General features: G+C 38.3%; 2 protein-coding genes across 2 annotated transcripts in view; both read left to right on the top strand.

Annotated features, from left to right (window-relative positions):
• The first annotated feature begins 14,563 nt into the window (after positions 1-14,563).
• Positions 14,564-62,006, top strand: ERCC6 (ERCC excision repair 6, chromatin remodeling factor). The gene is given in 21 exon segments (XM_074907389.1): positions 14,564-14,613; positions 14,615-15,058; positions 17,571-17,691; positions 19,965-20,073; positions 21,915-22,638; positions 31,418-31,543; positions 34,984-35,142; positions 40,111-40,246; positions 46,858-47,028; positions 47,436-47,612; positions 48,965-49,081; positions 50,504-50,599; positions 52,412-52,630; positions 53,384-53,494; positions 53,939-54,058; positions 55,133-55,227; positions 56,931-57,076; positions 57,158-57,892; positions 58,498-58,699; positions 59,024-59,102; positions 59,536-62,006. Coding segments are annotated over 21 exon segments (4,554 nt in total). The 3' UTR covers positions 59,953-62,006.
• A 6,390-nt stretch (positions 62,007-68,396) lies between these two features.
• The window catches only part of LOC141961184 (bone morphogenetic protein 2-like), a 5,243-nt gene continuing 1,550 nt past the window's right edge, over positions 68,397-72,089 (top strand). The window contains exons 1-4 of the mRNA XM_074907870.1: positions 68,397-68,916; positions 69,166-69,305; positions 70,058-70,174; positions 71,354-71,555. Of these exons, the coding sequence (XP_074763971.1) occupies positions 68,397-68,916; positions 69,166-69,305; positions 70,058-70,174; positions 71,354-71,555 (979 nt within the window). The remainder of the gene's footprint in view (positions 68,917-69,165; positions 69,306-70,057; positions 70,175-71,353; positions 71,556-72,089) is intronic.

The raw sequence follows: 72,089 nt of genomic DNA, 5'->3' as shown, positions 1-72,089 counted from the left end.
ACTTCTCTGTTCTTGCAAAAAGGTCAGACAGCTAGCACAGTGGTTTGCTGCAAAGGGAGACAAATCAGCACACACCAAGCCATCACTATTCAGTGCACAAGAGAAGAGGCACTTCTGCATCAGGTCACTCCTGGGGGCCATAGCTGTACACTCTGACAGCCACTTCTTTCTCCCCAGTTCACTCATTATTCAATCACACCATGGTGGCTCACAGAACTATAGGAAAAGCCTTTTTGATGATCACTGAGGAAAAATTCCCTTGCCTCGGATTTAACAGATCTAGCATTTTTAGCAGAAGACAACTTTGGCCAGTTGTCACTCCCACTTAGTTCTCTGACAGTTTACCTGAGTAAAGGCAGAGAAATTCAGCCCTTCCACTGTAACCCAGTATGTACAAACCATGGGCAGGACGTGGCCCCGCTAAGAGCCACAGAAGCATTGTCACTGACTTTGCTTAAGCCATGATTCCACACACAGTTTTCTATTGAGAGAGGAAAGAGAAGCCCCCCCCCCCTTTCTTCCCCTGCCCCCATTCTCACTAGTGCTTGCACGTTCTCCAAATCTACAGCACAATTTGCACAGGAGATTCTTTGTTATTTTTCCTTTCCTGTAGTAGCACAAATCTAACATGGAACAACCTTGGCTTTTTTGATGTCAGATATGACTCATGAGATAGACACTGGCTTTACTGATTAATCTTACTTATGCACATGTCTTATTTCTCCCCTATGACTTGCCAAGAGCATTTATTCAGCTACACTAGGAACAAAATCTCAGCTATGTCTCCGGAGCATTACATATTGCAGACTCTGTCTCTTTGGCCCTCTGCATTAATTTTCTTCAAATGACACCAAGGGGCCAATACGTTAAGTTTGCACTATTGCTCTGACAAAATTTTGGCTTCTATTTATAATCATTTGTGTAAAAAGCATCAGTTTGGGTTAGCCTAGACCTATTGTGGAGGGAATTGCTCTAGCACAGATCATTCCAAAATTGCTTTCACTTTCTGTACTTGCTGATGTTTGTGATTTTGATGCAGTGTAAATTGTATCAGGGATACTGACAACTCTCTGATGTGCAATTGGAGGTGTATACAGGAAGACTCTATTAATCCTAGCTTTGGTCTCCTGTCCTTTTTAAGAGGATTTCTTTATAGAATCAGGTATTGATCCTACCCTAGTTATTGGAGTTGATTCGCAGCTGGATGACTCCATGGCCTACTGGCATAAACAGTCTAAAATCAGATGAATATTAGGAGCAGTAATACACAAGATGCAGCAAGGGCAATTCCAATTTCATACTAAGGATGGAGATTTCTGAGCCCCTTTTGACCCCTTCCCCAGTGTTTTACTTTCCTTACTGTTCTTTTACTTCACCATCCATAATCTTATTCCTTAGACATACTCTCCCAGGTTTGGGTATATCACAGTTGTATGTGACCCATGTTACAGGGCTTCTGATGTTTTTTTTACGCTGACTTAACTATAAGAAATTTAGCTGTCATTATATTTAGTCTAAATTTTGTTTTTTAATGTTGTCATAATACTTCTGGTTATAAATTAATGCTGTTCCCAGATACTCTACAGGGAGAAGGACTGTAAAATGGTGTATCTTCATCCAAAACATTCAAAGAACACAAAGGTTTCCCTAAGAGTGAGAGGTCTAGTGTGGATCCCACTCAGTCAAAGGAAAAACCTCCTCTTCCTTACACGGTTGTTCATGGATATGTTGAAAAAAATTCTGTAAGCTTCCTTTTGATGCAGGAGCTATGAGCTCCTTGATCTGCTAGATCAGCCTGCTCATCTTGTGGACTCTTCCAGGACAACTCACTAGGACCACTCCTGGGAGCAACTTGAAAGCATACTGAATGCTGGCAAAGTCATATTGGTGTTAGCAGCCTACTGACAGACATCTTTTCTCCAGCCCTTCCTTACATGTGCAAGGTGCCACCATCTACTCTCATCCAGCAGTTCTGGCAGCACTGTGTTCCCTGCACATGCCAAAGAGCAGTGATGCTGATACACAGTAAGACAGACACTGACAGTAGGGAAAACCTGCACCATGCCACCTTTATGTCACCAGGTATTGCTCTGGTTTGCCATACCTAACCACATGGCAAAATACAAACCCAAGCTCCTACATCCTAGAAGTATACACCATATACCCTACCGTGTAGCAAGCATTAAACTCATAAGTCTAAGTTAAAAACATGGGACTATTCACTGAGGAATCTTGATCTAAAGGTTTGGGTTTTGATCACTTCACAAGTAACTAAGCAAATAACCTAATGAGGTCACAGATTGATCCATATTTGGAAAAAAAATACTGTGCTGATATATTCAACAAAAGAATACAGCTAACCAGAACTATCCCTTGTAAAAACAGACCAGCATGAACAGAGTCCCAAACACCTCATCCCTTCCTCTTTCTAGCTACATTGTAATCATATTTGGCAGCTTCTGGAATTTAGGAAATATCATTATTTATATGCATGCTTTTGAAAAGCCCAATGAATTTTTGCAACCTTAACTGCATCCTGTCGTAATGAAAAGCCTCTTAGCAGAGGCTCTGTAGAGCCTGGATCTGCTCCAGTGAAGTCTGTGGAAAGTTGCTTATGGATTTCAGCCTTTTAGGCACAAATCTAAAAAAATTCATTCACACAAAGAGCCTCAGTGAAGCCAAATAACTAGGTTTAGCCTAGGCTGCCCTGAGATATTTTATTATAAATGAAACCAATTCCCTTAGAAGATAAGGGAATGCTTTAGTCAAATGACTTTGCTTTGTTTTTGGCTAGATCTCTGTAAATCTGGAGTAATGCCACTGACTTCATAAGAACCTCATCCCAGATTTACAGTGATGTCACCAGGAGCAGCATGCAAGCCCTGGTTGACTGAAAATGAGTACCAAACCCTTTAATTGAAACTGAATCATTAAGTAACCACTGGGATGATATTTTCTCAATTGCACTTGTGATTATTTTTAATTTGTAGTTAATTATTAATGTAGCCATTAAAGTCTAAGAATTCACATAAATTAGTGTAATTTATGTGAGGAATTGAACATACCTAATTAACTCAAATTGTTGGTTATTAATTATTATTTTTTTCTTGGGAAACCTAATGTTATAGGGTGAGCCAGAAAGTCTACTCTGCTTTCATAATGTATAGATATTTGAGATTTGCAGCATATTGAAAAGCCCACATTTTCTTCAGTATAACTTCTCCCAACTGAAACACATCCAAAGTGAGGTGCAGGGAGAATTTATTTTTTTCTTAGGTAGACTCTCAATGTTTTGCTTACAAAATATTTGTATTTTGGACGAAAATAAGCCTAAAACATACATGGAAAGAGAAAACTTTAGGCATAAAAACTCCGTATTCTTCGAAAGTCTTTTTTCCTGAGAGAAACACATTTTTGAGACACTTTTTTTCCACACTATTCATAATGCCAAAGCATTAAGCCAATGCTGAACATGTTAGGGTTATGCTATACTTTTCAATGTAATTTAATGTAACATTAAGAAAACATTTGAGTTCATGGCAAAGTCTACTCATTCCTTTATAAATGTTTAAGGCTCAAAGGGACCATTATCGTAATCTAGTCTGATCTTCTGCTAAACAGACAGCTAAGCACTGAGAGGGAATATACTGCAGATATCGTTAGTACTGAAGCTTTCTATACCCATGGACATGGACATGGAAAACTCCATGGTGTCACTTAGAAGTTGCACTGTTCTTCTAGTCTTAACGTACCAGGCTAAATTGGTGGAATGGTGGAATTTCTCAAGGCAAATTTATTTACTTATCCGTCTTAAGAAATTACATGATACAGAGCTAGAATTACACAACAGCATAGCCACTTACCTCATAGATGATCTTCACCTTTTCACCCCACTCTAACTTGCATCCAGTACTGCCTACTATTAGATCACGGCCTCTAGAGGCACTTGATGGAGGTATGGTACCTTTTAAAACTCCCAACATATGTAGTTAAACCCCTTCACTGAGTAAGATCCCTCACTGATGCTCACCTTGGGTCATTATGACATAGAAAGCAGGCTGCGGGGACATTACTATTTCATCAGTGATGTCAGTAGCCAGGACATTTATGCATATTATTTCATCCTCCAACAGGGTCCTTGCCTCAGAAGATGTCATAGGGTCAGGAGATCTGGGGAAAAGTCCAGAGCTGAGGAGGAGAATGCCAACCTCAGAATAAGTCACAGAGGGATGCTGTCAAACACATCAAACCACAGACAGTAGCAAACCACTGTAAAGCATCAAGATGAAAGATGTTTTCCTATTATTCCTAGAATTGATATTCTGGGTCTAATCAGTAATCCCAAACTTTATAACAGTTTGATCAGTCTCTTTGCCTCATTGTTCAAGCTCCCACCTGATGCACCCTGGATCTATTTAAAACAGACAGGCTAAAATTATTTTTCTTGGCCTGTTATTTGACTATGTCAAATACACCAAACCTGAGCCAAAGGCAGATCCAGTTCAGGCTGTGGTTCAGGTTTGGGTTTAAATCAAAAGAATGCTTGTACTTTGAATAGATAGAACATTAACAAGTAACAACAACGTAATAGCAAGTTTCCTTTGCAAGAATACAGTCAAAGATGAGTAAAAAGAAGAAACTAATCCCTTGGGTGATATGGTTTTAGGATTAATATTGCATGAAAACAGTTAGATCTTCAGAGACATGCAAACTAATTCAAAATGCAGTAGGGTTTTTCTGGACTAAGCTTCCTATTTTGACTCCATCCTAATAAAAATCAGAGTTGTTTATATTTTTGTATCTTTCCCTTAACTTGCATGAACTGATTTCCACCAATTTAAAGACCTAAACCTTCCCAAACTACCAAAGTTCAGGGGCCTCTGTTTTTGCAGCTCCAACATTTTTATTAAGACATCTCCTACTTTGTGACATTTTAATTATTCACAGCACCAGTCTGCTGCAAGTGGAACATGCTGTGTATTCTCCATTCACTCATTCATTAGTTTTAATTAAACCCTTTAATTTTATTTATGCTGTCATGGACTGATTAACAATTTGCAGCACAAACCAGGAAGTCTTAAACAGCACCTTGAGAAATCTTCCTTGCTCTAAACAGAGATCTGCTATAATAACTACAGATCTTCAGGATTATGTTCTGAAAGGCAAAAGGAACCACGTCAGCAGCTTTCCCAACGTAATTTTCTTTTAGCTGTTTAACAAAACATATCTCAAGGCCTTTGGTGAGAATCACAGATGATGAGGTATCCAAGGGATTCAACAGAATGAAACTGCGGACAGACACTGTGTAAGTTCCTTTATTAGAAGCAGTATATGCCTGAGCTGGACCAGCATGATGCAATAGGAACAGTGGACCAAGTACCACTTCAGCAGAGACTCAGGACATTTTAAGTGCTGCCAAAACGACAAAAGGTACTGCCTAGAGCTTGTTAAAGGATAAACTCATGGAACAGCTTCAGAGCTTCAGTGACTCTAAACAGGGTCTTGACAGCTGTAACTTACACATTATTATTCTTTTAAACTCCTGTTATCGATTTGAAGCATCTGCAACTTGCACTTTCTGACAACAGACCTTCTGTCTTTCAAGACCTTCATTAAGGCGATCTTAGAGCACCTGGGCCCATCAGCATGTATGCTATACCTCTCTTAAATTCAAAGATTTAAGTCCACTCAAAACAGCCACCCATATGCCTCTGCACTGACCTGCTCAGCAATTAATTTTGGTCCCTAGATTTCATAACAGCCTTTCCCTCTTCACAGCTGTTCTTTCCTCATCAGTCCCCCTCTACACATTTTCTTCTCACATCTGTTTCTGTCCCCATCTGCACATCCCAGCTCTGCCTCTTTTGCTCCCTCAGCAGCGTTTCAACCCTCCTACCTGACTGGAAAAGCCTCCCTCAGAAGACTTTTTTCCTCCTTCCCCTGCTACGTGTAGCTGTGCTCACCAGCTGAGGTAAGGCAGTCTCAGAGAAGAAATAAGCACCTCCAGCGAACAGAGCTCATTGAAAGATTGGGCAGGATACCCAGAGCTCCTGGGCCCTCTCTCCTACTCCTCTTCTCCATGAATTACTCCTGACAATAAGGAGTGGGGAAAAAGAACAGGCAATCACACCCCTCCTCCCCCTTTGCTGGAATTAACTTGCAGGATTTTCAGCTACCTGGTGTCTACCTTAGAAATGTAACTTGCAACTCTCTGATCAGTACAATACATGCTTTATACAACTCTAGGTTACTCTCAACTGCTGTGGAGCCCTCAAATAACTATTCACATTCTGCTATGGTCTTTTTGTGCAACTTAGCAAAATGCAGTTTGCAGACACGGAAGCAGTCTTACCATGAATGAGGGAGCTGTGCATTACCTACCCCTTACACGCTACAGGAGTCACACTGTAATGGGAGGGGCTAAGGGGGTAAAGGGGGAGAGGGAAAGCCTCCTCGGGGACTACAACCATCCCTATATAGCCACGATCATTAAGTCAATCCCTATCATTATGCTTATAGGCTTGCAATTAAGGAGAAATAAGTACAGAGTGAGGCACTGACATTTCATCTTCCTGGCCTCTGCTTTGAGTACAAACTGAGGCCAGACAGGGAAATCTGTCTCAGTGTGTCAGTTTAAAGTGAACTAAAACAACACAACTCTATCCTTTGGCACAGCCTTCAAAATCTGCTCACAGAAGAATTCAGCAACGAGCTATTTATAGAGGCTGAACTACCTCCAGGCCCTGTGCATAAGGCTGTCCCAGGAGAGCCCAGCTAAGACAAAGCAGCGCAAGCTGAATCTGCCTGCCTCATCACGAAGGTTGAATTTCACTGTGGCCAAGAGCATTCTGGGCAACAAATGAGGCCTCCCATAATGTATTCCAATAAAAACATGGGCTTTAAAAAGAAATCAGTGCTTTGTTCCCTTCCAAGACACATAAATCGTTCTAAATCGTGCTATTTTAGAAGTCTTTGCGATTTCTTTTAGGCGATGCCTCCCTCTAGTGTTAAAGCAGGCAGGTGGCCGCTACCGAGTCTCTTTCTGTCAGCCCAGTTTTTAAGGAGGTGAAAGATGTTCGAGTACTTGAATATTCGCATGCTTCTCTTCCTGGCACCATCTGGCAGTTCAAATATGGTCTTAGCATGACTCTGCCATAGGATGTAGGAATCATCGTACGTGCTGCAAGAGACCTAGCACAGGTCACCAGCAGGTGAGAAAGCAGTAGCCTACAGCTGCCTGGGTAGGAGGGCAGCAGGAGATCCTGGTCCTGGGATGCAGGGGCCAGAGCCTCGTCATAAGGTTCTCACTGAACAGCTATGAAGTACACAAAATGTGAAAGGCTGGTTTGCAAAATACTCAACGAACTTTAGGTTCAACTTCCCTCTTTGCCTGCAGGAGACTGATGCAACTGCTCTGGCAAGATCCTATTACTGCTTACTCAGTACTTATAACTAATATCTATTTGTTTGCTTTTTATATGGGGCCTTAAAAAGTGCTGTGTACACACAGCTATAAAAGATAGATATCAAAGACGCATGTGAAGCAACAATCTGGCTGCAAGCTCAAAGAACAGTCCTCTACAAGTTGCAAGAGTATTGGCTAGAAAGTCACTTTTTTCTTCCTCCGGAGAAACACGCAGCCTAAATAAGCGCAAACAGAGCTTCCCTAAAAATTTGGTATTGTCAAGGACTTCTTTACATATGAATCTTAGTCCAGTAATATTTGTTGGAAATACAAAAGGTGAGCAATCTAACCACAGTAAAGTAGTGGGAGAAACCTTCACTCCCGGAATTTGTTCCCATTTGAGGTCACAATCGTCATGATTTGTAGTCATGAGTAGACTTCTGCATTTAATATCTTAAATGCACCACAGCAAGGAGAGAGAAAAAAAAAAAACCACATTTATTTCTCTGTGATATAAAGAGTAAAAGCTATTGCTTGCCAAACACACAATTATTTTCAAAGAGCTTAGCATCTCTCTTAAGTTGATATATTGGCTTTATTACACTGGCATGGCTCTGAGAGATACTTGCCACTCAACTCACTCGTACAAAGAGATACAGATGTTTTATTACTGTGGATGGAATTCCCATTTCTGCCAATGCTGCCAGCAATTCTGTGCCCTCCTGAGAAGTAATGCAGCCCCTAAACCATTTATTATCTATTTTCATCACAAATTCATAGTTTTAGCATTTTGTTTTAAAAGTGTCAGTGCGCCTCAGCGTACAGCACAGAAATCTCCTAGGGTATTGACTCGACCCACAGCTGATACTTCATCAGGAAATGACAGAAAACTAGAGAAGGTAAACTGATATGCAGTGCCACTGCCATCTGTTTTTTAACAGAACAGTGCTGCCTGTGGGCACTAGGACACTCCACACCTGATCAACTGACCCCTCGAGCATAGTGGCGTGATTTTCACCTTTTAAACTGGCCTCAGGCAGGACAAGTGTACCCAGTTGATCAGCTCAGTCACAAGCAGCAAGCATTTCTAGGAATAGCCATAGCACAGGGAAGCACATACCTGCTTAGGGAAGTTTTAGGTGGAACCTGAGGTGTCCATCCCATTGCAGACCTCTAAGAAGGTAAGGAAAAGTTCGTTCTCCTGAAATTCTGTCTCAAGATTTTACAAAGCTGTGTTTGAGGCTTCTTACAGAATTCCACTGGAGTCTTTCCCTCCACTATGTTTAACAGGCCAGCCCCTTATTTAAGCACCTGGCTTTTCTAAAAGCTATTGTGTTTCATGCTACTTGAAACACATTTTTTCATAGCAAGGGAAATTAGCCCCTAGAACAACCTACCAAGTCATGTAGTGGATCAAAATGTGATGTCTTACTAAGCCATCTGTGCTACCTCAACTCTAAGACACGGGTCTGATGTAGGAGTAACGGAATGAGAATTTTTGCTGTGTGTCTCACAGGAGGTCAGAAAAACATGATCTAATGGTCCTGTATGGCCTTAAGCTCTATGAATCTATGAATAAATGAAAATTTTAGGCCTAAGCACTTTGGGATAAGGAACATCTTTCAATATTTAGCAAAGCACTGTGTCCACTGGGACTGCTCCCTGAGGCTCAGCCATCTCAGGTCACCTTAATGCATGTAAACACTTGTGTGATAAGAGCTCAAAGAAGATGTTCAAATCCTGGGGTCACATAACTGAAAATGTAGTGGTTCAGATTACTTTTTCCTTAGCTGGTCAGTCCAAGTCTTTCTGTGCAGTTGTTCCATTGCAATCAGTCATAGTTCATGTACAGGATATCCTCAGAACAAAATCCATAAATATATGCTGTCACAAAGTCCTTCCTTAGCCTTCAGTTTGGCAAAATACACACTAAAATCTATGGAGGAAAAGCCTAACTGAGGAAGCAAGATTGAAGATTTAGCCAACTGTCAGCAGGACATACCCTTAACAGCACATTTGAGCCACTAAAAGGCTTGAGAGGATCATCTCCTACTAAGAACCAGGGATTTATACATGGCAGATTATTACTGGGTACACTAGGTACATCACCAGGATGTGCTTCTCATAGAATTCACAGGCCAAGACTGTTGGCATAACTTTTTAGAGTAGGAAACTGAATCAAAATGATGGACTAAAAATTTCCCCCTTATAACTGACAATAGTTTACAGAATGTTATCTTTCATTACTCAGTTCAGAGTCACAGAAACAGATTTGCTTCCTTTCCAAGTTGTTATTCTATTTGAGCTTCCTTGGAAGCTGTGTTTCCTCACAGTCCTCCAGAACCAACAGCTGAGCTCTGAACTGCTGCTTTACACACTCTGCCAGGATCCTTCCCAGTAATCCTGCAAGGTTGATAGAAAGCAAAGATGTCCACGCAGTTTAATCTCCCAGTCTTGCTAGTTCAAGTAAAAGAGCATAATTATTGCGTGTCAAAAGTTGCGAGACCCAGCTCCAGCAAGAATTAAGTGTCGTCACTAATGCTTGCATACAAGGGGGTGAAGATTGTGGCTACATTAACAACATGAAAAAAACCCTAACCAAACAAGAAGAACTTGTCCTGCCCAGGAAACCATACCGCCAGTGGTTTAGCAGAGTAGCTGCATTGCAGCTAGCAGTCATTTACATTTCTTTTCTACATTTACATGTAGAAAAAAATTGAAAAATTTGAAGGTAAATGCAGTTAAATACTTCCATAAAATAGAGAAAAATGAATGCATACATGCTATGTGAAAAGATCAAGCCATATGTGTATGTATCTTAGAGCAGAATTGAACTTTTGGTTCATCAGAGGTTAACTTTGTGTGAAAATGACTGCACTAAAAATATAAATTTAAAGTCATTCTGGTTTATAACACAGATTTTGTACTTGTATAGCCTTTGTAATGGACAGTTCCAGGCAATAACTGAGGCTGAGAACAGATCAAAACCACAGATCTCGCCTGCTTAGGCAAAACTATGTGTTGAGGTAGAAGTAAAGAAAGGCCTAGTGTTGCAAATACATCAAGGATGGACCTCCACAGCACAAGCTTTAAAGGCCTATAGAATCTAACCCTGCTAAGACTTTAATAGAGCCATACTGATTTTCAATTGCTGGAGACCTGGCTTCAGCAGACTTCACTAGAACAGTCTTCATTCACACCACCTGGGAGCCTGATCCAGTTTGCAACAGACTAGTTGTACAACATACTTATTATTTATACATCATTCACAGTGTATATGGTGTTTCATGGACAGATGACATCGACCTATCTCTGCCTGAAGGGTCTCCCACACTTTTATATCATGGTTTCAGAACACTCCCACAAAGATCATCTTCAGTCCCTCACATACTGAGCACTATATGGATCTTTATGAGCAAACTCTCAGGGGATCTCCAGGCATCTTTGGAGTCACAGTCAGGACACCAGTGTAACTGCTTTGTTCTGTGAGTACCTGTCTTGAAGAAAGAGTATTTAGTGTTGGATTAGAGCCTCTTCTTCTGGACTTGTTACGGACCATCTCCCACATTAGTAATCTCTCAATCCATAGAAGTCTGTTAACATATAGGAAAATCATTAACTCATTTTCTTCTCAAGCTTGGGAAAGAGCAGCCTTTCATTTGAAAACTCCTCTCCTGCAAATAATACAAAGCTCTTCTTTTTCTTCTTCAGGACAACTTATCTTATAACCCTCATTAATCAGTTTCTGGAAAACTGAGCCTACCCCTCCACATAGCAGTTTATTTTGGACAACAGCTTCATCCTTAAATGCCCCCCAGTTGCTGTCTTTCTGACTCTGCTGAAAGACTTTGCACTCCACATTTTCTATTGTTTCAGCAATTACAAAGCATCTTTCCATATACTTAGAACATGGCAACAAAGATTAAAAATAAGCCTCCTCATTGTAGTCATTAAATGTTAAGTAAATGATATTTGCAGTAATAACTTATTTCAGGGTAAAGGAAACAAATAAGAGTATATCAACTAAGCACTGTTTTATTTACATGCTGGCCTTTTGGGTATTGTTCTTACAGACCTTAGAGAACCTGTTCTGTGTTTTCTTGAGACTTCCAGACATTGGGGGAAGGCAGGAAGAAGGGAAAGGGAATCTTTAGTCAAGGACCTAAAATTGTATTCAGAATAAAGCCACCAACAATTTTAAGACATTCGTTAATACTTACACCAGTGGGTATTAAAGGAAATGGTATAATGTGTCGGAGATCTGTCAACATGGAGAACTTGGTAGGATACAGTATTTTACGGAAACTGTCAGTGGTAGTGATTTATGAAAAAAAAAGTAACAGAACTCCTACTCTTGGAACAAGTGTGTAGAGACTCTGTGGGTGTGTTAGGTATACCACAAATCTGGCAAAAAAAAAAGTCTCAGTGATGTCTGAAATGCTTGAATTGCTGGCTAATTAATTTATAAACAGTGTTTTACTAAGCAATGTGGACTCCATCAATGCACTGTAGGAACACAGTTGAGAAAATGTCTGGCAATCGGTGTCTAGAGAGACTAGGACTTTCCTGGCACGAGAGATATGGGGCTACTTAGATAGAGTCCAGCAAAGAGACACTAAGATGATTAGGGACTGGACCCTATGAGGGAAGGCTAAAAAGAACAGGGACTGTATAGCCTAAAGAAGGGAGGGGAAAATCTTATCAATGTGTACAAATATCTAAAGGCAGGGTGCAAAAGAAGACAAAGTTCAAAATCTAATAGAAGTTATCTTCTCTCTCTCTCCATCCTAACTTACACCCTTAAACTTTCCTGATTAAAACATTACATCTAGTCATACACAAACACTACCTCTGCTATTCCTCTGTTAAACGACTGTGACATTTCTGCATTGCTACAGTCACGATATTCTACATGGAGGGTGACTGATCAGTAGGATCTGGGATTTCTTTTGATCAAAGTTGCACTATAAATTTATTATTATTACTGGACAAGCTTTCTTTCTCTCTTGGTCTGCAGGATTTTGTTGAAATTGTGATAAGTATAAGGTATCATCCCTCTGTCACTTACTTATATATGCCTGGTCCCCATATCCGAGTAATTTACAAAACAATACATTTTTTTAAAATTTGCATCTTGTTTCCAGACATTCACTGCAAAGAGATGGCATTAAAAATACATGGAGAAGGACTACTGAAAGGCAATTGAAGAAAGCAACTCTGCGGTCAAGCTGAATCATAAATCGTCCCCTGAAGCTGAGTTAAACTCTATTTACCTCAGCATTTAATTAGCAAATCATTTCCAAATGTATTCTGCTATGTATTTATCCTCTCCAAGTTGGGCCAATGCTGTCAGCAAGTAAATTCAGTTTTGCTGCCCAAAGGAGGAGATGGGTCCAGGACTCTCATGCCACTGCAATGGGGAGAATGGGGAAATAAGGTAGTGAAAGCAAAACGACTCCTGGAGAAAATCCAGGATTTTCAGCAGAAATTTTCTGCTTTTGTCACTACCAGAGAATTAGGAGGAAAATAGAAAGGAATGCAGAAAACACAAGAAGCTGCTGCTACACAGCCCAGCAAGCAGGAGACCCTTAAAAGACTGCTCCTCTTGCTATTACTAAGCCTATAAGCAAGTCTGCTTCTAAATCTCAAGCTGCACAGCATCCTTCTTTTTACCTTGGAGGGACCTCGATTCAACAAAATTAAATTATTTGCCCAACAACTCTTGTTTTTTGAGTCCTGGGCTAATTTTTCAACCACTAGATCATGTATCCTTCCCCGAGCAACCACCTGCCGTTAAGGCATGTCAAGGGAGAAATCTGAACTTCTGAAGGGGACCCTGTCAGCAGTTCTTCCGTGACCCTGATCTACTGGCTCTTCTGCCACAAGCATCAGTCCCCGCAGGGCAGCCAGCCCGAGGCGACCCGTGCGCCAAGGCAAGCGGCCCAGGCGCTGCCAGGCAAAGGCGCGGTAAGGAGGCAGCCTGGCAACCCCACGGCAAAGGTGGGCGGCTGCTGGGGCTCCGGGCAACGGCCGAGCACGGCTGCTGCCGCCACAGCCGGGCGGGAAGCCGCAGGAAGTCTCCGAATGCGCCCGCCGCATGTCCCCGCCCGCCGCCTGCGCAGGCGCGCCGCTCGCCGGCGTTGAGGAAGTGACGCATCCGCGCTCGGCGGGGGCGGTGAGTGGCGGAGCGCCGGGCCCGTGCTGCGGTGAGTGCCGCGCCGCGCCAGCGGAGGCCTCCGGAGCTCCTCGCGTTTCCATCCCGGCCGGGCCTTGTCGCCAGCCGCGAGGGACAGCTTGCGGCTGGCGGTCCTGTCCCGGCCACGGGCTCGCTCGCAGAGAGAGGTGGTGAAGCACGGGGACTTGGGGCCGGTGTAGGCGGGGGGTGGTGGGGCCTCTCCGAGGGGAACGGGCCGGTGCGCGCGCTTACCGTGGTGCCTGTTTTCAGGGCTAAACCCGTTGCCTGAGTGGTTGGAGCTGATGGAAGAAAACCGTGAGCTGGGCCCGAGGTCCACGGGCTGCCGTGCTAGGAGAGGTTCCTGACGAAGCCCACCTGCCTTATTAATGACCTCCTGTAGGTTAATATCACGTGTTTTATCCAGAAGGTGATAGAAAATACATTGTTTCAGAAGACAGTCTCACCCTGAAGGATCGAAACAATACTACCAGCTCCAGGCTTGCCTTGGTAAGTCCAGTGTTAGCTTCCTAACAGCTAAGACGGTTTATGTTCTACTTCACAGCTGAATTGTCAGACTAAAGCCTACAACCAACTGTTCTCAACAGTGCTTTCACTGGCAAGTCTTACCCTGTTTCAAAAACTTACATTTTTTTGCTTTGGATATATTAAGTTGTGTATGTTTACATTATGTCATAAGTCTGGAGCATGACCATTTACACACAAGATTGAGTTCGCTCTCTGGCAAGGAGAGTAATTTTTACACGTTGTTCTATTTGTCTTGGTATCAGCATCTTCCAGGAGTATTCCATATAGCAGTCTTCAAGAAGTTTTGGCCACTTTTTCCTTCTGATGGTGGAAATTAGTCTGGAGAAGCCTTTCAGGGGAGGACTCATGAAAGTAGGCTACTAGGTGTTTTGAAACAAGAATTTCTCATGAAGAGACATGCTTCTTGTTTTGCTTACTTTTATTTGGGCACAGTCTTCATGAGGAACTTTGTGTGTGTGAATGTTCTTATGATGTGGTGATTCTTTATCCTTTGAGCAGAGGATGCCAACAGACAACAGCCATCTGCCAGACAGTACCCAAGAACAAGACCCTGTTACTACTTCAAGCAATAATTGTCTGCATAATGCTGAGGAATTGGGAATTGAACAAGAAAATGATGTTTATAGCAATGACCTGGGTAACAGTATTAGAGTTCCCAACTCTGCCAGCCAGTCATCCACTTCCATGGCTGTTCCTTTGGAGGTGCCCAGAAGAGGACAACCCCTTTTACAGATCAACAGGCAACAGATTCAGTCCATCTCATGTAGTGCACAGGCTGCTGAGCTCAAAGGTTTAGGGGTTGATGTTTATGACCAGGATGTATTGGAGCAAGGAGTTCTTCAGCAAGTAGATAATGCAATTAATGAAGCTAATAAAGCAACAAAAATAGCGGATGCAGAGAAAGAATATCATTCGGTGCTGGATGACTTAAGGTAAATTGTCTCCTTTCTTACTGTTGCTTTCTGTTACTGTCTAAAGAGGCTTGGTGTTGCGTGTTTTTAAAAGCTGGAGAATGAAAAGATGTTTTGAAAGCACTAGGTCACACGTACTCTTCAGAGTCACCCACCTTTTTACAAAAGGAGAAAATATTTTTCACTTAAGAGTAATGCTTCATTGTTCTTATTTGACTAATTCGGTCACGCATCAAGGCAGTAGAGGACAGCACATCTCCTTTTTCTGCTTTGTCTCCTGTCTTACTAAGATGCATGTCTGTCTTCTGCGGAGTGGAGAAGTGCATTATATTCAAATCTATAGTCAGAAAAAGTGCCACTTCTTCAATTCTGTATGCTTCGTGCAGTTACCTGCTTCTGGGTATGTGCCTTCTCTAATTTGAATGACTCCCCATCATGAGTGTACTACGGCCAAAACAACCTTGTCACCAATGCTTGTATGAAGTAATGACACCTTAAAAGAAACAAATGCTTAGTTGACATGGTATATTGACAGTAGAAGACTTTGAGGGATAGGAGCCACTAATCTTTAGAGTTCTGATCTTAGATCTCCCTTTCTGTTTCTGGTTTCATTGTAGAATTATTGTGTGAACTACTGCAGGTAAATAATTCTACCTCTGCATCTTTCATTGTATTGCATTAATGTTGGCTTTTAGTGCTCAAGAGTGCTGTAGGACTCTGTTACCTGTGTGAACTCTTGCATAGCTTTCTTGTTATGTATATGCTTAATTTTATGCACTTCATTAATTTTCCAGTTTGGGTGTGGAGATGAGAAATTAAGTAAGTTTGCAAAACTGGAACCTAATTTCAGACGTTATGTAGCAGAAAGACATAATGAGTAAAATGGTCATTGAGAGGAAGAATGGAGCAGTGTAACCACTGCAGTTAGATTATGCGGTTTTTGAAAGAGTGGTGCATGGCACAGTTGTTATTTTCCTGTTTTTCTTTAAGAGGCATCCTATGATTTTTCTAACCCCTATTTTCATCTTTCACTTGAAGTTGTAACATAATATTTGCATGATGCAATGCAAATGGCTTATGCAGACCTCTAGAACCTCATCTGTATGAGATGTGATGTGCAAGTTTGAAAGTTTTGGAGAAAATTAGCAGAGATATAGCTGGCTTGTTGAGCAGAGGGACTGACAAAAGTAACGACATATGAGTAGAGTGTAATAGAGTTGATTAAAGTCCTATAATACAGTGCATGTATGAGTAGAGGTAAAAATCAGTCAAGAATTGTTTTTTGAGTAGTTGGCACCACTTCATGGTGGGAGCTGCATGGTTCTATAATATACACACAAATTTAAGGAGAAAGAGAATAAAAAATGGTTGAAGTTAAATCCTGTTTAAATCCCACAGTCCTGTTAAATAAAGCTTTGTGGAAGAGGACAGTAGCAGTATATGTCAAGAGACCCTAGGGCCAAGGAAGCAAGATCCAAAAGGTAGGAGATGTGCAAGAGGATGGTATACTTCAAAGCACCAAAACAGAAAAGTGAGAAAGGGGATGGGATGGTTCAAAAGTATTGAAAGAGAATGGAGAAGTGAAGATGTCAGTGATAGCTCAGAAGAGCAGGTAGAATATGTTTCCTAGGAGAGCAGTGGTAGAATCCAGATTAGAGTTGGAGAGAAACGTGGCCCAAGTTTCTTCCCTGACAACTGAGGAGACTTATGTAGTGCTTTTCTTTGCATATGAGGGGAGAAACGGCTGCAGGTGGTGTAAAGAGTTTTCTTTGATATTTTTTGTAATGCTTTGAGATGCTAATTTGTGTATCCTTACAAAATACTCTGCTAGTTGAATCAACAAACTTAGATTTGTTGCTTCTGATGCTGGCACAGTGCCTACTTCCTTGTAAATGAATTCTACAGCGGAAACAGATGGTACTAGGTTATAGTATGTGGTTCAACCTGAATTTCGTATTGCATATGGAAACATGAAAAATGGCAGCGTAAGAGTAAGGAAGGTTTAATGTTGATGTGCTGTTGATTCTTTGAGTAGTCTGTCTTCCTGACACTTTATTTGTATCTTGTAATCTAGTCGTTGTGTAAAATGGACATTGTAAATGTAAAAAGAAATAGGCTTCCTTATATAATGGCATCAAACTATTAAAAGAGTTTTAGAGGATAAAAACGTGGGATTTCCCGTTTAGATTTTCATTTTGCATTTTGTTTACCTTGAATAATAAAAGCAACTACTATTACTTATTATCATCAGACTTGTAACTTTTGAATCCTAAATATTGCAACAGTTAGTTCAATTTCCTCGCCCTTGGAATTTTAGTATGAACAAAATGTTATTAAAAATATTTTATGATGCACAACTTCTTAAAGTGTTTAGTATTTCCAGTGTTGTTTCTAAATAAGCATCTTATATTTAAACTTATCTTTAGTCCTTTATAAATCTTACCTTAAATCTCCTGGAATTTCTAAATTGTCTGAATTGAGAATGTGCTGTTTTTCTTTTTAGAGTTGACTTGCAATCTTCTTGCTTTTTCAGATCATGTACAACATCTCTGAAACAAATAGATAAAATTATTGAGCAACTTTCACCTCAAGCTGCCAACAGCAAAGATATAAACAGAAAACTAGATTCTGTAAAACGGCAAAAATATAACAAGGTGATTGGATTACATTAATTTCCTGCTGACAATACTTAGGTTCTACTTTGGTTTAAGGTTTGGATTATGTGTTCAATTGCTGTTCCTTCCCTTTTTAAAGGGTTTAATTTTCTGTCAAAAAACGTAAATAACTAATTCAAAGATGTGAGAACTGAATTTTTTTCATTGTAAGCTTCAGGACCTGCTTGGAAGACTGATTTGCATTAATTTAATTAAATCCCTCCCAGTAGCATTTGGAGAATTAGCAGAGCTTTGTTAGGTCATGATTCAATAGTTGATCTAAATCTCAGCTCTCCTGGTCTTCATCCACTACTACCTTCCTTTCCTTACTGTCTGTATCTTTCTTGTACTCAGTATGTATCATTCCATTCTGTGAGCCATTTTAACTCATTGACTTGGCAAAAACTGCTCTACCTTTTTTCTGCCAGCATAGTACACTAAAGGAGTTTGTAGAGCAATCTAGCAGGCATCAGGGTGGTGTAAACAGTAGACCGCTACAGCTGTGAATAGGAAGGAGATTTGAAAAAAGGGAAACTTCCCCTATCAGGAATGTAGTAGCACTTTGATCCACTCGCTGTCTATGGAAATTCACCATAATGTTTTCTCTAATGGTAACCCTGACTGAAAAACTTACTGTCCTCTTGCCCTCAGACACTTCTTCCCAATCTCAAGCTATTTGCCACTGACTTGGTTGTTTGGTTTTTAACTTTAATCATTTCAACAACTTGGATAATAACACTGTGCTCACAATTAAGAGAGTGAGGGGCACAATACTGAGCCACGGCACAGGACTAAAAACAAGCAGCTGGAAGTAGTGGGAAGAAATGCATTAAACCAGATTTACCACAGAATAGTGATCATGTAATTGGACACTATTTTGCTTGGTTTCATATTATTTGAAGTAATTTACACAAGTGCTAGTTGCAGAGAAGGTTCAGACCTCATTGAGAGTTCATTGTTACCCATCTCTAACAGTCCTTGAAGTGTAAGAATAAATCCCTGTATGAAAACTGTAATCTGTAAAAGTGGTTGTAATAACTTCAAGAGTGTTTTGGAGGCTATTTGGAGGCAGGCAGTGTATTTAAAGCTGGTGTTAAGCTACTTTTTGCATGGAGAAGTGCCTTTTTGTACTCTTCATTTTGCAGTATTTTTTAAAAAATTGTTAAAGATGACTGAATTCTTCTGTTATTGAGACAAATGGGAAATTAATGACTCATACAGGACAGCTACTTCCTTAGAGTTGTCATACAGGGAGTTTTTATGATACAAAGTTCTCAGGTAGCAAGGATAATAGGGTATGCACAGAAGATAAGGTGTTGTACCATATGTGAATATGCTTATCCTTTGTGGTTTGAAAAGTTCTACATGAAGTCTAGTGAACCATTCTTCACCAAAAAGAAAAAAGAATTGCTCATTTTGTCATGAACTTTATCTTTAAGTATGTGCCTCTCTAGGTAAGGAAATATTTCCAAAGAATGGAGTTACAAATGGGGAAAGTTATGTTGCCTATGTCTTTGTTTTACTAGTTGGAATTTCGTGTTTCATAAATGAAGGTTAGCAACACCAAGGAATTGCATCACTGATAAATATACAGTTGAGTATATTACAGTCAGACAAAAGGTGTAATGGAAGACCTAGTAATGAATTATACTTGTTATAGCATCTGTAGTGTTGATTTTTTCACTTTTTAAAGTCATTTCAGTTTGTAGTTTTTGCCATTAAATTAGGTGTGACCACTACTGAATTAACTGTGTACAAATATATATTAGGATGATGGACTGATTTACCGTTTCAGTTTCTTTCTAACAAAACATTCCAAAACTTCTGGGATGATAAATAAATCTTATAGCTGCTTTCAGTGGCTTGCTAACCATTAACCTAGTCTTGCAAATCATGAAAAAATCTTTTGGTGTTCTCTGTGCATCTCACTAATCCGGTCTTCCTTCACTAGAATCAAGATATTCATAAAATTATCTGAAAAGATGTACATAAAAATATATAATGTGCATGTGAAATTTGTGTGTGTAAACAGTTTGATCTTACTGTACATACCGTAAGATGATTGTATGCACAAGATTGTATGTGTTCTGTGGGTTGGAGCCCTACAGATACTGTAGTTACACATTTTTGTTTCAAATGCAATACTATGAACACTTGAATATGAGATTTTGATGGAAAATACTACAAATGTAGTAATTTAAGTCTTGCTTAAAAGGATAGTAAGTTTATGAACCAGTTTAAAAATTAAATTATGTATCTATTTGTTATTCAAGGAGCAACAGCTGAAGAAGATCAAAGCAAAACAAAAGCGTCTCCAAGCAATTCTTGGTGGAACAGAGATTCTTGATAAAGTGAATGAGATTGAATTTGAGGAAGATGAAGGTATGGGAGATGGCTATGAAAATTCTGTTATACTTTGATGTAATGCCTTTTTTTGTTTGAAGCTAGTTTGCAAGATCCTTGCCAATAAATAAATTTCAGTGGTTTGCTTTCAGAGAGAGGATTAAGAACACTTACTCTCTGCACCTGCAGAATTGCAGATCTTGTCATATTCATGTGGGAAGTTTTAAAAAATGAATGTTAATCCATGTTCAGCTCAGTAGGGATGGCTGAGGCACATTAGAGTATTGGGCTTAATAAATTGGAAATCCTAACATTTTTTCACAGCTAATTTGATAAAGATGACTAACATCATGACTGAATTACATTTTATATGCTGGATGCTATCAATCAGCATTAACGAAATTGTTTTTTCTTACTGTTGGGAAGTATCACTAGAAATGGAAGGAAAGAGTGTTTCTGTTTTTCAGGCTGCACTGTGATTTTAATAAATAAATAAGACTTCTTTTAAAGCAGGATATTTGTTCTCTCAGTGTTTCATGAAGTGTTCTTTCTCACTGCTGTCTGCAAACCGATCTTGGATTTTGTAACTCCAGCTTGGCTGTGTTGTGGCCACAATCACTAATCTGCAGGGCAAGTTTGGACCCTGTTGACATCTGCATGTCACCTTTGGGTTATATTGTTGTTTGCAGAGGTGTAAACTCTTTTTGCTATTTGTCTGTTGCAGATAGGGCTAGAGATCTCACAGAGCACATGTTTCTCTTCCTGATTCAACAAAACTTAGAGGGGTCAAAACCTTAGAAAACATTTCCTAGTAGAAAAGCATCTTTAATCCTTTTTCTTTGAATTAGTCCATGCAGTAAAACTCAGGTGCCCAGTGTGATGAAATGTAACGAGGAAGTGTATGGAGCCCAAGACAGAAGAAATGGAGTTGAGCAGTTCCAGTGGTCTGAGAAACCGAGGGGGTGGAGAGGGAGGAGTTTCATGCCTGATGCATCATTAACTCGTTAAACATGTTTTGGTGATAAATACAGTGCTTTAAGTGGGATCATATACAATAGTGTGCTGTGCTGGCAGTTCTGGTACAGCTATTTTGAAATTTTGGACCCTAATAATAGATTTCAGGCTGGAATTCCCCTTCACCTTCCTCAATTCAAAGCTTTTCCCCCTCTTTGGTTTCAAGCCAATTATAGTTGTTAATACATAGAGTAACGGTGTATGCAGTATAGCTGAAGTGCTCTTTTATGGCAGCATACTGTGAAGCTAGTCTGACTTTTAAAGTCATAATCCTAATATTGTAGAGTAAGAAGATGGATTTTGGTTTTGTTTTTCTGAAGCATGTGAGAAGACAGTCTTTTTTGTGTTTTGTAAGAGTTGTGTCTATCCAGGTGTAGAAATGCCAAATTTCAAGCTTATGAGTAGGGCTGAAAAATAAATAATAAAATAGAAATGAACGATGTTGCTGCATATGGAAACATAGTGGTTTCTTGCCCTGAACATGGTGACATGGGTTAATTTGACAGAATAGGGAGCACATTAGACTTCAGGTGCCATGGGGCACTGTAATTTTATGGTAGTTCTTGCTCCTGTGTGTTGTTTCAGAAGTATTTGTGTTTTAATAGTGTATGTAACGTCTCCTATATTAAGTTTGAGAAGTAGTTTGAAGTAAAAGCTAGTCTGACCTTTTTAGCCTTCTGTTTTGTTGAGCTTTGCCTTTTTTAAATTTTTATGTGTGATGATAATTTGGACTTAAAGTTGTATATGAAGACTGAACTGAAAGCATATAAAGCCTGGGGGTAGGACCACTAAAACACCTTTGTTCCTGTGTTTGAGTTATTCAGAAGGGCTTAAAGGCATGCTGGATGTTCTGATTTTTGTTGTAGAACCTGGTCCATCATGTCTTGGCAGTATGCTTATGCCTGTTCAGGAAACAGAGTGGGAAGAGCTTATTCGTACTGGCCAGATGACTCCATTTGGAACTAAAATACCTCAGAAGCCAGAGAGAAAGACACCACGATTAATGCTAAATGAAGTATCTGATTTTGAGAAGTACTTAGCAGACCAAGCTAAGCTGTCATCTGAAAGAAAGAAGTTATCCGTTCACAAAGGAGCAAAGAAGAAAGCACAAGCCAAAAATGCTCAGTGCATAGCTCCCACATCTACTACAAAGGAAAAAAGGGGTAAAACCCTGTCAAAAACAGATAAGCGCTTAAAAAAACACATGAGAAAACTTCAGAAGCATGCCCTCCAGATTCAGTCAAAAGCAGAGATTCCAAAAGAAAAATACCTTGAGGCCAAGAAGTTCAGGTGTGAACAGGAGGATGATAGTGCAGAGTCTGAGTATGTACCTGATGAGGAGCTCTTTGATCCAGAAGCAGCAGAGGAGGAGGAAGAGCAGACATCTTCTCATGCTGAAAATTATTCCAATTATGAACTCAGGAATTTGTCAAGAAAAAGAAAATATTTGGTGAAGAGAGATTTTAAAGAAGCTGAAGATGATGTTGACTACTTTCCAAGCTCTGAGGAAGAAGAACATATACTGGGGAAGCGCAAAGTCAAGAGGTGGAGAGATGATGGAGATGAAGACTATTATAAACAGAGACTAAGGTTAGTAGTCCTAGACGTTTTTATTAGTAACTAACAAATTATGTTGAACATGCAAAGGGCAGTGTCTGTAATACGCTGCTAGGAACTGAAGTAAGGAAAATGAGTCAGAATGATCATAGCATTCCAAAAGAAATTGGACATACCTCTTAATTACAAAGACTTTGCTGTTAGACTTTTCTGATTGTTACAGGTCCTTCAGTAGTAAGCTATTTGTGTATCAGTGTGTGTTTGTTTGCAACAACATATTACTTGGCAGCTTTATACTTTAAAACTTTATACACAGTACTGCTGTTGTCTATAGATCTTAGACTTACCTTTAAAGAGAAAAAGATTGTCTTCTGCTCCTAGGCAAAATTACAGTGCAGACAATGCCCTCCCTCTTCAGAGGGGTGGCACTTTTCCACTGAGAGAGAAATCTTTGGTTTGGGATGGGGTGAGATGCTTAGTTTTTGGCTTTAAATAATTAACTGCTAGTCAAGAAGAAATAATTTAAATAAATCATAGTTACATACTATTTTTGTAGAATATATTAGTTTATTGAAATCCGAGACAATTACATATAGTTTATATGGCTAACAGGTTTATTTGAAAATCAATATTAAAAGGGTCTTTTGAATTTAAACTTGTAAAAAATTTACACTGGAAAGGACAATATCTCTATTATTTGATTATTAGCATGTGATATCTCTTGCATAACCTACATTAGAAGACATAAGTAATGAAGACTGGATATTTATACTGCTGTTAGTCAAGTCTAAGAAGAGCTGCGATGTTTGGCAGTGATTTTCCTCTTTGTTATTGATGAGAGTGAGGGTAACAACATCCTTATCTAAAGAGATAGTGGCAGTGGTGGTGGCAGTGGGGTTTTCTGTTGCTATGATGACCTAAGGTTGTAAACTGAATAAGGTTTCTAAGGAGTATCTAGTATGTAAGGTGAGGAAACACAGCTAAGAACATGTTAGTTTTGAAAATGGTAGCTGAAATACCTTGTGCTAATCTGTGATTTCTGCAGTTTATACAACTTGAGTGTCGATGATCTTTCTGTAGCTACAGTGAGCTGTTGAGATGTTTTCACTACTGATAGCATAGCTCTTGAGCTCCTAGCATTAAGACTGAGCAATGTTTCTGTTTTCACAACTGCCTGAAAAAACATTTTGAAGGGGCAACAAAGTGACATGTAATTTGTTAGGCTGTTACAATGCTAACTAGACATGCCAGTGAAGTTAAGAGACATTTCTGGACATACTGGGATTCAAAAGATCAAGATCACTAAAATGATTGTTTTATTTTAGTTGTTCTGTAACGACTGACATATTGTCTCTTTTCTACTGTAAGGGTTGAAGCTTCATAAAATGAACTTCAGCTTGTTGATAGCATGCTACTTTTAACTAATTACTTCTAGTGGATGTCCTTCAAGTAGTTTTGTAGTCTTCTGGAAAATTATGGATTTCAACTTGAAAACAGCTGCTGTAGAGTGAAAGGAAGAGTATGTATTAGAGCTGGCAGTGAAGGGTGATTGATAAGTTTGATAGTGATAAGGCCTAGCATAGGAACTTGGTTAGTGTTTGGGAGACTTGAATTTTACACTTCTATAGAAAAATAAAATCTTAGTGATGTAAATGAAGCTGTGTCAGAGAAACGGTCATGAAGTAGAGGTATAAATACCATCTCTTCCTGTGGTGAGAGCCTGAGTTGCTGTGGAGAAAGAGATCTCCTCTGATAGCAGAGGTACTTAACAGTTGTAGAATACTGGTATCAAAAGCTCGAGTAGGAAGAGCCCAACTTCACTTGCACATCCCAGGTTGCAGAGGCATATCAGGAACTGATATGAGGCAATAGATTTGCAATCCCAGGATACTGCTTTTCAGATTTAAAGCATAGTTTATTGCTCTTGAATAGAAGATTTTGGCAAAAGGCTAATCTGAACAACGTCCAGAGGGTCAAAAAGAAATATGTTTTTTATTGGATGCATTAACAAAAATTAATTGTACTTAATTGGTAAAATATTTACTATTTTATTGAATAAAACTGTATTCTTCACATTTAAATTAGACCAATATTAAATCATTTTTAATTCAGTGTTTTCATCAAGAGTAATTTATTTTGATTGAAAGTTTTAATATGACTCACAGTTTAAATTCATTCAAACACGTTTTTTAATAACGTTAAGATTGTGACAATTTATCCTTAGCAAAGTCATATCATAGACTACATTTCTTTTGGTTACTAAAGTTACAATAAAAGCCTAAATGAATTTTAGAAATATCAATAACTGTAATTGCTACCAAAACACTACATCTCTTAAAAATTTCATAGCTACAGTTATTGTGGCTGTTAAGCTGCAGCTGTCCACATTGACGTTTTTATGCTGACACCCCCAGGTAATCTTCATTATGGGAAATGCCATGAGAAAATAAAATGTAGTGAATTAAGAAACATATTAAGAATGCTATAGAAGGGCTGTCATTTGCTTACATTTATGTCTTGTTTCATGTCAGTTTTATTTTTGAATGCAAACGAATGGGTGAGATTATGGTATATTTTACCCCTGAGAGAGGCAGAGGAAAACCCTTTAGGATTACTTTAGTCTTCTGAACATCTAGTCTTGTGCTTGGCGCTGAATACAGTCCTACACTTTTAAAGATTGAAAATTAGTTTCCTTAACATTAAAACTTTTCAGAGATGGGACTTGGAAGAGATTGGTCTGTGTCAAGGGGAAACTACGATGATGTTGTTAAAGCATGATAATTAGCTAACTGCAGGACTGCAGATCTCTAGAACAAGAGACTGTTTTCTGAACAGGAGCTGTTGTTATCTGCAGTAAACAGGGCAGGCAGGAGAGCATCTGGCTCTTTCCTTCTAAAGGCTACTTGCAGTTGGCTGGTCTAGTCACTCAGAACAAGATGTGATCAGTGGAACGTGAAAAAGCAAAGTTAGCTATACAGAATTCAGCTTGCACTCTCAGTAATTTCAGTTCTCTTCTCTTGCATGGGTCTTGTCTTTCTCTAGTTACTAGAGCCATGTTGCTGTGCAGACAGGCAGGGGAAAGTCATCCATCTATTCTGAAAAGGTTAACATCTAAGGTGAATCTTGGCTTGCAAGAATAATGAACAGTAGCAAGGAACATCAGGGTTATGGAGAGTAAGGTAAATAAGTAGGATACTGTCAACAGCTAAAAAGTAAGTTCAAGATTCAGTGAAAAGTAGCATATCATCATTCCCAGCTGTCCTTTGTACTGGCTATTACCAGCTGAACCCAGAGGATTAGGTAATCAGTCTCTGGGATGGTGCTGAAGGTCTCAGAAATCTGATCCCCATCGACAGGTATGTTTTCAGTGTATATTTTGTTGTAGTCAGCAGTGTCCATCTTGATCTAGAAGCATTCAGAATTGGTGCTGGTGGAATCTTAGAGGTCTTATAGTCACTATGCCCATAGCAGTTGTCAGTATGTATCTGCCTGCTGCTTCAAGGAAGGAATTACATGCCATTTTATGGGAGATGTCATGATATGGGAGATATGTGTTTTCTTGTGTATTCTGTATAGTTTATGGAGTACAGTTGTTTGAATTCTTCAGTTGCTATCAAGTGCTCAGAGGCAAGGCTGGGAAAGCTACTTCTTTCTGTGACTCCCAAGCAACATTCCAGCAGCTGAGTAGCTTGAAGTTGTGAAGCAACTGAAGAAGCAGTTAATACAAAGAATAAAAAAAAAAAAAAAATTTGCTTAAAAATAAGTTGGTTTTATCTGATCACTTTTCACGTGTTAGCTCTCTTTGAAGTATCTGAGTGACTGAATCTCTTGATGTTTCAGACTTATAAATTAAAAAAAGGATTAAATATTACCTTTCCTGAAAGATACTTTCTTAGAGCATCCTAACTTCTCTTTAAAATGACACAGCCAAGACACAAATGAAGATATATTTTGGCTCATTTGCTGAGTACACCTTTCATTCTAAGCTCAAGTGTGTGATTGTCTACATCAATCTTAATTTACTTATGGAGACTTGTGGTACTAAATGCATGTATTTCATCTGTTAGGATGTACCAATTAAATCTACCCATATAGACCATAAAAAGTTAGATCAGAAAAGTAATGCTCAATGCTTCAATTTAGCAAATTAGAATAATCTGTAAGGGATTCTTAGCAGTATAAAATAGAAAACATATTGTGCTTCACAAATGCAAACTATATTAGACACTCAGCTTGGTTCCTGATTGTTTGGTTTTTGTTTGTTTGTTTTGTTTTTTTAAATGTGCTCATTACTGTTTTGGATGCAGAATTTCTTTCTAGGGTATTGCAATAAGTGGGAAGCGGGCTTAGAATCTGAGAAAGATTTAATTGTATGATATATGGCTTTCATACTGCACTTTCAGGATAAAGTTGTATTTATGTCAGTGACCATGGACAGCATAAAATAGATTTCTCAAAGGTCATGCTTTTATTTTCAAGAGACCTTGGTGATATAGTAAAACCTGTATTTTCTGATTGTTTAGGCATACTAATGATGTTTAACTGAGGTGTGTAAGGAATGTATTGACCAAATAGTCAATATGTTACTGTGTAGTTTGGTCAAATATGAGCTACTGTTGTTTCTCCCTCCAAAGTCTGACTTCTGGGGAAAGGTACAAGACTAGACTGACCAACTGACTTAACTGATCTGGTCTTGCAAATAGCATTTGTCCATATTTACACTTTTTAAATAAATAATGAAGTTTTAGGGTAGGATATCATAATACAATATCTTACAATAAGTTTGGAGCCTTTCAAAAAATGAATAGCTTCCTCAAACTTTGACAGTTGTTATGGGTAACAACAAACTTCTGTTTTTTCTTTGAACTGGTAACTGGGGGCAAGGAAACCTCCAGACCTTTGAAAGAGATGTAGTACCAGAGATTTCAATACTAGAGCTTGATGTAATTATACACTTCAGTAAAACAACGTATGCAGTGTGTATGAAATAAACTTTTCTTTAGGAAAATTACATACAGGATTTATTGGTTCAAATTCTAGCTGTACATGTTTTCTAGGTATCTAATAATATTAAGAGAAATCTCAACAGTGATCACACTTCTTTCAGACAATGGAAGAGTTATATTAAGGTGAAGTGCCTAAATTCGTGGACAGCTACGAGCTAATCTCAGAAACGTTTCTTCTTGGTTGTTTCTGGATCACTTTTTCTAATGTACACTAGAGGGCAATCTGTTTCTTCCCAGGGGAGACTGAAGCTTCAGTGTGGCTAGTGGCAATTCATATTGGAATATAGAAGCATACTCTTGCACAAATTATTGCCCTGCTTGAGTTTAATATGGATTCTATACCTAGCTGTCACTTCAGAAGCTTTGTAATCTATAATTGTTTTGATTTTTAGTGTGGTAGGTAGGAGTTTTCTTCCTTGGTTTGAGTCTTGTCGTAACCCAATCAGATAAAATAAGTTCTGACATGTCTCAGTTTCAGTAATGACAACTGTCAGCATTTGTCAGTTTGATTTTTTGATCTTTTTCTGGATCTCAGAATAATAATTGACCATCAGTGCCTGATAGCAGAATGCTGTAGTACTGATCAAAAATAAATGCATTTTCATGCTGTGCCTCTAGAATGTATCATATTTGTCTGCTAGACTCCAGAGCATGAATGTTATTTTCCTAAATCAAACATTTAACAGACTGCTAGTCTAAGATGGAGATTTCCATTCCTGTGTTAGGATAGATATGTAAAAGTATCTGTGGGGAAAGCTTTGACACATAGATTTTTAGTCAGTTCTTTTTTTACTACTTAACTGGATACATAATTTCTTATAATGAAATAAGAACAATAATAAACATTAGCAACTCAATCAGTTTTTAATCAGAAAACTGAAGACTATCTTTATCCATCTTGGTTTTTTTTTCCGTTGCATATGCTACATTTTCTCTCCATCATGATTTTTAAGATTCCTGACTTAAGAGATCAAAATATATTCTAATGAAGCTGGCTGTCTAAACCTGTCCAGCACTGTGTCTTAGTTTTTCAGTGTAATTGTTTTTGGCAGTTATTGTAACGTGTATATTTGGAGATGGTGGTGTTACTTCCACTTAGCAAAACAATGCTACAGTTCTAAGCTTGTGACTGGTTTCATAAAGGCAGACTGTAAGTATTTTCTCAAAAGGTACTGGTAAAAATCTGGTCTAGAAACCTGCCTTTAATTATCTTTGTTTCATGAGAAAGGATATATGACTGTGTTATATGTATATGAAGTGTTAAACTTCTTACCTGTTCTCTGGTTCCTAACCCAAGTTTTTTTAAAACAAATTTGCCACAGTCACAGAAATTAAGTAGAAGTTCCAACAAGTTTCACTGAAGTAAGTGCTCAGGAAAACAAGATAAACTGTATTAATGCTGCCGCTGGAGAGAACAGAGCTTGAGCTTAAGTCTTAAGTTATGAGTGTAGAAGATGATTTTGAATGACCTAACAGCAAGAGTCTCTCTTAGTTTTTCCATGGTATTTCGTATCAGAGAAAGCAGAGTGGTGTCCTTAAGAAGTCATTGGTTGAATTGCCCCCAGAACTGGTTATGTAGTTCAAAAATACAAGGGGAACATTTGACCTTCATTGCCTGGTTATTTTTGTGTTTAACAGAAAACTTGAATCAAATTTGATTTTAAACAATTCTAGCTAACAGGATTTTTCTCTAGTGGAGAAGGCACTTCTCATACCAGGTTGGAAGGAGTTATGGTGCTGTACATGACATTGCACCAGTTGTGTCTGTTCTTAACATGACTAGTAGATAGCAGCATGACTGAAGTCTTAAAGACTTGGAGCAACACGATGTTTTATAATGTCTTCTGGCTTGTTTGCCAGGTTGGAAGTGCAAAATGTCAGAGATACTAGCTGTCTTGTGGGCAGATGTTTCAGAAAAATTTTAACAGTGACTTCTTACTCCCTCCTTTATGGCTAGTTAGGTCAGGATATAATGAAACTGTTATGTTCCCATAGCTGATGATGTTGTCAACTTTGGACCCGAAATTAACTTATATTTTTATGATTATGCTTCTTTCTCCTGATGGATAAAATTGGTCTAGTAGCTTTGAAAACATAAGGCTTTCAGCCCACAACTTTAAAGCACGCTGGATTGTGCATGGCAAGGCTGGAAATAAAATATGGTTTGCATGTCAACCCCTAGATGCAGTTTATCTTCAAATGCTTAAAAGCAATGCATAGCTTTACAGAAAAATCAGGATAAATCAATTAAAAAAAAATAATAAAAGAGGAAAATACTAATTTCCTCACACTTTTAAACAGTTCAGAAATCCTTTTTCCCTGAATAGGGGGTGTATTTTGAGGAAGGGGGTTGGTTGGGTTTTTTTGTTTATGTTTTAGAACTGTTATCCTTGCCATAGTTTTGGCTGCTACAGAGGCAGCCTAAGATAACAAAAAGCCGTTTGTATAATGGTTAAATGGTAAAATGTTACCAGGTCTATTCACTCACCTGTAATATTTGTCATTCAGAAATTGGAGGTGTACTGAAAAGCTGTTGCATCCTGTTAGGTCCTCCTCCATCCAGTTGTTGCAAGACTGTTCTGGAGTGCATTCTCCAGGGTTTGTTCAATGTGGAGTTAAAAGACTGGTCAGATGAGTTTTCCAGCGTGTAGCTGGGGAGACTGTTGCTTAATGCCATAGATTTCAGTGTTTGGCAGCTTAACTCATTTTTGGCCTCCATTTTCCATTTGCTTCTTTGCATCCCACTGCTACTATTTATAGTTCTCTGTAATCTGAACAATTTTAGTCTTCATGTTTTATATTTCAAATACTTCTAGACTATCAGGTCTTCTCCTTCAGCTTTTTTATAAGATGAAATATGGCTGGGTTTGTGCTGCATCCAGAACAGTAACATAAGGATATTTTTCATTTGTCCTATAGCTTTGCCAATTTCTGTAGGGATTTTGTCAGTTTATACACCACATTCAATGTGCCTGCAGTGAATGGCACTTTCATGGGAGAATTCCAGCAAAACCCAGATTGTCAGTGAAGTGCTCTTGATAGATTAGTACATACTCAGCTAACAGTAGCGTACACTTTACTATTACAGATAAATGTTTTGGGGTCACTGAAACACAGGTTCATAGTTCCCTTGGATGTTGAAGATCCTTTGGTGCTTTTTCAAAAGGGTGGGAATGATGGGACTGGAAGGTAATTCTTTAACCTGCCTAGAGACCAAATAAGAGGCTGCAGACCACAAATCACTTTGCAAATTCAAAATCTCAGAAAAATCATTCTCTTAATAATGGCTGCTTAACCGATTTAGAGCATGCCACTCCAAAGATGATGATGTTTCCAACTGAGTCTTCTGTATAAGATTATATGCTGCTGCACATTTCTCTAGGTGAAGGAAGTTATTTAAATACTTGATTAAATTTAAAAACCAGCTTTGGAATACCTAAGCTTTATTGATTGGGGGGGGGGTGTGTGTGTGTGTGTGTTATGGAGGTTTAGGAATTTCAGGTAGCCAGAATTTTTTGATAGCGTTACCTGTTGATTTCAATATATTAGTATATGTCTGTAGGAAATTATAATTGGCTATAAAACTGATGGTTTATAACTAAATGTTTGAGAGTGCATGCACCTTTTAATGTCAGATATTTTGAGCATTTACCTGCATAATTCTCTCCTCCATAGGATTACTATTTACATCATGACATCAGAGAATGCATTTTTGTTGGATTTTTATCTTACTGAAAATTCAGCTTAGTTTTTCATGTAATATCTTTTCTGTGCAATAATTGAATGTTGACTCCTTGTGTCACTAGGAGGTGGCAAAAAGAACGTTTGAAGGACAAAGATCATCAAACAGCTGAGGAACATTCAGAAGAAAGTGACACTGAATTTGAAGAGGGTTTCAAAGTACCAGGATTTCTCTTCAAAAAGCTTTTTAAGTGTGTATCATGTACTTTAATATTTTTTAATTAATTATTTAATATGTTGCTGTATACTGTTAATAATATTAGTAGTCATAGTGATTCTGGATGCCCTTTGCTTTAACTTTTACTTCAGTGAATGATGCTTCAACTTTTACTTCAGATGTTTCTGTAGGATTATTTCTTTAAAAAAGGCTCCAGGATCAAACCTTAGTGAAACTGATTTATTGCAAGCACAAAAGCAGTTACATGATGATAATTGGCTGGTCTGAATATTGTGAATGCATATTAGCTAAACTATGAATTGAGGAGCTTTACTTGTCTGTTTTTATAAATGCTTTCTTTTATTAACAAGTGCTTGCTTTTAATTCAGGCGTGGAGTGGTAGGATATCTTTACTTTGAAGAATAAAGTGTTGGCAAGTTGTGATAAATGCAAACAAGAAATAGAGGTGTTTCTGGTTGGGTGGAGTGAGTGAAATTTTCTTCCAGTAAAAAATACAGACAACTTTAACGACTCTATTGATAATTCATGTTATAAAATAGTCTTGAACGTTTTGCCCAGTAAAATTTTAAAATATGGAGAGTGCATTCTTAATTCCTTTACTAGATGGAAAACACTTTACAAGTCTTTCTTTAGTTATTTAGTGCTGGGTTACAGATTTGGACAGGACTGCTTTCTGTTTCAGTTTTTTGAGACCATGAGGCCCAGTGACACTTCAGTGTTCATTTCAGAAAGCTATTTACAAAAGACAGCCCAAACAAGATATCAGCTGACAAGTTAACTTCATCCATTATATCTCCCTTAACTTTCATGCATATTAGGTTTGAATTTATTTTTGTTGGCAACATTTTGCACAGCAGGAAAAACATCTTCTCTTTCAAAAGATAACTCTCTAAAATATTATAATTAGTGTAGTAGAAAGCCCTGGTTTATAACGGGCGTGTGTGGTATCCTTTCTAACAGGACCACTTAGTCTTAACCTCAAAGAAGTTATTGCTGTTGTCCTGCAGTTCCTCAGAAGGAAAGCACTAGCTCTGAAATGGAATTGAATTAATGACTTAGTTGCCAGGACCATACACAGCCAATATGTGGTCTTCTGTTGTTTATGCAAAAGTACAGCAGAAATAATCATCCTGAGAATGGATGTGTGGTCTGAGCAACCCTAAGGGAATTGAAATAAAGCAGACAACTAAAAATTAATCTTGGAGATACCAGCCTCACTAATGAAGGGTATCCCTGCAAGCATGAGTCAGTTGGCAAAACTTCTTAAGTGGTTAGAAAGATCAATTGAGTTGAATGATTCGTCTGACTTGTAACTTAAATGCTGAAATCTCCAATGTAGGAAGGCCCATAGTCAATAGGCATTAAACTTTGAGTTCTGAACAAGTTTAGTACAAAACATGGAAGTATATTGACCCAAAGAGGTGTACAGCAGCATATACTATGAGACACTTACAAGAAGTTAGCTCACACTGCAATAATAGACCCTTAATTTCTTTCTTTGGTAAGCCTGGTAAAGTGGACAGTCTGTTTCTTCCCTACATACTTGTCTACTTTTGAGGAACATTCAGCAAGAATACAATTGGTGCTGCTGTGGAACAAAACCAAACACAGTGAGCAAGACTGACTTACAAACATTCCCTTATACTGTCTGCACTTAGCCTAAGAGAATGTTGTCTGTATAAAGAAACCAGGTTTCTCCATGATTTGCTTTCAGTCTGTGATTTCCCTGATAAGTCTGAAATGCAATTTTGTCTCAGAAACAATGCAGCTAAACTCCGCTAGCTACTGTGGTGAATTTTGAGGGATGCATCACAGCATGATTGCTCACATGCAATACAATCCAGACATAACTATTTTGGAAGACTAGGCAACAGTTTTATTTCTACAGTGGTTTTGAGTAAAAAACAGAACATAAAAATTGGTGCAATGAAAGCGTAAGATAAAAGAGAATTTATTATCTCTCCATATAACAATAAAAAATTATTGGGGGAGGGGATTTTTTTTTTACTTGTATTTTTGCATACTTGCAGTTATTGCATGTTTATATGATTATACAAAGAAAGCACCTGCATTTTTTCCATTTTTACATAACCTTGGAGCAGAATTTTTTCCAAACTTAATTCTTGACTGTGAAACATTCTCGGGAGAGAGGGGAAAAAATGCTTATAAATGCAGCTAGCTTTTATGCAGTGGTTGTAATCCTAAGAAATAATACAAAATAAGATCAGGAAGTTCCTGAATGATTGTCTTCTGAAGAGTCATGCTGGATATTAGTCTGGAAGAGCAGTTTCTGACTGGAATTAAGGTGTTCTCTAATTCTTTAGTGTTTCTGTTAGAAAATATTTTGTCTTTATAAAATGTAATAATGGTAGCACCTTAACCCAATTATAGCTAATCTTGCCAGCCAATTCCTAGTTGTTTTTAGATTGCTGCATTTTTAAGATGAATTAATTTCTAACAAAATGTCTTTTTTAAGGGCTTCTTTGTATAATGCATTTGAGACACCAGCAGATAGTATGATGTCTGAACCATTAGATGTGTTCAACAGTTACAAGACACAGAAGTGCTGAAATGTGTATCTTATTTTTTTAAATTGTAATTTAAATATACTGTTTCTTCATTTCTTTCTGTTCTGTTTTCAATTTAACCTACACACGTGGTATGTTATTCCTACTGGTCTCACTATTTCATATTATTATAAAAAAGTACGTCCTAAAGTGATTCTCAGTCCAGCATCTTATCTCCACCTTTTTAGCTTGCAATTGTAAATCTTTTTTTCTAATCTGCTTCTTTTAATTGGAATGTGTTTTACATTGTTGCTCATACAATTTCCAGTGAATGACTGAGAGTAGAAACTTCCTTGATACTCTCACGTGATAATGCTCTGTTGCATCCCATTCACTCTATTGTTTTGCCTTCCAAAACCTTTTACCTTGTTGGCTTTTTTCTTCATTGAAAGAAACTAAATGTTATTAAATTAATTTATGTAAAAATAAAGCATGTTTTGGCAAATGTGATCATTTTTCACTGTGGAGTATAAAGTCTGTACCACTTACAAGTCAAGCTTTTCCTTCAGTTCAGGGTATATGTTCCAAATAATACAATTTACTAGACCCTTACATGTCACCTTTTCTGAAAAGATAATGCTTTGTTAGAGTAGCTTTCCAAGTTGCTTTTAACACTTAAAATATACATGAAATAAAATACCCTCTAATTACCATGACTATCAGTTTAATTAGAAATGTTTTAGTGTTGCATAAAGAATGAAAGTCACATGTAATGTCTGAGTACATCAAAAATGTATGACCTAGTAAATACAGCACTCGTGTAAAACACACATCCAGCATGTTATTGTAACTAGTATAAGAACCTTGCCAAATGATTAATTCATGGGTACTTTCTGTTATGATCTCTATTATCAAACATTTGCCATCTTCTCTTTCCTTGTTTTAGGTACCAGCAGACAGGTGTTAGGTGGCTCTGGGAATTGCACTGCCAGCAGGCAGGAGGAATTCTGGGAGATGAGATGGGATTGGGCAAGACCATCCAGATAATTGCCTTCTTGGCAGGTCTGAGCTACAGCAAGATCAGGACTCGTGGTTCAAATTACAGGCAAGTGCTCCTCTGCAGACTGTCAGTCTGTGGAGCTCAATTAATATTTCATCAGATGTATTGCTGGTGGAGGAGGGTCCTGTGAATTATTAATGACATTTCAATTACAATATTCCTTTAATTCTTTTAGTGGGGGACATCAAAGGAAAAATTTTACGAGACAATGGAGCTGTAGGGCAGGAAAAATTAAACATGTAACACTTTTAATGAATTCCAGGCATTGATGCTTCATTTTGCAGATGAGCAGCACTAGATATTTTGGGTCAATACAGTGTCTAAGGTTAGCTTCCACAAATGGATTGTTTACAAACTCGATTACATTAATATCAATAGTTTACACAATATGGAATTTTAGATTGGATGTAATACCTTTAGTTCCATTTATTAAATTTTACATTAAAATATTTGTTCTGGCAAGCCACCAGGTAAATGCTTTACAGGAAGCAGCAAGCTGATTTGCAATGAAAGTTAGCGTTTCTGATTGGCAGAGAATTATTCCTGACAAAAAAAATAATAGTAAAAGTAGTAACTTACACAGAGGAATTTTTATCTGCTTTTTTGTTGTTGCTTTTCAAAACTATGTTAGTGATTTGCCTTTCTTACAAGATCTTTTATGCTTTGTTGTTACTAAAAAATGCTTTAAAATTCCTTCTTCATAGGTGAAATTACCATAAAAGATACTTGTTGGTGTTCTTGGATTTATAAATGCATGCATGAACAACACTTGATTTTTCTAGTTTTGTTGGCCAGTTTACCTGATGTAAATTATTTACATGAAGTTAAGCAAATACCATTGTACTCTACTAAACAAAAATAGGTAACTTTATATAGAGGCATATTTAAATTATTTTCAGCATGTACATGAACTGTAAAATAGGGTTTTAAAGATAAAATATTACTGCTTTTCTCCAGTTGCTTTCTACTGTAACTTTTATATGAAAAACCTCCAGGTCCTCCATCACTCAGGCCATCTGATTTTATTTTGATATGGCTGTCTGATTTAAGGATGCTACTGTATAGATTATTTTGTGTAGGTATATTCCCTGCCCCAGCTGGAGGACCATTGAGACAGTAGAAATCCTTCAATAACATCTATGGACACTGTTACACAGTTACAGCTTAAGACCTAAGATACTGCAGTGAAACTACAATAAAACTTTGAAAAGGCCAAAATATAATAGCACACCTAAGTTGCAGTGTTCTTTCTGCATGTAAGATAATGTGTTCAGTTTCATTTTTTGGTTGGTGCATGTCATTAAGTCTATCATGAGCTGTCTAGGTATCTAGATGAGCTTGTGTCTAGGTTGAAATCTATTGCTAAAACCTGTTGAAGGGCTTGGGGGTCCACCAGTTTGCTTCTTTCCAAATATATTGTTTTGTTTAGCAAAAATGTTACCTTTCACTACAGACTCTGCTTCATTTATTTGAGAGATCAGATGAGAAACTCTGCCGTAAAGTTTATACACTGATTATTTACTCATCTGTGTTCTTCATGATACTGAGATATAATCATACACATTAAACATTAAGGCTGAATCTCTGTTATGAGTGGCAGAGAGATTAATTTCCATGGTGCTTGCATAAATAAAAATCCATTGCCCCAGAAAAAATTTGTATTGCTCTTGCTGCCTTGTTCTTTTATGTTCTAGGATTTAGTTGCCATTTCAGTTTCATTTTGAAGGCGTGATTTGCCAGTTCTTGGCAATAGAGTTGGTTATAATGCAGCATGTTTTCCTCTGCTGATTTTTTCAGTACTTTATGTAGTATGACTACAGCTTCCTTTTTCATAGTAGTACGTTGCAGGAATAGATCTTATTTGCAATTCTAATCACATCCAGTTAAATAAGAACTAATAAAGAATACTGCTGTGAATTTGAGTTTATAAACCAGAAGCAAGAGAAGAAAGAGATTTGGGTATATTGGTCATATATTGACCATAAGCTATTAGTATAATGCAGCTGTGAAAAAGGAACAGAATACATTATGACTATATATTTGGGGTAGAAACAGGGCAGTATTAGTATCCTGAGTACAAGGCAGCAGTAAGGCTTTGGCTTTGAATGTTATTAGTGTCACCTTTGTTCAAGGAAAGCAAATATAAATTGGATGGGCAGCAGCACAAATCTGTTGCAGTGACTAGGAGAATGAAGGATGCCTCCTAAGCAGAGCAAGCAGAAGTTCATGGTTTCGGTTTTGTGAAACAGCACAGATTGGAAGAAGTTAGATTACTCTTTTATATAAATAAATAAAAGCTCTCAAAAGAAAAATAAAATGTTGGTTAATGGAAAGTGATTAGAGCCAGACTAGACATAGAAGTTTCACACAACCAAGTGGAGGGGGAGTGGATTTTCTGAAAATTGATCAAAGGAAGTGTGAACTCTTTGTGTAAACTGAAGGGGGGGGGGGAGAAAACAAACACAGACAACCCAACACATGAGTTTGTTTGTTTACCCCCTTGGTCTGTATCAGAGGTAATTTTTTTACTACCCGTGAAGAATGAGAAACTAATATGTTCTGGGAAGGTTGGCTTTTTTGCTGTAGATATTTTTAAGAGCAGTAACAGTGGTTATTTGGATTTGTAGCATAGTTGAAGCTATTTTTTGCATCTCTAACTTCTAACTTACTGCTGAGAGTTTTTTAATTAGACTATGTAAGTTTGTTATATAATATTTTTTCATAACGAAACAGATAAGCAACATCCAGGTTGTTATTCTGCATATGTATAAGCTTTTAATAAAGAATATTAGTTCTTAATGTCAGCAGTTTCTGAAGGCATTAACAGGGTTTTTTTAAAGCAGGGTATTTCTGGCGTCTGGGAAATCCTTCTTTATTGCTATATGCATGTGGTTTGAATGGATACTGTGATCTTTTGAATTGTTTATTTCCACTTGAATGGTACATAGTTGGCCAGAGAGTATGTGATAACTGTAACTATTGCCTTTGTTTGCAAAGTCATTTTTTTCTGTTTTTTAAAGAGCAAATATATTTGAAAAATAACTACTAGTAACTAGTACTTACATGATTGTTGGTATTGATCTGCGATGGTAATGTTTTTTCTTTGGCTGTTGCATATGAGATTTTTTCGCTTCTTAACAGTAGCTCTGAATTTAATATACAGACTTTGTTTCAAACATCCTCAGTAGTTCTCAGAAACAATCATATGATTAAGAAACTTATGAGAGAGTTTAAGCCCAGCTCAGATGTCAACTTCCATGTATGATATATTCTGCTGCTTTAGAGTTCTTGTCTTATCTGTGAATTATGGTTGTAATGGTACAGTGTATTACCGACATGAAGCAAAACACCTGTGTTTAAGTCTATTTGTGAGACTCTAGCTACACATTCTTTTTAATAGAAGTAATAAAGTAGTTGTTTGTTAATGATTTCTTTTCTCTTATAGAAATAGCATTCACCCAAACCTGTTTTGTATTACCACAGAAGGAAGTTCCCTTATGTCTTATTGTTTGGAGCTTTTCTATTTCTGTGTTTATCTTGATAGATGCATCCATTAACTGTTCAGTGGATAGGCTAGAATCACAGAATGTCCCATGGGCAGGGACACCTTCCACTAGATCAGGTTGCTCCAAGCCCCGTCCAACCTGGCCTTGAACACTGCCAAGGAGGGGACAGACACAGCCTCTCTGGGCAGCATGTTCCTGTGCCTCACCACCCTCACAGTGAAGAACTTCTTCCTTACATCTAATCTAAGTCTACCCTTTTTCAGTTTAAAGCCATTACCCTTTGTCCTATCGCTGCGTGCCCTTGTAAAAGGTCCCTCTCTGGCTTTCCTGCAGGCTCCCTTTGGGTACTGGAAGGCTACTATAAGGTCTCCCTGGAGCCTTCTCTTCTCCAGGCTGAGCAACCCCAACTCTTTCAGCCTCTCCTCATAAGCGAGGTACTCCAGACCCTGATCATCCTTGTGGACTCCTCTGGACTGGCTCCAACAGGTCCATGTCTTCCTTATGTTGGGGACCCCAGAGCTGGACACAGATCTCCAAGTGGGGTCTCATGAGAGTGTAGTAGATGGGGAAAATCATCTCCCTTGACCTGCTGGCCACACTTCTCTTGATGCAGCCCAGGACATGGTTGGCTTTCTGGACTGCGGGTACACACTGCCGCATCATGTTGAGCTTCCCTTATCTCCAGCATGTCGACTGCACCACACAACTTGGTGTCATCAACAAACTTGCTGAGGGTGCACTCAATCCCACTGTCCATGTCCCCAACAGAGATATTAAACAGAACTGGTCCCAATACTGACCTTCGAGGAACACCACTCATCACTATTCTCCATGTGGACATTGAGCTGTTGACCACAACTCTTTGCGTGCGACCATCCAGCCAATTCCTTATCCACCAAATGATCCATCCAGCAGATCCATGTCTCTCCAGTTTAGAGACAAGGATGTTGTGCAGGACAGTGTCAAACCAGGTAGATGAAGTGAGTTGCTCTTCCCTTAACCCACCAACACGTAACCCCATTGTAGAAGGCCATTTAAATTCGTCAGGCACGATTTTCCCTCAGTGAAACTGTGTTGGCTGTTACCAATCGCCTCCTTATTTTCCATGTGCTCCAGCATAGTTTCCAGGAGGATCTTGCCAGGCACAGAGGTGAGACTGACTGACTGTAGTTCCCCAGGTCTTCCTTTCTTCCCTTTTTAAAATGGGGCTATGTTTCCCCTTTTTCAGTCAGTGGGAACTTCGTCAGACTGCCACAGCTTCTCAAATATGATGGATAGTGGCTTGGCCACTTCATCCACCAGTTCCCTCTTCTTATCCCTTTCATCCTCCATTAAAAAACAGACTTCCAGAAAAAGAAAGTGACAATTCGTTTCTATAGGGCTCATATTCCACTTAACACTTCAAGTGTGTCACTTTAATGTGTGTATTTTAATGAGCCACTTTATAGAGTAATTATTTATTACTATTTATTTAAAGAGGGTTTTTTTCTTGAATATTTTATTTTAGGTACCAGGGGTTGGGTCCAACAGTGATTGTTTGTCCAGCTACTGTGATGCATCAGTGGGTAAAAGAATTCCACGCTTGGTGGCCTCCATTTAGAGTCGCCATTCTCCATGAAACTGGTTCTTTTACAGACAAAAAGGTAATGGTTGACATCCATTTTGTAATTCAGTAAACTTTTTTTTTCCTTGTATTTGTGCTAGCAAAAAAAAAATTTCCCAGTTCTGAATGTTTCTGTGAAAGCTTGTGCTCTTTCTGTGGTTGTTTGAAAAGAACAAAAAGTTCACTGTCTTGTATAGATTTTGTTAGGAAACTGGACAAAAAGGAGATGACATGGAGTACATTTATATAATGATATAGAATGGTTTTGCCTGAACAAATTGGACATAGCGAAGGTTTCTTGCTTGAGGATTGCTAGAAGTTCATGACTAGACTGCTTGTACACCAGATATGTGCTTCTAGTACTGGGGAGTTGTTTCCTTGCACTTCCATGCATCAGTATGTCATTGATAAAATATTTGGTACATTTTGCTTGCACAGGTGATTTCTCTTCAGTTGGTTAGTATGTCAGTTGATATCACCTAGTCTCATTTTCTTTAATGGTTGTTGTTTGTTGATTTTTTATTTTTTCAAGCAATGCTTTTTCTGTCTTTTAATTTTCTTGATCAGTCTCTTAATATGCATGTTCTTACTCCATTTCTTAAGTTGACAAGCCTGACTTGTCTGAAGTTTCAATCCTTGGCATCTTGCAGGAGCAAAACAAGGAAAACTTAGGTTTTTGTTTTCCCTTAGCCTCATATTTCAGATGCTTTAAATGGATTTTTCAGGATTCAGCAAAGCATTAAAAAATTTCTCTTTAAATATTTATTGAATTTCTTGTAATAACATTAAAATGATATGGTGTTTAATTGCACTTGATTAAACGTATTCTGAGGTAATTGATGCATTTACAGTACATGGCAAGAAAGGAATAGCATGCAGTAATGTGCTAATAGCTTCCTGTTGTTCAATTAACTTGGTGTGTTTTCAAGCCCTAAAAGTCTGTTGACCTCAATAACATGCTTGCATGTCTTCCTAAATTAAATAGTGTGTGCTTATTTTGGGGTATTTGTTAATTAATGCACTTGACAAATTGGCTCAAATTTTTCCACCTGCAGGAATAGTCAGGTTTTCAGGACTTCACCTTCCCATTATCCTCCTACAGATGCCTACTCAACAACTTAATATTAAGGAATTTGGATAACATATGATCACTTTAGATAGGTTCAGTTCTCTAATTCTGCCCTAATGCCTCATCTTCTGAGAGCTGCAACAGTACAAGTGTCACTGCTGATGTGGTCTTCATCTCATGGACATTTTTTTCCTAGATGCATGAATAACACTTGTACACTGAAAATATGTAACATAAAATACAGGCCAGGTGATTTACCTCCTGCCCAGAATTTTTTTTCAAAATACATTCTTTCTATGAATACATTAGTGCTGATCTGTTCTCATGACAATTCCATCTTCTGATAACCTATGGCTTTACAGGAGACTGCTTTTGCATATGTTGACTTTGTTATCCAAGGACCGTTCTGCCTTTATGCTCTGGCATAAGCTTAAATTTAAGTTTTAAGAAATAAATAAGAAAATTTGTGGTTAGGCTGTGTAAGAACAAACGTTTGTTCTTTGATTGAAATTAATTTTACATGGCCAAAAGCCAAGTTCCTATGCATCTGTGGTCTCAATGTTGCATGGACCTGTTTGGAATTAAATTGATATTTCCAGGATTCACATATTGTTCTGTTAGTATATCATGGTTTATCACAAAGTAAATGAGGAGGGTGTTGTGCTGAACAGCTAACTTTCCAGGAGACAGGATTGGGGAACTGAATGTTGTTACCTGCTTTGGAATGAGAAAGGTCACTTCAGCCTGTGGGCTAACAAAGGTTAGAATGGTCTGTACTGGTGGAAGAAAGTAATTGTCTCCTGAATTAACTGACATCAGACAGTGAAGATCTTAACGGATTTTGAGGAATGCATTATCCTGTAGTAGCTGGCCAACAGGTTGTGTGGTAAAACACAGTATTGCCGCTTGTTCTGTATAGGCCTGTGAAAGAGGGACAGATGATTTCTACAGAATGGAGAAAGATTAATCTTAAAACTAACGAAGGAGAATTTTGGAGGAAGAGAGTTAAGCAATGACACGTGTCCCATAGGGCAAGACAGTATTTCATAGCAGAAAGGGTCAACAGCTGAAGTTACACTTGACAAAACTGTAGTTGATCTTTAGATGAGATGGATCTATGTAATTATTACCATAACAATGTCAGGAATCCCCAAATACTAACAAATACTAAATCTTTCAGCACTGGTGAAATTATATGCTTTTATGAATAGGTATTTTCCATTGTACCTTCTAAGGTACTCAAGCATCAATGCAATATCCTGTCTCCCAGTTCTTTAGACTTGCCCACAGAAGTTTTTGCTTGACAGTGAAGAGTGGAAGACATCTGTTCCAACTGTTTTATCATAAATTGATAGTACACAATGCTTTGCACATCTTTTCAGTTAGTGACACTTTTTTAATGTTGCAAAAGGACTTCTGAGCAGCGTCATAAGTGAAAGGCTCACTGATTATTACCTTGGCATATCCTCTCTTCCCAGACCATTTTGGTTTTCTTTGCAAACAACTTTAAAATTTTCCACAATAGTATGAAATAACAGCCTGAATTGTAAGCACCAGATTGACTGCAAATCTGGTCAGCCTGTTTCAGATGAGTTACTGAGACATTCTGCTTAGATATTTCTGCTGCTATAGTATTTGTGTAGGTTTTGAGCATACATGATACCAAAAGAGAGACTATTTCAATTCCTTAGCTAAAATAACAATGGTAGACAATTTTGCAGTAAGGGAGAGAAGCGTGAAGTTCCAGTTTCACCCACTGAAATATGACTAATAGTTTACAACCTTCAGCTATCCACAAGGGAAGGCAGATTGATATTTTAGATGATGGAAGGAAGACACAATACCAAGTTGGATAGGTGTCTGAGACTTTAGAGCCAGTTTAAGGCATTTGGATGAAATGTAAAACTTACTTTATTATTATTTGTGATCACAGATCATTTGATTCTTCTATAATGATAAGGATGCTTAAGTTGGAAGCAGTAGGAAGAACCAGATTTAAGTAGTAGTCTTCCCCTGTGAAGTCAGCTTTCAGTTTGAGCAAGGTACAGCATTTGTGCCATAGGTACAGCATTTGTGCCTAAGTATGTCCTATGATGCTGTCTCATGCTGTTAACCTCCTACTATGGTTTACACTCAAATCTGATGTAGCTTAAAGTGACTTGTAAATAAGAAGTCCTTTGAGACCTCTCAGGATGAGAGAAAATAAAGTAGTAAAACTAATGTAGTGTATCATAAATACTGTTTTATTTATGGTATAGAACAGAAGGTAGGGGAAAGAAAGCTCTGTAAGTGTAGCAAATAAAGCCTCCTGTGCAAAGAGCTTGTCCTGTTGTTTCAGAACTTCTGATGGTATATGAGCATTTGTAAATCATAGAATGTAAGAGGCAACATGAACTTTAGTTATCTTGGTTTAACATATAGGTATCACTGACTTAACAATTGTTTCTGGTGGTGATCACATACCATTTGTAAAGCCATAGTGTTGCTTTCCCTTATTCTGGTCAAATGCTGGACAGACAATGCAACCCTCGAAAGCAATTGATAGTTCATGATGCTTGCACCTGTGGAACCATCTATTTGAAGATGATTTTGCACACTGATCATAGACCTTCTACCCTCACAGCAGAGTACACAATCGACATGTAAACAATAAGCTGCAGAGGTTACAGTTACTGGCATGACTGCATATAGAACCTCTGTTTTAGCCAAAGGTTCTATTTCTAAGTTAAAGACCAAACTCAGATAAACTTAGTACCATGCCACAAGAAGTAACATTCTTGTTAAATATGTAGTAAGTGCTTTAGCTCTTTTTATTGCAACTTTTACATTATTAAACATTGTAGTATGTTCTTTTGAAGCTTCTTCATGGTGCCATTTAGATTGTTTTGTTGGGGCAGGGAAATAATAAAAAGGTTTAAAAGTTGAATTTATGGATCTCGGGGCTTAATGGTTGGTTATGAGATAGTGATAAGTCTGCTGAAGAATGCATTTTTGATTCACAAGCGATATATGATTGTGTAAGTGACTAGATATTAACTCTGTAAATTCACACTTACCCTAAAGGTATCTGAATGTTTAGAGACTTTTATAGTTATCACTAATCTAGTTCTTTAATTTCAATCTTAACATACATGTTTCTGTTTAATATATAATATTATACAAGACTTCAGGTCCCCTTAAATATTTTTTAAAAGACGAGTTTATGCTAAAAAAAATAAACCTTATTTCTGTAAGTATCAGTCAATAAAAATGTGCTGTTTTTGTAGCTTCAGTGAGGTACCAACAGGAAAAAAACACTTGTGTAGAAGTGTGTTCTTAGAATAAACCATAAACATTTTAGCCTTAAGAAACGGTGCTCTCCAGAAATCTTTCAGTCTTTGTACATTGCATATGTCCTGGTAAAGACAAGGCAACACAATCAACTTATCACCCTAAGTTAGGAGAAAATACTGTCCTTGAATTGTAAAGGCCTGAAATACTGTGCTAAACAGAACTACAAGATCAGAATTACTCAATCTATTCATATGTTCTTCTATTCATTAGCATCTTTTAAAGGGCAGAGTTCAGAATTTCAAAGCTAGATAACTGCTATGTAATCTTTTGGCATTAGTAGGATTTGTCTCTCACGCTGATTTTTTTTTTTTTTTTTTTTTTTTTTTTTTTAGTTTAACAATGAATGCCCTAAAATATTTCATTGAAGTGTGTTTCCGGGGGGGGGGGAAGAGTGGTGGTGAAATTAATTCATACCTGAATCTAATCAAACAGGAATTGTGAATTAAAGAGTACATGTTAAATAGCATAATGCCACAGCCTCAAAACAGTGTTTATCCAATAATAAATCTGTTACCATACTTTAAAATATTTAAAATTATTCCAAGAACCGCAATTAAAGCAAAGGCAATCTCTGAGAAAGTACCCAATACCCGTAAAATGAGAGTTAATAACTGTTGTAGTGTGAGTTGATAAAATTTGTGCTGACAATGAAGAAATACAACAAAATCCTTGTTTATTAAAAATTTAGCTTGAAGGAAACTTTAATTAATTACAGGTTCAGTAAATCCTGACTAGCATTCTGCTGTGGTGTGTTTACAGTGAATGGCCTTCATGTGCCTGTGTTTCACTTCTGTTCTCTCTGCTACCTGACAACGTGATTTATGGCTGTTGTTTTCTACTAGTCCACTGTTTGCCCTCTAGGAGGGATTGGTCTCTTGAGCCTCCATAATAACAGCAGCACTTTCACAAAACATCTTTTAATGACAACAGTGTAGCATTCTGTAAGTCAGGCTAATTGCAGACATACCCTATTAATTGCAAAAACTGGGAGAGGTTACATATTTTACAAGCTTTTAATTTGAAATCGCCCGAGATGATTTGTCTTAAGTGTTTGGCTAGAGATGTCTACAATATTCTGTGATAGGCCATTGCTGAGACTCTAGGACATAGTTGCAGACTATGGGGCAGTGTACCAGGTAGAATTAAGCTTTGGATGTCTACACTTGCCTAGAAATCCTACTCTGTCTGTAATACAAATTGTTCTAAAGATTACATATTCTCTTGACAATCATGATGTCAACATTATTTAATGTGTTTTATCAGAAGATGATAATCAGAAAGTAGAAATTCTTGAACAGTTAAATGCAGAAGAGCTTTTTGAATCTTGGGGTATATCTGAGCAAGAAATTTTACAATAAGTCATGAACTTTTAACACTATCTGAGCCTTTGAGATGGATTTTTCCCTTTTGTTTTTGTTGGGTTTGTTTTGTCTTTTCTTAAGGGCACTTCTAGTAATAAGGGGCTTGTCTTTCCTTTAGCAAATTCTGAGGTGGTTCTACTTTTATTTCTTTTACATTGGGTATGTTTGTTTCATTGAGAATTGCCTCCAAGCCCATCATCTCTGTTTCAGTCTTCTATATTTGTATGTGGAGGATAAATGCAAGAAAGATGAGTCTTGAATACTGTGAATGCTGTGGAAGGTGATAAAGACTGTCCCGCTCTACATAATTTACAGCTATAAAGGCTAGTACAAACTTGGGGAAAGGATATAGCTTACAAGAGAAGCGCAATTTGAAGATTAATAACAAATATATTAATCCTATTAATGAGAAAGGTTGGACAGAATTTAGCATTAACCAAATAGATTTTTGTCATTGTTTTTCATTTTTTTCACTTACTTAGTTTTTCTCTAATGTTCTAGGTCTTGCATGCAGTACTCAAATCTGGGTTTGCAGTGTGAATATAGAAGAACTTGAAGAAACTGGTTACTTAAACCAAATTTAATGTTTGTTTTTTCAGACGTCACCTTAAAAAACAAACAAAAAACCCCACCACTGTTTCCTTCTGACCAGGCTTCAGCTCAAAATCTGATCTGTTAGAACATAGTATACAAGTACTTCATTCTTTCACAGATGAGCTAAGAACCATATAATCAAAACCTTGCCTATACTTAATTTTTTTTTCAAAGTTAATTATATGTCTGTTTTTTCAAAACTTTTTTGCATGTATCTTGGACAGCAAACCAGTAGTTCAGTAAGTCTGGTTTTCTGTCTCACTGTTACTGACAACATGCACTTTTTGCTTTTAGGTGAAACTAATTCATGAAATCGTTTCATGCCACGGAATTTTAATTACATCTTACTCATACATTCGCCTGATGCAGGATAATATCCACAGCTATGATTGGCATTATGTGATTCTGGATGAGGGTCACAAAATCCGAAATCCGAATGCTGCAGTCACACTTGCGTGCAAGCAGGTACTTTATGAACGTTTTTAAGCACTCTGGGGGGAGGTTCCAAAATCTAATAACCTGTATAAAAAAATATACATTTGACCATTATCGAAGTGGTTTGTATTTGACTATTTAATTAATATTTTTAATGATTTTACATCAGTAAATTTACAGAAGTATGGTAGAAGAAAAAAATCAGAAATCTTAAATTCTGTAGTAATATATGATTAGGCATAAATGTCAGATTGCTGTTGTTCATTTTCTGCTGACAGTTTATGGACAGTATATTGCAGAAAGCTCTTCAGGAATATGAGGCCACTTACTTTAAAATGTGAATTCACTGATGGTGAAATTGGAATATCCTCTGAGGCATGTTACACCATGACCCATGAAAATAACTTTCTTTTGGTTTTTGTGTTTTTTACTGGTAGTTCCGCACACCCCATCGAATCATCTTGTCTGGTTCCCCTATGCAAAATAACCTAAAGGAGCTCTGGTCCCTCTTTGACTTTGTATTCCCAGGGAAACTGGGAACACTACCTGTGTTCATGGAGCAATTTTCTGTTCCAATAACCATGGGAGGATATGCCAATGCCTCTCCTGTCCAGGTAAATGCATCAGAAGTATCACTTTGCTTAAAGGAAACTGTTGCGTTGCTTCTAAATGTACTTCATGCTGTATGTTGTAGACACTACTAACCCAGAAGAGTTGCACATGTGTTTTGCTGCTGCGCATGTAAAAAGAACTGTTCGACTGAGACCATTTCATTTATACAGCAGTATAGCTTATACACAGAGTTTTCTTCTCAAAAGACCTAAAGTTTAAATCATTAGAAGTATTCTTTGGCATAAAGAAGAGATAAACAAATTTGGGTAGGAGGTGACTGATCTTGTATGTTGATGTATTTAAATAGAACTTTCATGTTTGATATCAAGCTTTAGCGAATTATACAATAGAGGAATCCTTAAATCTAAACTGAAAATTGATTATATTTAAACAAGCTAAAGTAGGTAGTGGAATTCTGAAAGTAGATAAACTAATTCTGAAAGTAGATAAATTGTTTAATTTTGAAAGCAAAAATTATTTTGAATATTAATTTGAATAAATGTCTATTAATCTTTGTAGTTGTGGTTCTCAGTGTGACTTCTTAAACAATTAGCTGATAAATTATCTGCATAATAATCTGCAGACTAAGTTTCATATAAGTGCTAATAAACTTGTATCCTTTTAAATATTCTTTGTAATGTTTTGCACATATACATTTCCAGAGTTTTTTTCTTTTTCTGTTTAAGTACTCCCCTTTTCTAATGCTTAGTAATTTAGTAAATTGGACAGCCAATTTGTTTTTTACATATCAATTATTTATTCTTTGTTTTGCTTTAAGAGAAATGAAGGTATTTTTGGCCATTATGTACAATTAATACCCAGCTCACGCATCCATTACCCATTATAGAACCATATGCTCCATTTAAGGCCAGAGTGACCTTTAGTTTCTGTGATCATGGGGATTTTCTTGTACTGATTTTTTTTTAATAGTCTCAAGCGGGCACTAATCTTCACTTATTGTCTAGTAACCAGCATTACCGCAGGCTTCTTTTTTGATCTTCAGTATATGTATTAGCAGCTTTTCATGAGGATTTTGGTTCTGTGCAAGTTTATACTCACTTCTTGGCTTGGTTTCTAAAAGAAACACCTAATTTCTGGTCTATTTTACAGTCCGCTAAATTAGGAAAGATAAATTAGTGGTATCTGAGGAAGAGTTACTTATTCAATGTTATTGTTGCTAACATGAATTTTATTGCAGTTCGTGTTGTGTTGGATATGTAACTGTGGGTCCACACAAAACATAAACCATCTCATTTTATCAGGATTTTCCCATTACTAATCATGGAATTTGGCTTGTTGCTAAAATTAATATCAGGAACCAAAATACAGCTTTTTCTCTTTCTTCCTTTTTCAGGTAAAAACCGCATACAAATGTGCCTGTGTGTTGCGGGACACCATAAACCCCTACTTGCTGCGAAGAATGAAGGCTGATGTAAAAATGAGCCTTTCGCTTCCAGATAAAAATGAACAGGTTTGCTTATCTTTATTACTAGATCTGAGCCTTCTTCCTCCTCAAATCCAATCTTTCGTGAATATTTGGAAATAATTTGCAATAATAGCAGATGAAATGCTATTTTAACTAAAGATAAGATGTAGAGCTTTGAAGTTTTATATTTTCACCTGTGTTCTGAATGTTAAATTGTCATAGTTGCAGGATCTATACAAGTACGCTTTCATCTAGAAAACAAAGGATGTATCAATTGAAGACAGGTCTGCTTAATACTATTGTCCTAGGTCACAGGTTGCATACAAATGATTTGTCTGTAGAGTGTTTCCTGTGGGGCATCTCTTGGACACTTTAACATTGATTCTTGCTGTAAAAAGGTTAATTTGGGCAGCAAATAGTAGAGAAATACTTGATGGCAGTTGTTTATATTGCAAGCCAGCTGGTCCTGTAAATTTTAATAAATTTCCAAAATATTAGCCTTTTGATCTAAAACTTGTTTGCTCTACAGAGAGGTGGGATATTTTTCAGAAAACATTTTGATTCAAAGTAGAGGATGTTGAAAGGATTATTTAAACAACTGAGATAACTACAAATATTCACTAATAGTAATTATTAAGACTCTTCTGCCACTCAGGTTTCAGTGCTTCAGGCTTTTTTGTCCTCTCCTCACTTTCTTCCTTCCTGTTTCCTCCCTGTAAGAGAGAAGTAGACGTGCTAGTCTTTGTCAGACAGTGCTGAAAGGTACATAATTCTATTTCTGCTATGCAGTCTGATGATCTTTTTTTATAATCAAATTTTTAATTTCTATATACTTTAATGAGTCCAGGCTACTTACTCTAAAGAATGCAATCATAAACAGATTAAATAAATTTAATTTTTGTTCTTGTCAGTCACAGGGCACTACATAAGTTTGACTTAACTTAATGTTGAGTGCCTTGCAGGATGCAAGGAATTAATTTTGTTTCATTTTTGCTCATCAGACCATCTAAAAAATTATTATATGCTCACACTCAAAGGCTAGTGACAGAACGGATTTTGTGTGCTAACCTTCCTATGAGGTACTAAGAATTTTCAAGTCATAAGGGACATAGCAGACACACAGTGGAAAGTGTTTCCTATAAACATAGCTTTGAGAGAACACTAACATTGAACAGTTACCTCATTAAAACTAGGAAATGGCAGCACTCTCAAAACTAAAGCACTTTGAGGAGAAAACATAACAACTGGGAAAAAGCACAGAAAAACTCACAAAACCCATCTTAATGATTATGTTCATTCTCTAAAAATTCTAAGGTCTTTTTATTTCTAATGATTTCCATGCACTGTTTTTTAACTTAGTATCTCAGTTCTGTGGAGCTTCACTGTAGCACATTGTAAAACTAAAATTCACTCTATTTGGAGCTTACAGGTTGGGCTTGAACAGTTCATTTGTTTGTTTTGGTGTAGGTCCTCTTTTGCCGTTTGACAGATGAGCAGCGTCAAGTCTATCAAAATTTCATCAACTCTAAAGAAGTTTACCAGATTCTCAATGGAGACATGCAGGTTGGCATTAATTAAGGTTAATGACAGGTGGACTTCGATGGATAAAATCATGAACTGACCTTTACATTCTTCTCACTGGATTCTGAGCAGAAAGGGAAGCAAACACACTGCTCTTATGCTTTTGTGGATGTGTGCTGGCTTTTCTTCTCAGAAATGTTCCATGAAATATGTACAGTTACTGATCCATGTGTAGTAGCATGACCAGATAAAAGTAGGTATGGAGTGGGCTTCACAATATGTTTGTGATCTTGGGAACAAATTATGGCTTGTTGGATGACCTGCTGTAGGTAACTGTATGCATGCTTTTAACTAATTGTAAAATTGAAGGAAAGGAAAAAGAGTAATTTGTCCTGAGAGTACAGTTCAGGTATGATAACTTTGTGATGCAACAGTTGATGATTTCACAGTCTTAACATGTAGCAGATGAAATAGCAAGCATCCTTGTTGTTCTCTTACTAGTCACTTCAACGTCTTTTGCCTCCATCCTCACAATGTAAGTGTTGAAGTTGCTGTGCCCAGGGTGACAGCAGTAATTGAAATACCATTTCAAATGCCTGCTGTTCGCCTGTATAGAAAGTCTGCTATTCCCTGTGACTCCTGCATTGCACACATCTGGTTCATTTGACTTTTGTATGAATGCAGTGGACTTTCTCACTCCCGTTTTAGCTGCAGGATACAAATCTGTTGTTTGTGAGAGGTAATATGTCTTTTTTATGTGTAATTTACAACATGTTTCCTTGTTTTGTGGACTGTAAAAACCCTTCTCCCCTCACCCCCAGTGACTCCAGTTAGTTGTGTGGTCAGTACAGCCATGTATATTGCAGTGCCATATAAAGCAGATGTTGACCTTATCACTGTTTTAACTCTTATTTTTCCAGATCTTGCAAAGGTATAGTCACCAAGGTTTTACAAGTGCTTAGCCTCTTTAGTTATCCCAATGAAAATTATTTTAAGGAGCTTGATCTTCAAGAGATGGCTTGTATAAGACTATCTGCAGAAATGTCTCTAAGATATTACAGAATGGGCTATCACATTTGCTAGAGTTCTGAAAATTTTGAACAGTAGATGTCAATGCTTTTATTAGATGTTTTGTGATGACAGCAGTGAATCCCAGCTGAAAAAGAAATCCATTGTACAAACCAACCAGAAATTATGAGCAGACTCATCCAACTTGTAGTGACAGAAGATTGAGGGATTTGCTATTTCAAGCTAGTTCATTTTTATGAGTGCCCATTATATCAGAAGAATAAATAATGCTTGTAATATTATTGAATGAATATGCACAGAACCCTTCTAACATGGCATCAAAAGTAGTAATTTTCAACTTCATATGCTTGTTCAGATATGTTTACTCATCTTTTCTCTGTTGCCATGCATTCTGGTGGGTACACTTGCTATCCTCAAGGTCTGTCATAAATTACCTAATAACCTGGTGGGGGTTGGAAGGAAGGACACAATAGTTTCAAGTAACAAACTTGGTAGAATTTTTCCTTTTGAGTAGGAAAAATTTGACTGTGAGTTATAGCTAGGGACTATTTTCCTATTGTGGAAATTGTTACAGAATTCTTTTAACATCACCAGAATAGGCTCACAAGAACATAAAATTTCATTGACCTTCTCTTGTACTGTTTTTTGCTAAAACTTTCTATGATACAAGTATTAGCATCCTTTGGCTTCTCTAAAGAGCCAAACCACTATTAAAAACCGACTTCTTTATGATAACTGGATTAACCCATTGCTCTTTATTTTTCTCAACCACAGCCCATGTATTTTTCAACAAAATAAAAATATTTTTTCTCCTGTATTCTTTAGATTTTCTCAGGACTAGTAGCTTTGAGAAAGATCTGCAACCACCCTGACCTCTTCTCTGGTGGTCCAAGGATTTTGAAGGGTGTACCAGATGCTGAAGTGGAGGAAGCAGATCAGTTTGGATATTGGAAACGTTCTGGAAAAATGATAGTGGTAGAATCCTTGCTGACAATATGGCACAAGCAAGGCCACAGAGTGTTGTTTTTTACTCAGTCAAGACAGGTAAGATGAGCTAATTGTTTTGAGTTGTAGTTATTGTGTGTGTGCCCCAACAAGACTTGTAATTAGAACCACCTTTTGCAGTGTCCTTCTCAGAAAATTGACATCTTCTTGAAAAAAAATACCAGAATGACTAATGTCTTTGGAATAATTGGAGACCTGTTCTCAAGCTCAGTGAGCTTTACTGGAATGACACAGTGTTGTGGCAGCGTTGCCCAAATTCAATATACTGCGTCAAAGTTTGTATCAGTTGTACCCATATAATACCAGGCTGAAGTAGTGGTGATGTATTTATTGCCCCTACTGTGTAGTTTCATGATAGAATTAGTAGTCAGTTTGCTCGCTCTGTTTACTGCGTGTGCACATCTAATCCTCAGAATTGTGTGCTTTGGACCAGTAGCATAGACAGTGACCTTTGTTCATTTTCCCTATGTATTCATGATTTTGTCTTGTTTCCATAGGCTCCCTTGGAATGCTGCAGCATCTGTCTGGTTAATTGTCTTGAGACCATGGCTCTGGACTTCCCAAACTAAGCACAAACATTTCACTTATGCATTCAGCAGTGAAATAACGACTTCTTTGTTTTTTCCCAATTGCATAAGTTGATATTTCTGCTCATTTAAGATTCACAGGTTTTTGGTCATCATCTTGTTTGTTTGATTAGCACTGCAGTTAGTACCAGAATTCTTATGACTTGATTGGACAGTTGCTCAGTCTTCACATCTGGATTTCATTACATTTTTTCCATCACAACAGATGCTGCACATACTTGAAGTCTTTGTGAGAGACAGAAACTATTCTTACCTCAGGATGGATGGCACCACAACAATAGCTTCCAGACAGCCCCTTATAACAAGATATAATGAGGTGAGCTGTTGCATCCCACATGCTAATCTTTATTAGTGAGTATGGTTGAGTTCTTCCATTTCTTTCTGGTCTGTTTTTAAATATACTACTTCAGGTTTGAAACACAAAACTGGAGAGTTCAGTCAAATGAAACCACTTCCTTTATGTTGAGGGGGAAAAAGTTATCACTTTTTTCACACTTAAGTTGCATTTTCTGCTAAGAAAAAAATGGAGTTGAAAAGGGGGAAAAGAAATGTTATTGGACAACAGTAAATTAAATTTAGATCAAACTACTTTTATTTGTCAAAAGAGATGCTAGGCAAACATGGAAGTGTATTCCTTCTCTTGGCTTCCTTTGCATCTTTGCAAATAATGCTGATAATAAAACAATCCAGGAAATAAATTTTAAAAATTGTCTTGTACTTTGGTAATTTTTGCTTTAGTAAATTCTCTGTTGTGTTGTAGGACAAATCCATATTTATTTTCCTTCTGACAACTCGTGTTGGTGGCATTGGAGTTAACTTGACTGGTGCTGACCGGGTTATTATTTATGATCCTGACTGGAATCCCAGTACAGACACACAGGTGAGTTTGATTTGTTACTGTTCCATTTACCAGCTAAGTTGACATAAAGCTGAAGACAAAATGACGTTTATCTCCTCAAATAGTGTTAAATCACTATGTTGCTCTTCCCTAAGTTGCTGTTCTCAGCAATGGTCACTTAGGGTGCGGTTCCACATCATGATTATCCTTGGCAAAGCCAATTTAAGTGGTTCTCACCACATCCCCTTTATGCTGTTATACCTTACCACTCTTCGATATTGCCTGTTGTTCATCATACAGTCTGTTTAGAGTGCAGCCAAACAAACAGTTGAAATGGCCTGAGTTTTTTCAATAAACGAACAAACAAAGTAGATGTTTCTGAACGGAGAGTACAGCAGTGCAAGCTCTTGAACAGGCATGACTGCTCATGGTGGCAATGCAGTGTAAGAAAAGGGGAACAAGTGTTGCTTAAATTAGCTTTGTCACTAAGTAATGATGAGTAGCTATGTCCTTAGAAGTTGCTGTTAAGCCAATACCTTAAAGAAGTTGTTCTTTATCTGATGGTGTGATAAGACTGGTTTATTCCTTAACAGTATATGGAGCTTACATGTTTGAGAGGAAAAAACTACTTTTGATGGAAATCCTACATAGCTCTGAGATCTGCAACTGTGTAGCCTGACCTAGAGTGGTTTGTTTTAGTCGTTGGTTCAAGATATTTGTAGGAAGGCTTTCAGTTAAGAAAAAGAAGAAATATTCAAAGGGAATGTGTATATTAAAGCTCTGTTGTGAAATATATCCCTTTTGGATTATGTCTATATAAAGTACATATCCTAGATAAGAGTTTTAATTTTAATTGGGGGGGGGGGGGGGGGATTTTTTTTCATAGATTTCTTGGTACAGTTGGAGACTTGTCTCTTTACATATGTAAACTTCCTAAATTGTTTTCCTCTCCTGCTGAGTTAGTTGTCTTAACACTGTAGAAATACCATAGCTATGTAACTTCTTGAACTATTTGTTAGATGTCCAAACTAGCCTTGAAACAGTGGTATCCATAGCTCTCTGTCAAACACATGTCTAAGAGGCTAATGTCTGGTAATCAAACCTTTTGTGTTCCAGGCTCGGGAACGTGCTTGGAGAATAGGCCAAAAGAAACAGGTGACTGTGTATAGGCTTCTCACTGCAGGTACTATTGAAGAGAAGATATACCACAGGTCAGTCAGAACAATTTCTTGTATACAGCCATAGGCTGAAGAAAATGTTGGTAACGAATCTGAGGTGGTGTAACAGTGACACACCTGTGCACATGCACACATGGCTTGTAACCACCAGTCTTGGTCATGATGGGCACATCACAGAAAGCTTTTAAAAATTCCTGCTGAGAAATGGCCCCTCTTCCAATATTAGACTCCTAGCTGAGGGCTGTGCTGCTGCCTCTCTAGCTCCAAGACCCATGTACTAAATATACCTCATCAGTCTTCCAGTGGCTGTGTCCAGCACATCCAGAATTCACTGTAAATGAGAGAGTATGGGGCACAGACAGGAAAAAATGAGCCCCTTACTCAACATGAGACCGAAAAGTCTGAAATGCAACAAGTTCTTTATGTTGTCCTTAGGATATATAAAGATGTATGTGGTACATACATCCGTTTACTGCTCTGCAGATCACATTTGATTTTATTCCCAAATCATTCCAAACTGAGAGAATTAAATCCCAAGAACTACCAGTCATATTTATGTTATTTATTCCAAAATGTAGCTAAAGTCTTAAAGTGCTTGTATTTCAGAATCAATGAAATCTTTGTTTTGCTTTCCCATTCGGCTTTCTCGGTAGTTAGCTTCACTCGTGAATTCCAAATGAACATACCTGGGAATCCTCTGTCTAGGCATTACTCTTTAGAACTGGAATATCCTCTTTGAAAATGCAGATGAATGAAAAGCTCTAAATTATGAAATACCCTCACTTATTGAGTGCCTTTTTTAATCTGTTTTACCACATGGACACAAAGCATCCGCTGTTGGTTGGCTTGTGTCCTGCTGGCATACTTCTGTTTGAACAACACTGACCACATCAAGGAGGTGGGCTCTAAAGGTCAGGACAGCCATCATGGATGCAATACAGTAACTGACACCTATGTTTAAGCTTAGTTTTTGCCAATTGGATTTAAAAATAGTTTCCCTGCTCAATGCCAGCAGAACCAAAACCATGATAAAAACACTTTTTAAGAACTGATTTCTGGATTTATTTAGGGGTGTATTTTTTGTGCAGAAAAATAGTGCCTAGAACTTGCAATCAAAAGCTGTGTAGTACAAACATAACAGTAGATTTACCAATACTAGACTTCTTGCAGCTTAGTTCTTCCCCAGATTTGTTCTTTTCAGTCCTCTGCACATTGGCTCTTTTTTCCTTTCAACCACAAGGTTGTTTCCCTTTTCCATGGTTGTCATGCAGTCATCACCATCAGACTGAGCTACTCTCCTGCTTTTGATTCCTCCAATCGATGGAACCATTAAAATGTTGTAATTTTAACCAGCTCTTGTTTTTCTTTCAAGAGTGTTCTGATAGTTTTATTGTAATATATGCAAGCTTTTCAATTTTAATGTACAAAAAAAAATTTTAGCTGTGAAGTTATTTATTGCTTAGTTAAGGGATGCCTCATAGGACGTTTTAGGGATGGTGGTTACCTGTTGTGTTATGGGGTTGCTGCAAAACAATAAATCCCTGTGTTTAACAGTTGGCTGTTTGAAAGTTACTAACTCAAGATTGTCTTCTGGAAACTAACATCATCTTCCCACTGCTTAATTGTTCTGCAGGGTAACATTTGTGCTTATACAGTTTTCTGTTTAAGTACTGTATTCAGTACTTAAACATAGCTAGACATTGTTTCATGCACAAAGTACTTTTTTCTCTTTTTAGACAAATCTTCAAACAGTTTTTAACAAACAGAGTGCTGAAAGACCCTAAGCAGAGGCGCTTTTTCAAATCCAATGACCTTTATGAACTTTTTACTCTGAGCAGCCCAGATGTGTCTCAGGGGACAGAAACAAGTGCAATTTTTGCAGGTAGACATTTTTTTTATTTGTTTAAAAGAAAAAATGTTTGAAGTGTTTGATAAATGGATACTAATTTCATTCATCCCTCAGGTACTGGTTCAGATGTTCAAGTCCCAAAACACCACTTGAAACAGAAACTTGAAAAGCCATCTGATAATGACACTTCTAAAGGTGATCTCCGTCTTAGAGAAAGCAGCTCACTAAAGTACAGCAAATCATCCAACTCCTACTCAACCACCTGCATGACAAATTCTTCTTCTAAAGTAATGGAGACAAGTGTGGAAACCAGAGGAAATTTGGAAGCCTTTGACCAAAATAGCTATGCAAAAGATAATGCACAAGCTGCTACTAATAATACAATTTCATTGAAGAAAAGCAAGGAGGAAAGCTTGGAAAGAGCTGACAAAGTTATGTCCCAGTCATTGCCAGGTGATGCACGGTCTTCAGAGAATGCCAATTGCCTGAACACTGTGGTGGCTAATGAAGTACATGGAGCAGGTAATGCAAATGTCAAGGGAGATTTTAGCCTTACACGTGGTGCAGGTGGCTCTTGGGAAAAGCAGGTTGCTAAAACTGAAGATGAGCAATCAGATAATAATCATTATAAATGCACCTCAAAAACAAAGCACAGGGTGGATATGCTGTCTTGTGAGAGTCACAAAAGTAAGTCTAAGAAGAAACATCACAAAGATGCCAAATTTGAAGGAGAACGCATTCCTCATCTAGTGAAACAAAAACGATACAGAAGGGAGAACAGTGAAGAGAAGGAGGAGGACTCAAAGAAAAATGATGATTATGTCTTGGAGAAACTTTTCAAAAAATCAGGTAACTGTTCATCAGTGTTAAACTATTTAAACAGAAGTATATAAAACTTATGCAAGTGAGGGAAGGAGCAGTTCTGTTACTCTGATGGTTAGAGCTACAATGCAATACATGTTTTATCTATTCTGTTACTGTAGTGAAACATTAAAATGTTTGTTGGTGAAATGCTTCCATTTACAAATGTGCTAATTACCTTGGCACAAACATGTCAGAGATCTGCAGCCTTCCAGAAACACTTCTGGATATAGAAGTAATGCAGTGTTTCTTCTGGAAATAAGGATGTAACCAACCTTCATTTACACAAGGGTTTTTTCTTCTGTCTGTCCTGTCCATAACAATAGAAATGATGGATTTACCCACATAATTACCAAGTCTGTTGTGAATAATGACCTCATCAGCACACCAAAAATGGTTTGCTGTCAGATTGCTTAACTGATAGAAGGGGTTTCTCTTAGAAATTACTATACTAAAGTGCTGAATATAATCAACCTGAAAAAGGGAGAATGTGATTGTGGCATTCACTGAAATGGTGAATATTTAATTTTATAGATAACAGTGCAAATTAATAGATGTCCTCCTTCACCTTTTCTTTGTCTTCTGTTTTTTAGGGGTACACAGTGTTATGAAGCATGATGCCATTATGGAAGCTTCCAGTGCAGATCATGTGCTGGTGGAAGCAGAAGCAAACAGAGTGGCCCAGGATGCCTTAAGAGTCTTAAAAGTCTCTCGACAGCGATGTTTAGGAGCTGCTTCTGGTGTGCCAACGTGGACAGGCATGCGTGGTCTTTCAGGTGCACCATCAGGAATAAAGTAAGTTCAGTTCTCACACTGCTTTTCCAAAAACAAAAGAGTTCCTTAGGATGCTATAGACTTATCTTTCTTTTTTTTGCATTTATATTTGCAAGTGGAATTTCATGTTTCATATTTAATAAAGACATGAAGACCTATTGTAAGCCTAGGAAATCCATTCTGAAGCACAAAAAAAGCATTATTGTTGCACAGTAGATGAGAGAGAGTTTGGCAGAGGGCTCTTGAGAACCCTAAAATGCAAACCCAGTCAGTGTCTTTGGCAGAACTATCCTCATCATTTTGAGAAGGATGTTTTATGGAGTTAATTCTTCTGTGGGTTTTTAGGAGACGATTTGGTCAAAAAAGAAACCCCATGCTGCATTCTTCACATTCCACGTGCGCATCACTTGCGAAGAAGTGCAAGGTGAGAGACACAAGCTAATATTTCTTTTAAAAGCTGATATATTTGAAATGTTCCAATTTATGCAACACATCTGATTTATACTGTAGATGTCTCATACCCATTTGTCGTATGATTGTATAGAATTCTAGAAATTTTAGTCACCCATTAATTTGATTTTTTTCAAGCTTTGATGTAGCGTCTTGATGAAGTCTAATTAGATACAGCAGTTGCAAATTGCAACATGGTCTGGTTATCTGTCTCAAGACCAGCAGTGCTCTTCCTTCACTTCCTAAATTCTAAAGCTGAGACTAGAACATATTGCCTCTTTATTATGTATTTAAGCTGACTAGCTTCTGAGTGTTGTTTGTTGTTTAAACGGTAGGCAGATTTTGTTAAACAGATTCTGTGGATCTCAAAATCCAACTTTCTCCATAGTCTGTATGTTTATTTACAGGATGCAGATACAGTAAAGAAAGAAAATGTAAAGTGTAGTTCCAATGGGTATTTTGATGGAAAATCTGGAGAATTGTCATCCAGTGCACTAGACTCTTCATCTATATTAGCTAAAATGAGGGCAAGAAACCACCTCTTACCACAGCAGATGGGGAATGAGGGAGATGAGAATCATCAGCAAGCACCTGCCTCAGTTTCAACTGAATATGATGAACTGCTTGTGGATATGCGTAACTTCATAGCGTTCCAGGCCCGCGTGGATGGCGAAGCTAGCACTCGGGAACTACTGCACGAATTTGAGTCCAGACTGCCTGCAGCACAGTCCTGCGTCTTTAGAGAACTTCTCCGCAATCTCTGTACCTTCCATAGGAACCCGAATGGTGAAGGTGTCTGGAGGCTAAAGCCAGAATTCCGCTGACCTTTGTCAAGGGAAGGCACCTGTCAGTGTATGCTCAGCCACCACTTTCCTTTCAAAGACTTAATGTTTGTCTTTTAAAATGAGGAATTATTTCGAATTCATGATTTAATAATTTACTTGAGCAGTCAGTGGTGCAGCGCTTGTTGCAGGCTCAAAGCTAACTTAATTTTTGATTTACACTATTTATATGAAACTGCCATCTACCTCACACATGAAACAATACAAAATATCAGCACCTTTTCTTTAAAAGAAATCTTAATATAAATGGGATGAAGAATACATACTGACTTGCAATAAGATCCATGGATATTGCTGTGGGTTGTAAGACTTTGATTTCTGTGAAATTCCAAGAACAACTTCCTGGATTTTTTATATATTACTTGAATGGTCGTGGGGCACACAGTGTACCATCAAAAAAAAAAAAAGAGAAGGATGATGGTAGTGGTCAGCATAAGATTGACTTGTACTGACAAGTACATCAGAATTGTTGTATGACACTTCCAGCAGTAGTGAGAATTTTGTTGTAATGTTGATGCTTTCATTGTTGCCAGCATCTAGCATATAGTAACTCAAGTCACTGATTGACTTGGGAAATAATTCTACTGCCATGGAGGTTTAATCACAAAGAATGGAAAGCCTGGCAGGGTATTGACATGACTGACAGTTGATCATTATGGAAAATTATAGTACAGAAAACCCATCTACACCATAGTCATGAATTTGGTTACAGTCCCATACACCACTGGCAATTGCTTGGTACAATATTTCTTACCACTGAGGTGACAGTAACTGTTATGTTTGTCACAGGTTGTGGGCTGATAATTGAAATCCAGTGAAATGTGCATGGGTCTCACTGTAATTTATGTCAAAATCTTTCCATTTCCCTGTTAGCACTTAATTTTATACCTTGACAAAGATTGAGGTGTTAGTTGGTCAGAGGGGGAATGGTTTCACTGTATTTTACTAAACATAATCACTTTTGGCAAGAGACATAACTGGAGCATATACATAAGTTACAGGTCATACCTATTCAGTAGATAGGGAAAATCTCAGTCTTCCTGACAGTCAGACAAGTTCTAATACCCATTTTCTTCCCAGGAAGGAAGAATTGGATTATTTGTAACAAACCCAAGTACTACATTAGGTCTGTCTTGAAAGTACTAATGTGCTTGCTCTGTAAGGAAATCTTAAAGGGGAAAAAATTGATAGATTTTGAGAAAACCGCATTCTTGCTGCAACATTAAATTACTGTACAGCTTAATTTAGGAACAGTTAAATAATGCCTAATGTCCTTCCTATTCCTAAGCTATTGAGAAAAGGAAAAGATGAGCTACTTTTAGGGTTTTGTTCAGTGTGACAGTATCTTGTTTACTTCAAGGCAAAGTACAAATACTGAAAGATGCATGGTGAAGCAAGAATAAAAACTGTTTCCATAAAGAAAGCCTTCAAGATACTTCCAGTGGATTTTCCTTTTGGTTTTGTTCAGTGCTAAAGAATCTGTAGAGATTTGCAAAAAGTTGTGCCTCACTGTTTTAATAACTGGTTGGCTGGCTTTTCACAGACAGTTCAAGAATCTGTTTCTTTTCCTCGTGGCATTTGGAGGTGGGACTGTGTTGCACCTTTTCCTGACATCTTTCTGATCCATTTATATTCACTTACATTCCCTCTTTCCGGACAAAGATGAAACCAAGAATCTAGACTGCAATTACGAAACACTTCAAAAATTCTAGATCTGTTGATGCGAGTTAAAATGGATCAATAAAAGAGTAAAAAGAAACCAGTTATGCTGTTCTCAAAGCCATAGAGAATTCTAATGCGTTTTGGGTGTCATGTCCACACGCATACCTGTGCCCAGGAACAAACCAGGAATTCTGGTGTCAGCAAAGCTGCAGTTGTCACTTTAGCTGTCAGTTCTGGTGTCCTGTTCCAAGATGTCTTAAAGACATCTTTCCTGTACTAAGGAAAGTTTGCAGCTTCTCACTGATCTGTTAATGTAAATGAACTTGCATGTGCTTTTTATAAATCCTTGGCTTTTATGGACTTATTAAAAAAGCAAAACCAAAAGTCTGTTCTAGAAGTTGTCTTTGTGGGCTGAGGGAAGAGTGGGATGGGGGAACCATCTTTTCCTGTATAGTGTTGCTCTGACTAAATGATTCATATTATTTTTAATTACATTTCCATTTTTCATACAACTTCAGATTATGCATCCTAGCAACTAGAATTTTTTCCAGTACTAGCTTTTGTTTAAAAGACTGAATTAATATTAGTATAAAACTCAAAAAAAAAAATTATGTATTTCTTCTTAAAACTATATGCAATTAAAGGTCTACAGGCTGATTTACAGGTAAAAGTTGTTCTGGAAAATAATATGGCTGCTATACGTTTTAAAGTAAAAGAGTTATTTCAGAATAATCCTACTTTATGGAATAAAAGCATTATCTGATTTTTGTTTGTTTAGATTTACCTGTTTGAAAATGCGAAAGGAATTAACTTTAAAGAGTATCTGAAATAATTCCTGACTACTAATACTGCATCATCAAACATGTTTACCATTAAATAGATTATAGATGTATAGTATTTTTCAAAGCTTGTATTTTAGCCTTTGCAGTTTCCAAATATGCAGTGCTGCAGCTGGTAGCTGCTACTTTATTTGTGCACGATTCCAAAAATCACTCATGTAGAATGCTTGTGTGTTAATAATTTGTTTTCTTACCTCAGCAAAAAGGGGATAAAGAATGATCAAAATACACATGTTAATTTAGGAATCAAGTTGAAAAAAAGCATTACATTTTATTAAGGAAAGACATTTCAGCATGAAACATTATAATATTTAAATGTTTAAAAAATACCAAAAGGAACTACTGAAAATTTCTTTCCTGTCAAGATGCTAAAAGTTGAGCACCATTTTACTCCAAAAATGTCATGTCAATATAGATGATGTGACCTACTACCCACACAGCTCAAAAGACACATGCTGTTGAACAAAAACCTAGAAAACTAATAGCAAAAACTTGGATTGTTCTGTAAGCAGCTATGGGGACTGTGTGCACTGTTTGGGTAAAATGTGCTGCACTGGTATTTCAACAGCAGAAGTTAAAACTTACCATAATTGTTCCTTCTGATTTCAAACCGTATTTGTAAAGGGGGATGTAAAAAAACCTCTCACTTTGTTTATTGTTTTCCCCCCTCCCCATCCCATCCTCCTTTTACATTCTTCCAGGTGTATATTCCCCTGCATTCATCTTTTTGCTGAACACTTAAGTCTTGTATAGCCGACTCGCTCATCTCTAGTATAAATTCTGACCTAAAGAAAAGAGATTCTGCTAAAAGTTGTAGGCATTTGACTCTTGAACAATAATGACCTGCCACAAAATAATGTTAGCAAGATGCTGAATGGATAGATTGATAGAAATGGTGATTAAAAAATGGAGAGGAGTATTTTAAAATCCATAACTTCATACTGTGGCTCAGCCCCTTCTCAAAGGGCTACACCATGTGGAGAATTGAGTCCACTACAGCTAATAAATGTTACCCACACGAGTAGAGCTGCAGAGAATTGGGCTTTTCAATCTGTAAGTCTGGGCTTCAGATGATAGTCACCTATAGACAATTGTATTCAAGTCACAAGTCAACTTTGCTTTTGAATTTGATTGCTAAACTTAGCTAATTTTGACTGTCTTCTAGTAGTGCAGTCCTCTGCTTTTCAAGAAGCTACAACAGAAGAGACAAGACTTTCAGAAGGACTTGATGGGATTCTTTCCTTCTTTGAGCTACTGAGTCATTAGGACTACGAATTTTTCAGTTCCTCAGCTGTTGTAAATGCAGCTCCACTGATGGCTGATGCTGTTCCTCGAGGACCTAGCCTTCCAATACTAGCCTTCATCAGAGCCAAAAAGCATGTAATCTGGGATGCTGCATGTATGTGACTGAAACAGCCACAGAACATTAGCCTTCCTCCAGTTTCTGTGTGCTTATTCGTACTGCTGTATGGAAAGGACAATTAGAGGTGAGTACGCTTCTGAAAAGAGATAGTCTGTTGCATAGGTTTTTGGTTGATTTTCACAGAGAATGATCTCGTGGGCTCCATTTTTGACTGAACACAAGATAGAGTTTGAGATGAGCTTTTCAGAAATCATGGAGATAGGCAGTGGCAATGATTTCAGTAGTCATCTGAAGGACCTTTGTGTCTTGATTCCCCAGCTAAAGTTACATATGAAGTGCACTTGGTTATACTGATGTTAGTCTACAATTGAATCAGGACTTTTCTCATCTACCAATTAACTTGGTTTGGTAGTGAATGAATACTGCCAGGAGCCATAATGCCCCATCACCAGTATGTAAGGGAAAAGCACTTCACAGAGGGAGAATATTTTGCATTTGCCAAGACTGAGCAGATACAGAAAATCTATTCAGTAAACAGCATGAAAATGAGAAGAGAATCCTCCTAACAGCATTGGTAGGGAGGAAGTGAATTTTCCAGTAGATTTTAAAAAGTTACATATTGAGATCTATTTTTTAAAAAATCCACATATAATGATATACCATACTTTCTCAGTGACAAAGATATCCTGGCAGGCATCACATAACTTTCACGCTGCTTTTTCTAGTTATTGTTACAGTATGTATCCTTAAGGAAAGCTGTCACAGGAAGCAGCAATTTAAGCAATTAATTTGACAAAACAGTCTCAGAGAAAACAATAACTTGACTAGTGTTCTTTCAAAAGAGTAACACTTTTCTTCAACATAAAATAATTCTATTTTTAGAAGAAGGAACTGGGTAGATGAATAATAAAATTGGTGGGATATACCAGACCTGCATTATTTTTGCATACTGCTCTGATTCTATGTCAAATCAAAACAGTTTAAGCAGTTTTCTCTTAAAGGGAAGAGGTGTTGAGGAACAGCCGCATCTCAGTGGTTCAACAAGGAAGGATGATGCAGTGTCTCTTGTGTTGGAGGTGGCTGCGCTTTCTCAAAAGATACATAAAGATGATTAAAAGATTAGATGTGAAGAGACCCTGTAGCAGGTTTATTCAAACTTTGCTTACTCCAAGTATATGGGTCAAGAAATTATTTAAACCAGGCAGAAAAATTAGGAAGGAATAAAATTAGATAGCATAGTCACTGAGATAGTTTAAAATGTGGAGTAATCTACCTGTTTGGTGTCTCAGGAGCAGGGAGATCTGTATTGTCCTGCTATAAACCTCTGGGTGACTTAAGATGTGGTACTATACTGCCTGCTGCACTGGTCTTCCCATCTGATGGATATAGTCTTTCGGGGAAGGCAAGAAATCTTTCAAGTCCTTTGGAAATGTTTCAGGAAATTATTAGCACAGTACAAAAGTCATGGTTGGAAAAAGACAATATGACATCTTAGTGTCTAGATTATTAATTCAGCAACTGTAGTTTACACAAAGCTATCACACAAAATTGCTGAGAGGCCAGTTTTTGAAGGGCCTGAGTAGGACACATGTCTTGGAGTCAGGATGTGCTGGAAAGTCTGCACTTGGGAGTTTATTTCCTCTGGGAAAGGTATTTATATATTAGATACATGGTAAAAACATTCTCTGCTACTTAGGGCCATTTATAATTTCCCTCTTCCAACATTCAAGCTAAATGCTGAATATACGCTTACTAACTCAGTGGCGCTCTCCATCTACCCAGCCCTCAAGGGACAGCTATTCTAGGCTCTGGGGTGACGTCAACACATATTTCTCGTGGTACAGTCCTGTTCCTTCAGCTGAGACTTAGAAGATAAAGCTTTCCTTAGTAATTCTTAACTTTTGCTGGTGACTCTGGCTTTGTGGCCTCTACTATCATTGAAATTAAAGAGAAGTCTGACATCTTTAATGCAAGGGTCATTCCTCTTTTCTTTTTTAAATGGGTCTAAGGTGCTATAAAGTGAGTGAAATGCCTTGTGTTCGCTGCAGAAGCCACAGTGAAGACTGCAGCGCATCGTTTCTGCATTCAGGGAGCAGAAAAGTACTTTTTTTTCTCTCCAGAAAGAAGAGATGATGTGTCACTAAACTCCATACATTAAACTGTGCAGAACCTGCACAGAGAATGTATGGAGAAGTGTCAGGCAGCTGTATTGAGAAAGAAGCTCTATCCCCTAGGTTTTTATTGTTTGAAATGTCATGAAAAACATGAAATTAATAGGAGAAGAGAGTATATTCTGAGCAGAATTCTTCTTTTCTGAATGGCAGGGTTGGACTTGCATTTAAGTCCAAACTTGCTAAGGTTCTGAAATGCACAGTGAAGGCTCCCAAGTAAAATTCGGTCTGTCCACTACTGATACCATGCAATAACCATGCTTTTTCAATATTGCTGTTTCATATTAATCGTAATGGCATCAAAGATGATGTGGCAGGCCACATAATAAATCCCACTGTTCTCACCCATAAGCTATACCCTAAAGCTAGATGATTTTGAACTCTTCAGACCCTGCAAGCTGTTCGTTCAGTCATTTGAGATGGAGAAGGAAAAGGAATGCCAATGCTGAACTCTTTAGAGAATCCACCTAAAATTTTAAGTTGTTAACTATCTGTCATAGTTCCCTACAGATTCCCTGCTTTTCCTGGGCTCCCAAAGCCACACTGCTCACAACAAGTAAGTTGAGAGAACCTATTTTTATTGTACAGAACAGGGAGGTTGAAGCCTTGCACTAATTGCAAACCAGTATGTAGTATCATCAGCGGAGCTATGACCAGCTCCTCTATAAGGCTTACATAAGTGGTGAGTCATACAGTCTTACGAAAGAATAGGGAGCGAGGCTTTCATTATGTTGTTTGCCTAATCAGAAATATGAAAATAAAAGAACACAGCACTCAGTGGGTTATGTTTGGCGAACTGTAGACTGGAATTTCTGCAGTTGCACTACTATGATTGAGGCATTTCGTTGTTTGTGGTCCCAGTTTATATTAAACGGAGAGGATTTTTTCATAAATCTTTGCCTCTAGGGCAGAGTTAAGGTTGTTTGGGAACCCTAGCTATGTGTTTCCAGACATTAATGTCTGGAAGCAGCACCAGGAGAGTAAAAATGGAGGTATAGGTCTAAGGAGGATACAAGTAAATGAAGAGGCCCAAAGGCAGGGTAAGGTTTGTGAGGATAAGCACTGGAAGAAGCAGTGGAGTGGAAGCAAAGCTTTTAGATAACTGAAAAACTGTCTAGTGATGATTTCTCATATCTTACTAGTCTTTTTTCATGCACTTAGGCAGTAGGGGAATGGATTTTACTTCATCCAGCACTGCTGTTAGCCATGAGCTGAGGTACCTACAGCCCTTAGAAGACAGAGAGTTTTGAAGATCAAAGCTGGTTGTAGCGATAGTGCTCTTTACACTGGTCTGATTAACCTATCACTGCTGCTCATTTTCCTCCATCAGTCCTCTGAATCTCATGTGGTAAACTGGACCAGTAAGCTTGTCTCCTGGTGAAAAAAACAGTAATAATAATGATCCAAATTTTTTTTCAAACATGTGGCTACAATAGCTGGAGGCTGGAACGAGTGACCAGTAGCAGGGAGTCTGGAGCTGAAGAGCCACATGGCCAAGTGCCCTAGAAACTTCAGCTTTAGAGCACCAAAAGGTCAGTGCCCACATAGTTGCTCAAGTGCAAGTACTCCTGTCTAATACAGTGTGCCTAAGCAGAGGAGCTAGAAGATATTCCTACCTGCTCCATAACCTCCCTCCCTCCCTTTGCTTTCCTGCCTGGAAGGTGAACATGGGGCCATGTGGCACAAACAGAAGAGGCACAGCTGCGTGAACCATCAGGAATGGCTAATTGCTTCTCAGTAAATTGCCAGACTGCCTTAAAAAGGGCTAGTCTGCAAGATGCTTGGGGGTGTAGTTCTTCTCGGGAAGGTGGAACCATCAACTAAAGAAGGGGGAGTGGGGGGGGTGGGGAGGCAACTTATTGAAAGCTGGTTCGGTTTGGGCATTATCTAAGCCTTTAAAAACAGCTTTTCAGTATGCATATGCTTCCCCCCACCTCTTATTATTTCGAAGTTCTCACCGCACGGCACTAGCAGAAATCCAAACTATGTCCCTGAAGCCTTCCCCTGGGCAGCTGCAGGGCCGGAGTTAGAGACTAGTGTAGGCGCAGGCTCGGTCCTGCGGCCCGGCCAGGCCGAGTCCAGCCTGATACCCGAGTCCACAGGGGGAATCCTCTGGGCTGCGAGGCTGGAAGAAACGGAGGCGGATGCTCACTTTCAAATGTACGTTTTATTGCTGGGGCGAGGACAAGAAACGGCACCTGGGATCAGCAATGCCCAAATCACAGCCTTTTTAAAACTAAATTTAAAGAATAAGGTTTTCACAAGTGCGGTTTTCTTTGCAGGCACTTGGCTTCCCCTCAAACCACCAGCCGTTCCCCCGAGCCCGGCCAGCGGCCCCCTCTCGTTAACGAGCGAGCGGCGATACCTCCATTGAGCCCTTAAGGGGCCTTAATGGCCCGGGCTAGGGGCGGCCGCCCACCCCCGGGGGCAGCGGCCATCAGGGCTGAGCACCCTGCCCAGCGCTCTGCGCACTCGCCTCGCCGCCCTCAGCCTTGGCGGGTCGGGGTCCGTGGGAAGGCCGCTGCCCCCTCACCCCGCCGCGACTGCCGGCTCCGGGAGCCTCGCGGCACCCGAGGCGGCCGGCCCGAGCCCGCGCCGCTGGCCATGGCGGCCCGCCGGCTGGACCTGGGCCTGGGCCTGGGCCTGGGCCTGGGCCTGGCCTGGCTGCTGAGCCTGCCGGCGGCGAGCGGCCTGCCCCTGGCCCCCCACCCGCGGGACGAGGTCCTGGCGGCGGCCTTGCAGCGGCTGCGGGAGGTCTTCGACATCGAGGAGCTGCCGCCCGACGTCCTGCCCCGCAAGAAGCCGCCCCAGTTCATGGTGGATCTCTTCAACAAGGTGGCTGACGCCAACGGCATCACCCGCGCCCCGGGGCTGCTGGAGGGCGACGTGGTGCGCAGCTTCGAGGACCGAGGTGGGCAGGGGGCCCGGCCGGGACCGGGTGCGGCATGGGCCGGGCCGAGGGGTGAGCTCCCCGCGGCGGAGCGGCGGCGGCCTGTCCCGAGAAGGGCAGCGGCCTCCGCGCCCGCCGCGGAGCCCCTTCACCTGCCGCGCCGCGTCCCCCCTGCGTACTGGAGCGGACCTGGCGGCTGCTGTGGAAGACGCGGGGGTACGGCTTGTTTTTCGGGGTCGTGCGTTGTTCCTGAAGAAAGCTCTTTTCCAGTTCCCGTGGACCAGTACCACTTCTACTTCGACATCAGCGCAATGGAGAAGGGCGAGCAGGTGCTGAAAGCCGAGTTCAGGGTCTTCAAGCTGAAGAGGACACATGTGTCTAGAAGGTCTGACGTGAAACACTTTTGTAAAGTAAGTGCGGAAATAATCTGTCGGTTAAACACTTGTGCTTTCGACGTTAATAATACTGAAAATGAGGAGTGCAGCCACTTACCACATAAACCTGACTGATTTTGATTTTTATTTAACTGTTGTCCTCACTTTTTCTTTGCCTCCAGCATGGAAAAAAATGAGACGCAGTGTTTTGTCTTTGGCAGTACGCTGTCCTTTGTGCGCTATGGCAGTGAGCTCTCCCTAAAGATACCTGTGTCAGACCTATCTCAAACCAGACTGTACCTTTTAGGGGTTTGAGATGTTTTGAAATCCGAATCAAATTTAACTGCTTGAGCTGTCTAAAAAATAATAATAATAATCATAAGGGATTCACCGGAAGATAGGGCAGGTGAGGGCTCTGACGTTGAGTGTGGCTGTTCCTTTGGCAAAAGGCAGGACTGGACGTTTGCAGACCTGAAGACCAAGATGTGGAGTAACAGAAGACTTTCGTGGTATCAGATGCTCAAAATAGAAAGAAGAGGGATGGTCAGGATATTTTTCAATAGTATCAAACAGTCCAGTATCCTGCCTCTGAAGGCATCTAGAAGAGATGCATGTAGCGATACTTGTTTTTCTGTTAAACTGTCTAAAAACTACTTTTTGCCTGGTTTAGAATGGTAAGTTTATGCATGTTTTTGTCACATCATACGTTTAAATCTTCATCCTTCTTGTGTTACTGGAAGAACAACTGGCTTCATTTCTTACTCTTTTGTTGTATTTCTCTCATCAAGGTGGAAGTGTATGAGCTCTTGGAGAGTGGAAGTAAGCCACAGAAAAGACATCTCATTGCATCACGGTTATTGTCACTGTACACAGAAGGCTGGGAAGTATTCAGCGTCACACAGACAGTAAGCAGAGAATTCTGACTTAATTTTAATTCTAAATCTTTTAGAATGACAGTCAGCTCATAACTCCAGCATTGCCCTTATGCTGGGTTTTGTGGTCAAATCAAACTGAAGGACAGCAACAGAGGGAGAAGCTTTCTCTCTACACTTAAAAGTACAGCCAGTGCTGCCTGAATTAAAAGAGTTCACATGCTGCTAGCGGCACAGGCATGATGAGAACTGAGTAACCCAAATGTAGACGATAGAAGAGACATCAGGCCAAAGTATGTCATTATGATTAAAACATGTTAGTCCTTAGGCTGTCAAATGAGATGGCATTGATTATGTGTGAAGAGTAGGTTTTCATTTCTCCTTTTTATTCTGGTGACATTACTACAGAGCAGTGTGCTTTAACGTTGTGTTTCTGGAATTTATCATGGTTGGATTGTTTTTCATTTAACTTCCTCTGTAGACTTCTTTATTTGTTAGTTTCAATACTTGTTTTGTAGATAAACTAACAGTATGTGAGTGCCTTTCCATAGCAAAAAAACAAACGTGGTTTAAAGCATATTTTCTTGGGTTTAAATCTGTACTCATGGACAGCGTTGTTCATTGCCTAAGATTTTATGATCAGACTGAACAGCATGCTTGGATGATGTGTTGAGTTGCATCTTAAGTCATGATAGCCCTGCTTGAGAATGGTCTGGCCTTATCTACTGGTCTGTAATTATAACAATTAGATAAAGTAAATTTGCTTGATTGCAAGTTAATTTCTTCAAATATCATGTTTGTTAAATGTAAATGAGTTTTAATGGTACGGAAAGTCTGGAGAGTTCATATTACTCTGTTATTAAGATTTCTATGAAAAATAAATTCCTGGCTAAAGTCAGAGAGTATTTATTTTAATGTTAATTTTAATTCCTAGACTCGTCTATTCACTAGTAAATTCTCTGAAATTAATTATCTTCCTGTAAATGTAGCTTTGGGGAATGCATATGGTATTTTGTATTTTTAAATGATGCATTACTGATTTGAATGTTAAACTCAATTGAATCTCAGCTATACAGTTACCTCACTTCTGTCATAATATATGTTCTTATGGTGTCATAGCTTGTTGCCCGTTCCCTTTTCCTGATACAAACATTGCTTAATTGTAATGCTGTAATAAGAATATAGAAATATTTTTTTCCCTGTCATTGGCAGGTTTCCAAGTGGGTTGCAAACAGCAGCTCCAACCATGGCTTTTTGGTAACTACAACACATGTATTCAACAATAGAATTGAGCACAACCTGGTTAAGTTTGCTAAGAGCCAGGGCGCTTTGCAGGAGAGTAGAAATCCTCTCCTGGTCCTCTTCACCAACAGTAACAAACGGAAGTCTTCCAGCTTTGTACCCTCTTCCACAAGTAAGTTCACACAAGAGCAGTAGCTCTGTTTTAGAATATGGACTCCTTGTTCATCTTCTGTTATCTTCTGTCTCATGTATACCTAATCTCAATATTTACTTGCAGTGTTGAACCAGATTGAAGTTCAGCCTTGTCACTGATCAGAGTTTGATAGTTCTTGCTAGTAGGTCACCCAGCCTCTTAAGTTGCCATTACCCTCAGAAAAATGTGTTTGCCAGAAATATTCTTAAACTCTGGGGAAAATCTGGTTTATTTTGTTTGTGAAGGGGTAAGAGTTCTATTTTTTTAAATTACTATTTATATTATTTTTGTGGTGGTGAGGTTTGCATGAAAATTGTAGATAATTTTAGGCTAAAAAAAAAATTCGGTGACTGGAACTTTGTAAAAATGCTGGTAAAGCAACTGTAAGTAGTGTTATTTAGTGCAGTTTTCAAGAGTGGAAGAGGTTGTTAAACAAGCAATTTAAATCCCTCTGTCCTTGGCTTGGTTTTTAAGCACCTGTTTAAGTTCAGTGACTAATTAGCATTGTGACTA

The sequence above is a fragment of the Athene noctua genome, chromosome 5, assembly GCF_965140245.1.
Source record: "Athene noctua chromosome 5, bAthNoc1.hap1.1, whole genome shotgun sequence".
Classification (NCBI taxonomy): Eukaryota; Metazoa; Chordata; class Aves; order Strigiformes; family Strigidae; genus Athene; species Athene noctua.
Note: the sequence above shows the minus strand (reverse complement) of the source record. Positions and strands in the feature narration are given on the sequence as shown.